The sequence below is a fragment of the Lissotriton vulgaris genome, chromosome 8 (assembly GCF_964263255.1).
Source record: "Lissotriton vulgaris chromosome 8, aLisVul1.2, whole genome shotgun sequence".
NCBI classification, from domain to species: domain Eukaryota; kingdom Metazoa; phylum Chordata; class Amphibia; order Caudata; family Salamandridae; genus Lissotriton; species Lissotriton vulgaris.
The window spans coordinates 109018481-109090569 of NC_141696.1; the positions used below are offsets into that span (position 1 = coordinate 109018481).

At 48.6% G+C, this 72089-nt stretch overlaps 1 protein-coding gene across 2 annotated transcripts; it reads left to right on the top strand.

Moving 5' to 3' along the window:
* The first annotated feature begins 249 nt into the window (after positions 1–249).
* On the top strand, positions 250–51420 carry LOC147693557 (secreted frizzled-related protein 2-like). Of its 2 annotated transcripts, XR_015299260.1 has the most exons (4): positions 250–1974; positions 27440–27517; positions 48122–50112; positions 50251–51420. XR_015299260.1 is itself a non-coding variant. In XM_086933775.1 (3 exons), the coding sequence occupies exons 1-3, from the start codon at positions 1482–1484 to the stop codon at positions 48424–48426; spliced, it is 876 nt and encodes a 291-aa protein (XP_086789901.1). In that variant the 5' UTR covers positions 313–1481; the 3' UTR covers positions 48427–51420. The 2 variants fall into 2 exon arrangements, 1 of the variants encoding a protein (XP_086789901.1); XM_086933775.1 differs by having other exon boundaries at positions 313–1974; positions 48122–51420.
* The last annotated feature ends 20669 nt before the right edge of the window (positions 51421–72089 follow it).

Below are 72089 nucleotides of genomic sequence, written 5' to 3' on the forward strand. Positions count from 1 at the left end.
ATATATAGATAGATATATAGTAAGGCGGCGGGCTCGGAGTCGAAGATATGCGTGTTTTCAGCAGAATCGCAGGCTGCTTTTCAGCTGCTGGCTGGTGGGGGTGGTTCGGGGCTGTGGGACAGCTCTATGGGAGAGGTGCAATTACACCCCGGGTTTACAGCCCCTCATAAGCCCGGGATTCCTGCTGGTAAGCCTCCCAGAGCTGCGCCTCCATGCCGCAACACGCGCCCCCTCGTAGCCTAAACAACTGCGCAGCACAAACATCCGGGCCCTGGCGCGGCGGCGGCCAGGTGCGCGTGCAGCCTGGGCCAGGCCCGCCTCTCGCGCCGGCCCCCAGGGAGCCCCCCCCCCGACCCCGAACAACACGCTTATTTTTCGGAATATGCGGGGGGAATGCCAAGAGAGACGAGCCACGGGGCTGTCGCAACTCCGGCTGGACTGAAGAGGCCTGAAAGTTGCTGAATAGCTGATTCCCGGCCCGTGAGAGCCCCCAGGGCCCAGCTGTGGGCCGCGAGCCATGCCCTGCCCCTCCCGCAGCTGGAGCCGAGCACAGGGGGGAGCCTGTCTCTGAAAACCTCATACCTCAGCCGAGCCCCAGGCGAGGTAGCCCGTGGCCACCTCAGGCTGCCGGGACCAGGTGCAGAGCACAGGAAGGGGCTTTCCAAGGAGTCGAACTCAACATTTTGGCCAAAAAACGAAATTAAGGGACTGTCGAGGGCGAGGCAGCGACAAAAGAAATACATCTGTCTTTAAATCTTATGAAGCTGATATAAAGGCACAATTTGAGGTGAGTTTGGAGAGAGAGGACAAAAAGAAGAAACTATTTTTAAAGCTAAAAAAAAGTTATTGGAGGAGGTTTTGGAGACAGCAAGAAAGAAACATCATTTGAGAATATTTTGAAGACAGCAAGAAGAGAAAAAAGCCAAAAATTGCCTCACACTTTTTTTGTGGAGACTTATCTAAGATGGACAGCAGCCCCTAACTTAAGCCGGTCAGCGGTTGACAGTGTGTGTAGTATTGGATGAGAAGCTAATGTGCCGTTACACCTAGGATCGCGACAAGTTGAAGGCAATATCAAACTATCCACTTAGCTTTACTTACATCGTGTTGAGTAAAAGTGGAAAAGAAGAGGTGCTGAAGAAGGCGGTGAATGGTGCGGTGGATTCTACCAAGATCAGTCCCATGCTTGGAGTAGGGGAGTCCTCTCTGCATGTTGGAAGGAACGATAGGGCGACAGGTGCAACTTGAGCCATCTGGCCTGGAACCAGTGAGGATCTCGTGTCGACCTCCAGAGGAGAAAAGCAAGTATTGATTTAGGGACCCTGCCAGCTGTCAAGTTTCTGAGTCTACATAAAACTGGCATTGACCAGGAACACATTTTATTTTGAAGGCACTTGGAGTGGTGACTTGTGGATACCTGTCCATTCTGGGCCCATTGCTTGATTGGGCACTGTTGACTGTAGAGGCACCAGAATCATCTCATGATGGCTCTACTTACTTCCCTCTCGTTCATGGTTCTGGGCACCATGGTGGCACCGGCCCACATGTTCCCTTTCATCCTGACCCAGCTCAGCACCAGAAAGACCAGCTGCAAGGCCATTCCCAGCAGCATGAATCTGTGCCTCGGCGTGGGGTACAGCGAGATGAGGCTGCCCAACCTCCTCGGCCACGACACCCTGAAGGAGGCCAGCCAGCAGGCAGGCTCCTGGGTGCCCCTGCTCTCCAAGCAATGCCACAAAGACACCAAGAAGTTCCTGTGCTCTCTCTTCGCACCGGTCTGCATCAGCGAGCTGGACATGCCCGTCTTCCCCTGCAGAATGCTCTGCGAGGAGGTGCGGGATGGGTGCCTGCCGGTCATGGCGGCCTTCGGCTTCCCCTGGCCAGAGATGTTCAACTGCAGTCAATTTCCACCGGGGAACGAGCTTTGCATCCCAACGGCTGACTCTGAGGACCAGATGGCAGTGGCGAGGAATGGTGAGTGAGGGTGGGACAATTGCTTTTGTATGACCTAAAGTTTAAAATGGTAAGGGCGCGTAGAGGTGAAATTGGTGGGTGGCACTAAGGGTCATCACCCAGCAAACATAATGCAGAAGTCGCCAACTCTGTTATTATCCGGTGTCTGGTGCCTCTGCCAGGTAGTTATTCACCTGCTAAGGTCCACTGGATGGACTTGGGGTGAAGTGGGATTTGTTGCAAAGCTTTATGCTCTCAATTCTCTTCTCATGTTCTGATGGACAGGGGAATGAGACCCCTTAGTTGTGTCCCTACAAATTTAAATCTGCTCTTAGCATTAAAATATGGGAGCCGGTGTGGCCTAACGGGCAGAGCTGCTGACTTTGGAGCTGGGGAGCCAGGTTTCAGTCTCAGCTTTGGCGCAACACCCTGTGATTCTGGGCAAACACGTAATCTCACTGTGCCTACCAAAACTGAATGTGTGCATCTGTAATGTAACTGGTGGTTATGTAATGCGCTCTAATACGTTCGGGTTGAGTTTGCGCTATATAAAACCGCAAAACCCCCCCAAAAATATATATATTCCCTGGTGGTATATTGGATTGGGGATTTCACTGGATCTGAAGCTCAGGGGGGGCAGTGGCATCTGCAGAGAATCTGGAGGTGATCTGCTGGCATCAGATGTGAAACATGAACAAGCCAAAGCAACCTTTCATTTCAAGCCTGATAAAATGAGTGCCATTAAGGCGGCTAATAATAGCATCTCCTGTGCAGCCCCCAACAGAAAATTCGATTTGTAGTGTGCACTAACTAAATAAAAAATATTATTCAAGGGATCATTAGTGGTGTTATTTGTGGCCAGGGAGGGGGGATGTGGGGGTGAGGCATGGGCAGCTCCTTGCTTTTCCTGAGAAGCCTCTAACGTTTAGAGGGATGTTGCCCTCCACCTACTGCAGGGATTGGCTTCATACAGTGCTTTAAATGGGCAGGTGCTGTCCGGTACTGAGTACCTGCACGTCTTTCATTTGTAAGGGAGAGTACCTGCACTTCTCAGCCCTGCTGCAACACATTTAATGAGACTTCTTTACCAGGAGCTAAGAGGTACTGTGGCTCGTGGGTGCCTGCGCTTCTTTATTTCCATTTAAAGTGCTCGGTTTCAGAGAGGCACGGAGGAGTCTTCCCTTCCAAAATGTGCCCTTTATTTGTGTGAGGGGGGCTGCAGTGTGGAGAGAGGGGAGCAGATGCGCACCCCCTCCCCGCCTGTGACCCTAGGCGGGGAGCAGACAGCTGTTGCAGGATAATGCCACGTGCTTAGTGCTTTGTTGGGCTGAGCACCGATTTTGGGCCAGTGTAATTGGTTCTTGTGGGTCATTGACTGTCACTCACCACCATGATGTCCACTGTCCTAGAGGGGTTACGTGCAATTGGCAAATTACAACAATATGATTAGAAGTGTGAACCATCAGTCACCCCATTGTTAGGTTTGGCACAGCCAAGAAGACCTTTTAATTTTACTAAATTGGTATATAAGATATACTTTCCTAAAGGGACTTTCAGCCAGTCCCTTTCATCCATTGTTCTGTTGTTGTGGCATTTACATTTCTCTTCCGCCTCCTGCAGCAGCGCACAGGATGGGGCAAGCATGGGGATTGGCTGACCTCACCGTGAGTGACAGGCTGCTGTTCCTTCACAGTGAGCGCGTGCACACAACAATAGTTCCCTTAATGCCAGAGAGGCTGCTATGACAGCGTGTGCTTTTTGACACCAAAACGTATTTTTGATCTTAGTCATGTTTTTAACAGTGGCAAGGACTTGACAGCTCCTCTACTAACAAAGCTTTACAAAAGGTATGAGAAAACAAAACAAGCGTTGGCAAAGCCAATAGATCTAGCACTAGCATTGAATGCCTAACCTAACTCAATTATTTTTAGAGATGTATCCCAAACCTTACCTACGTTGACTTGAGTTGAATTAACGGTGGAGCAAAACGTGATTTTGTCATCGGTTATATTGACTTCATGAAAAAGCACACAGTGCAGCGCACCCGTCCCCTCATTTCTAAACACTGGACCCTAAGCATTTGCCTCCAGGTCACCGGACACCTGGGGGGGGGGTGGAGGGGGGTTGAAGAGTTCTGTATAGAGGTTGTGGGTCACCATGATGTGTTTTCAAGAGTGACTGCGATTGTATACATTTCAGATAGGTTTGAGGCTTGAATCGGCGTTAGCGACCCTCATGAGCTCGTGCTAGCTGGAGTTTTTAAGGACAGCCCAGTTACTGCGTAAAAGAAGCACAGTGTGATCTTGTGCAGAGCACACACAGGATGTTCGCACCAGCTCTGAGCTGCATCTTTGAAGTGCCCCCCACGGGTAAGATCCGGCTGATTTAGCTATCGAGTTTAACGCGCCTTTCGTCCATAAAATGTTGCCTGGGCCTCGGAGGGCGGGGGCGGGGGAGTGAGGGGGCTTAACATTGAAATGCTGGCCAGCTTGAACTTTCCTTGTGTCACATGAATATTCTGAAGTCCTAAAACCGTAAACCTGGTATTGACGAGCTATGAGGATTAAACGAGGTCTGCATCTCTAAATAACTAGCACATGAACTCTTTGTTCTTGGGCTTAAATGAGACCCATTGCCACCAACCCCCAACCACCGAACACACCTGTGATTCTGGTAAGAGAGCAGCTGGAGACCGCCAGATGTCTTCTGATAGCTCAGATTTAGACTAGATCACAGGTATATGGGGTTTTGTCCAGGGGCCTCAAGGGAGGGATGGGACTGTGGCCGCTTGCCCCTCTCAGAGGCCTGGTCACAGCCCCGGAGTCCACGGGTGCAGAAGTTTAGGGATTTGGATCAAACTACAATTGCATTAGCATCAGTCAGTGAGTGGGACTGGCAAAGAGTGAGGCGAAGCTCCAAGGTGTGAGATTCACAGCCAGCAATGAGTGAGGTTTGAGGCGTCCGCTATAGAGAGTCTCTATAGGGACCCACAAACCGTGCCGCAGTGTCTCTGAGCCTGCTGTCTTTACCTCCTTAGCTTCTGTCTGCTCTCTTTAGCTCCTTAGCTCCGCCTGCTCTCTTTACCTCCTTAGCTTCTGCCTGCTCTCTTTAGCTCCTTAGATTCTGCCTGTTCTTTATCTCATTAGCTTCTGCCTGCTCTTTAGCTGCTTGGCTTCTGTCTGCTTTCTTTAGCCCTTTAGCTTCTGTCTGCTCAGCTTCTGCCTCCTCTCTTTAGCTCTTTAGTTCTTGCCTGATCTCTTTAGCTCCTTAGTTCCCGTCTGTTCTCTTTAGCTCCTTAGCTTCCACCTTCTCTCTTTATCTCCTTAGCTTCCGCTTGCTCTCTTTAGCTTCTTATCTTCTGCCTGTTCTTTAGCTGCTTAGCGTTTGCCAGCTCTCTTTAGATCCATATCTCTGCCTGCTCTCTGTAGCTCCTTATCTTCTGCCAGTTCTTTAGCTCTTATCGTCTGCCTGCTCTCTTTAGCTCGTTAGCTTCTGCCTGCTCTTTAGCTCATTAGCTTCTGCCTGCTCTCTTTAGCTCCTTAGCTTCAGCCTGCGGATGTACCATGTTACAACGCATACTATTACAACTACCTACCGTTACAACGCGACCATTACAACGCATACCATTACAACGCATAGCGCTTTGAGGTGCTGGATAGTGGTAAGTATAATTTACTATTCTAACTCCAGTCCCCGTGGACCCTAGGGAAGGTGTTGGATAGTAAATTATACTTATTCCCTATCCTAGAGCGCCCCCCAGCGCAATGCGTTGTAATGGTATGCGTTGTAAAAGTCGCGTTGTAATGGTAGTGCGGAGTAACGAATGCGTTGTAACAGGTGTATACCCAGCCTGCTCGCTTAAACTCCTTAGCTTTTGCTTGTTCTCTTGAGCTCCTTAGTGTCTGCTTGCTTTCTTTAGCTCCTTATCTTCTGCCCGCTCTCATTAGTTCCTTATCTTCTGCCTGCTCTTTAGCTGCTTATCTTCTGCCTGCTCTCTTTAGCTCCTTATCTTCTGCCTGCTCTATAGCTGCTTAGCTTCTGCCTGCTCTCTTTAGCTTCTTAGCTTCGGACTGCTCTTTATCTCATTATCTTCTACCTGCTCTTTAGCTGTTTACCTGCTGCCTGCTCCCTTAAGCTCCTTAGCTTCTGCCTGTTGTCTGTAGCTCCTTAGCTTCTACCTGCTCTCTTTAGCTCATTAGCTTCTGCCTGATCTCTTAAGCTCCTTGCCTCCTGCCCGCTCTCTTGAGCTCCTTAGCTTCTGCCTGCTCTCTTTAGTTCATTAGCTTCTGCCTGCTTTCTTTAGCTCCTTAGCTTCTGCCTGCTCTTTGGCTCATTAGCTTCTGCCTTCTCTCTTTAGCCTCTTTAGCTCCTTACCTTCTGCCTGCTCTAGTGAGCTCCTTAGCTTCTGCCTGCTCTTTAGCTCCTTAGCTTCAGCCTGCTCTCTTTAGCTCCTGCCTGCTCTTTAGCTGCTTAGCTTCTGCCTGCTCTCTTTAGCTTTGTTCCAACGCAAACTCAAAACTTGGCTGTTTACTACTCTTTAAGCTATATTCCTCTCTTAGCATGTAATCAGTTAGCGCCGGGACACCCCCTCTGGGGGTAGCTGTGCGCTTTATAAGCTTCTTAAATAAATAAATAAATAAATAGCTGCTTAGCATCTGCCTGCTCTTTAGCTGCGTAGCTTCTGACTGCCCTCTTTAGCTTCTGCCAGCTGTGTTTAGCTCCTTAGCTTTTGCCTGCTCTCTTTAGCTTCTTAGCTTTTGCCTACTCTCTTTAGCTCCTCAGTTCTGTCCTGCCTTCACACTTTGGTCATTGCCAACCTAGAGCAGCTCCATCACAGCCTGTGGCCGTCTTGAGTCATTCTCTACTGCACTTAACGTGAGGCCACAAAGCTCTAACTAAGAAAACAAGCCCTTACCTCTTCCTATTGGTTAAAGTTGTTGTCCCCTTAGTCACATCCCGCTAGGGGGTTTCTTTTAGAAGGTTTCCTTTGTGCTTATTAAGTCAAATTCTCCCCAAAGGGCTTTCTGACCATATTCTGTTGCTTGCCTCGGGTACTTTACGGAACAATAACCTGAGGCATTCTAAAAAAAGCCCGATTTGCACTAAGGTGTGCCACAATTCTACTAGGTGAGTTGTTGTGGATCTTCAATAAGACACGGCTATCAATCAATCATTCAGGCGTTTATTAAGCGCAACTACTTACCCGTGAGGGTATCAAGGCGCTGGGGGTTGCAGGCTCCAGTCCATCAAGGAGGGGGTCCGTCGAAGAGCCCGGTTTTGAGGTTTCTTACGAAGATGGGAAGTGACACTTTCTGTCTGAGGTGGAGCGGAATGTCGTTCCAGGCCCTGGCTACGAGGAAGGAGAAGGAGCGGCCTCCCAATCTGGTTTTTCTGGTGCGAGTGACCACGGCGTAGGAGTGCTGGGCTGATCGTAGGGTCCTTTGGGGTGTGTGGAAATTGAGTCCCCTGTTCAGGTAAGCTGGTCCGGTGTCGTGGAGGGCCTTGCGTGTGTGGGTGAGCATCTTGAAGGTGACTCTTGCCTCGATGGGAAGCCAGTGCTGTGTGCGCAGGTGCTGGGAGATGTTTCAGTGTTTTGGAAGGTTGAGGACCAGTCTTGCAGTGGCGTTCTGGATGTTCTGTAGCTTGTGGGTGAGGTTTTTGTTTATTCCGGGTTAGAGTGCGTTGCCGTAGTCCAGTCTGCTGGTGACCAGGGCGTGAGGGACAGTCTTTCTGTGTTCAAGGGGGATCAATTTGAAGGTCTTAACATAGGAGGCGGAGGGTGTGGTAGCAGGAGGACGAGACTGAGTTGATCTGTCGGTCCATTTTGAGCTCGGAGTCCAGGATGATTCCCAGGTTGTGTGCGTGGTCCGTGGGGGTGGGTGGGGTTCTGAGGGCGGGGGGCCACCAAATGTCGTTCCACAGAAGGGCAGTGATCGTCTGAGCCCCTCGACACATACTTACCTCCCAGGTGTCCTGCAAGTACTCCTGAAACTCACATTTATGTGTTGAGAAATGACAATGGAAATTTACTATGTTTAATGAATCCGTGTAGTGATGAATACTCCATAACTGTATGGCCAATTATTGCCCAACAATACATACTTGCCACCTAACAAGGATGCACCACAGTGGTCAAGAATGCCGCCCGACAAATTCTCCTCCCAGAACAACATTGGATCGATCACAGGGCAAACCCTTCCTTGTATCAAGGTATGATCCTAAAGATATGCCTCAGCAAGGGAGAACATGGCATACGAGCATGGAGTACCTGACGTCACACCCATCTCAGCCTCAAGAGGAGGTCTCGACACTGCTCATGGCTGCTTGAATGCAGAAGATCTGGTGATTAGCAACACAGCAGCCACCAGAGAAGAGGAGTGTGAGAAGGTGGCCTGATATGCAGTGCTCACTATTCTAGTGAACACTATGTATCAGTCCAGCAACCCTTATTGATGATTGGTTGTAAGTCAACCTTATAGACCAGCTATCCTAGTAGCGTGGATACGAGCAGTCTAAGGCTAAAGACTCGAGAGGGCGTGTTAAGCCAGCTGTTATATCACGCATATACCCCTTGAACACCAAGTGAAAGGACACCACACAAGTGTTATGAAAATAAACAGTGTATTTATTAAAATCACAACAGCCCTGTACTCTTTATGAGGACAGGGTACTAAGCACAAAACAAAACTCTTACGAAAATACTTAAGTTAGCACAGTATATACAAATGCCCGAGGGGCACGGAAAACCATATACTCTGAAAGTGGAATGCGAAATTACTAGCAGGTAAGTACTTGACTAATAGGCTTTGGAATCGCTAGGACTACGTTACTGAACCTTCAGATTACTAGTAGGAGGCCTAGGGGACTCGGGTGCAGAGTGTGCACTCTCACGCGGGATGCGGGACAAAGTCTATGGAGGCTAGTAAAAGCAAAGTTAGTGTTCTCGGGCGAACCCGACTAGGTAGGTCAAAAACGAAAGTGGATCTGGACCCTTGGATAGTGAGGCTATGCTGGGGCACCGAAATGCCGAAGTTACCTAGCCCAGGGGCTGCAGCTGCATAGGTCTGAAAAGACGTTGGGAATCCTTGTTGACGAACCAGGAGCCTGAAGAAAGAAGTTGCTGGCAGGCGACCAGTGAAGATTGCTCGAAGTGATCCAAGCCTGGATCGAAGATGGATGACACCTGAAAGCAGAGGGGACCAAGTTCTTAATCACTAGCCAGTGATTGTGTGGGCACCAGGATGGCACCGGGCGAAGTCACCTCGACCAGGTGAGTGGGCGACGCTGGGCTCTGCAGTCTCACGGACCAGGAGGCGTTGTCGGCGACCAGGATGGAGGTGCAAGCTGTCCCACGATGGTTGATGCTGTCGACGTCGCTGGACCCAGGATTGGGGCAACAAGTCTTTGCAAATTCAAGCCCACGCGGTGGACCTAAAATGGCGTCTGGAGTGGACCAGGAGGGTCCGGGGTGCCTCTCTTGAAGAAGGAAGCAAGGGCCAGTCTGGAGGAACCAGACCAGCAGCAGTGATGTCGTCGGGCGTCGTGAAGAAGGCCTCAAGCCAGCCGGCTAGTAGCCACACAGCGCGGTGGGCAGGCAAAAGCAGAAGGGCCCCACGCAGATCGTGGAGATGCTGGAGGGCTGATCTTCGGTGCTGGAGCTGCTCAGATTTGGGGCTTCTCGGACCCCAAAGCACTCACCAGTGGAGCACACGGTGGGCTTGTTGCAAAGAAGTCGTGCAGTCTTGGCGATCGTCGGTCCCTCGAGGTCTCGTCGCACTCACGGTTCTCAGCTTTGCTGTAGAGGTGAGTAGAGGTCAGAGGTGCCAGGGAAGCCGGGTCTCGTCGAGCTGGGTCGTCGGATTCGTGAAGAAGGACTTGCAGCAGACCGCAGTGTTCTTAGGATGGTGCCTGCGGATGCAGGGTGACTACTCCTTAGCCACAAGGGAGAATCTTGAAGAAGAAATCTTGATGTCCTTTCGCAGAAAGTCGTGTCTTGATTCCAAAGATGATCTAATTTGAACAGGGGGCCCGCTCCTATCTTTATACTAAAAAAGGGGGCTGACCCGGTGACTAGGTCCTGCCTATGGGTGGGACTAGGAGGGGGGTGGTTACACCCCTCTGCCATGCCGGACTTTCCCCAGGCCAGGGGCTGGTGTGCCCCTGGAACTGGTTCTGACCGGCCTATGCGTAGTGAGCACCGGGGTGCCACTCAGCAGTCACCTTCCTGTAAAGCCCTGCCTACCCAGGATACACAAAACCATGTCTGGGACGGTGCTAGCACCGCCCCTAACAGGAAACCCTTTTGTCCAGGCTCCCCTCGCTGGAAGGACTCCCAGCTGCAGGGGGTCAGACTCGTGTCTGTGGTGGCAGCATCCATTTTGTGGAGCTGAGGCTTCGTTTAACTTTAACCGGGGTTCACAGTTACAAAAATGTCGTGTCCCTCTAGAAGGGTGGAATGCTAACCCCGTCGCCAGAATTGGCGAGGGGTTAGTATTCCAATTCGTATGACACCTTACTCGACATGTTTTGATAAAGCAATACCAAAGATAGCATTTAACCGCGAGGATTATAATGCACTTAAGAGTATATGGTATGCGATATCATGGAACAGCTATTGGGACTTGATTCCGCAAGCTGCAGACAGGCTCAGCTCATGCCAGAGCACCATCTCACACGATTCCAAGCACTCTGCCTTCAGGATTGTTAAGGCCTGCCATAGGAGTGACTGATAGGAATCTGTGTGTCCATTTTAGGGTTAGATATAGGTATACTATATCTATAGCAAAGGGTGATTACACGACTTTGCCCCAGCTGTCATGCAGCCAGTTGTGTCAAATTTAGGAGGCCAGCCAGGGGTGGCATAATACATGCTTCAGCCCCTGGTAGGCCCTGGGTACACCTATGCCCTGAGTTACAGGGTCTGATAAGGTGGCCCAGTACCAATTGGTAAATGCACCTAGGGTACATGTTGCAATTTAGAGAGAGAACAGCCAGGCTGTGGGTCTGATTGGCAGGCCCACAGCCAGAGAAAGTCGTAAACCAGTGAAACAAAAGCAAAAAATCTGGGTGATCATAGGATTGCAGACCCTACTCTCCTACATGACCCCCCCCAAAACTTTGGGACAATAAGCTAACCTTGACCAGGTGAGTCTTCTTGTTCTAAGTGGAAATATCTGGAGAGCCCATCGGCATTGCCATGATCAGTACCAGGTCTATGTTCCACTGTAAAGTCCATCCCCTGTAGGGAAATGGACCACCTAAGCAGTTTGGGGTTTTCACCCTTCATCTGATTTAGCCACAAGAGGGGCTTATGGTCGGTCTGAATCTTGAAGTGAGTGCCAAACAAGTATGGCCTCAGCTTCTTCAGGGCCCAAACCACAGCAAAGGCCTCCCTCTCAATAGCTGACCAATTCTTCTCTCTGGGGGTCAGCCTTCTGCTTATAAAAGCAATGGGCTGGTCTTGACCATCAAAATTCAGTTGAGATAGAACAGCTCCCACACCCAACTCAGAAGCATCTGTTTGGACAATGAATGGTTTGGAGTAGTCTGGACTCTTAAGGATAGGTGCTGTGCACATGGCCTGCTTTAGGTCATCGAATGCTTTTTGACAGCCTGCTGTCCACTGAACCTTTTTTGGCATTTTCTTACTTGTCAGTTCATTTAATGGAGTCACAATTGATCCATAGTTCCTGACAAACTTTCTGTAGTAACCAGTCAGGCCCAAGAAAGCTCGAACCTGAGTCTGGGTGGTTGGAGGAGCCCAGTCCCTGATTGACTGTATTTTGCTCTCCAGTGGCTGAACCTGGCCTCCACCTACAAGGTGGCCCAGGTATACAACCTGTGTCTGCCCTATCTGGCACTTAGTGGCCTTGATAGTGAGGCCTGCTGCTTGCAGAGCCTCTAACACTTTCCTCAGGTGGACCAGGTGATCCTCCCAGGTGGAGCTAAAGACAGCAATATCATCTAGATATGCTGCACAGAAGTCATCCAGCCCAGTGAGGACTTGATTCACCAACCTTTGGAAGGTGGCAGGTGCATTTTTCAGACCAAAGGGCATTACCACAAATTGATAATGTCCACCAGGGGTTGAAAATGCTGTCTTGGGCTTGGCATCCTCAGCTAACCTGATCTGCCAATACCCAGCTGTCAGGTCAAATGTACTTAAGTAGTTGGCAGAAGCCAATCTATCTATAAGTTCATCTGCCCTTGGTATTGGGTGGGCATCAGTCTTAGTGACTGCATTGAGACCCCTGTAGTCTACGCAGAACCTCATCTCTCTCTTACCACCCTGGGTGTGAGGTTTTGGCACTAGAACTACTGGACTAGCCCAAGGGCTATCTGAGGGTTCAATGACTCCCAACTCCAACATTTTCTGCACTTCAGTTTTTATGCAGTCTCTAACATGATCAGGCTGCCTGTAGATTTTACTCTTGACTGGCAGGCTGTCACCAGTGTCAACCTCATGGGTACACCAATTGGTCTGACTGGGTGTCAGAGAAAACATATGTCTGAAAGACTGAAGAACCTGTTTACAGTCTTTCTGTTGATGCTCAGAGAGGCTGCCACAAAAGACAACACCATCTACTGACCCATCATCAGGATTCTGAGTGAGCAGGTCTGGGAGAGGGTCACTCTCTTCCTCCTGTCCCTCATCTATGGCCATGAGCAAGCTCATGTCCTTCCTGTCGACATATGCTTTGAGCCTGTTGACATGGAGCACCCTGTGGGGGCTCCTGGGAGTTCCAAGGTCCACCAGGTAGGTGACCTCTCCCTTTTGCTCAAGAATTGTGTGGGGCCCAGACCATTTGTCTTTGAGTGCTGCTGGGGCCACTGGCTCCAACACCCACACCTTCTGTCCAGGCTGATAAACAGTCAGGACAGCCTTTTGGTCATGCCAAGCTTTTTGAAGTTCTTGACTGGCCTTAAGGTTTTCAGATGCCTTCTCCATATACTCAGCCATCCTGGAGCGGAGACCAAGTACATAGTCCACTATGCTGGTTGCAGGCTTTTTGAGAGGTCTCTCCCATCCTTCCTTCACCAAACACAGGGGGCCTCTCACAGGATGCCCATACAAAAGTTCAAAAGGGCTGTAGCCAACCCCCTTTTGTGGGACCTCTCTGTAAGCAAACAGAAGGCAGGGTATCAGGACATCCCATCTACGCCTGAGCTTTTCAGGTAGTCCATGAATCATCCCTTTTAGGGTCCTGTTGAACCTTTCAACAAGCCCATTGCATTGTGGATGATAGGGTGTAGTGAACTTGTAGTTGACACCACATTCCTTCCACATAGCAGTTAAGTAGCTTGACATGAAGTTTGCACCTCTGTCAGAGACAACCTCCTTAGGGAAGCCCACTCTGGAGAACACTCCAACTAGGGCCCTTGCCACTACAGGTGCTGTAGTGGTCCTAAGTGGAATAGCTTCAGGATACCTGGTGGCATGATCCACTACCACTGGTGGCATGATCCACTACCACCAGTATAAACTTGTGCCCTGATGCTGTCTGGGGTTCCATTGGACCAACAATGTCAATCCCCACTCTTTCAAAGGGTACCCCCACCACAGGCATTGGTATAAGGGGGGCCTTTGTTGTGCCACCTGACTTACCACTGGCTTGGCAAGTGACACAGGAGCGACAAAACTCCTTGGTATCCTCATTCATGTAAATGTAAATGTAAATGTATTTGAGCTTATATAGCGCACAGCTACCCACAAAGGGTTTCCCGGCGCTTGCTTAGGGAACCCGTCCTGGTATTCCCCTGTGAGATAACCCTGGCAGGGTATCCACAAGGTGAAAGCCAGGCATCCCGCCGCGAGGGGCCGTTGTGGAGATTAAGCAAGCTATTGCCCAGAGTCGCAGAGTGTGAACCCGTGAGTCGAGAAGGCACCGGAGCGAGAATTATCGAGTCCGTGGAATTTTTGAGCCCAAGACCCGCCGAGGCAGGGAATTGAACCCTGGTCCAGGGCCGATCACAGCTTCTGGGTCTGCCGCCTCTAACCCCTGAGCCAGTCCTCTCCATTCATGTGAGGCCAGTGAAAGTGTGAGACAAGCCTGTCCCAAGTCTTTGTCTGGCCTAAGTGACCTGCTAAGGGAATCTCATGGGCCAAGGTAAGGAGGAAACCTCTCTGAGACAAGGGTACAACCAGCCTCCTGGTCATGCCAGGCTTGGGGTCTCTTGACTCAGTGTACAGGAGTCCATCTTCCCAGTATACCTTGTGGGTACCTGTGGCGTTCCCAGCAGCCTCAGCAGCAGCCTGCTGTCTGAGGGGTTCAAGAGAAGGGCAGTCTAACTGGTCCTTCCCCAGGTCTTCCCTTGAGGGTCCCCCTGAACCCAAGAATTCAACTTGATCAAGTTCAAACTCTCTGGGCTCAGTTTCCCTCAATTCCTGTAGGTCAGCCTCCTCTGAGACTTGATCCTCAAACTGGGGCAAGGGGGAAGGCACAGCCTTAACCCTACTGCTCTTCTTCTTGGGAGGTGTCTGGTCCATTGTTCCAGGATCAAGCACCTGTTCAGTGGGGCATTTCCTGACCTGTGACCTGGTCACAGCAAACACATGTGCTGGCAAGCCTAACATTTCCATGTGAGTCCTCTGCTCCACTTCTGACCATTGTGATGACTCCAAATCATTGCCCAACAAACAATCCACTGGGAGGTCTGAACTAACTACAACCTTCTTTTGGCCAGTTACCCCTCCCCAGGAGAAAGCTACAATTGCCATACTGTGATTGGTAGTGACATTGCTTGCATTGGTCACCAGGAAATCTGTACCTGGCATGATCTGTCCAGGGTCCACAAAGTTAGGTGTCACCATGGTGACACTGGCACAAGTGTCCCTATAGGCCTGAGCCATTTTTCCATTAATGAAAGGTGTCTGTCTGTATTTGCCCAAAGTATTGGGACTTATATCAGGGGACATATCCACATCCCATGTACAAACAAGGACAGCCTGAGTGAGTGTGCCAACGAAGTTGTCACTCCCCTCAGAACCCAGGGTTAACCCTACTAAACCCTTGGGAGGTGCACTACCACTGCTGACTGTACTAGGGGGCACAGGTGCCTTAGGGGCTGCAGTGGCAGGAGTCTGCCCTCCTCCTTTCTTGGTGCACTCACTAAACCAGTGAGTTTTACTTTTGCAGTATTGGCACCACCTTTTAGATTGGCCTTCTTGGTTTTTCTTCTTCTGGGGAGCCTGACCCCCACCCTCTTTGGGTTGTTGGGGACCTGTCGAAGACTTCTGGTCATTTTGTTCCCCCTTAGAATCTTTACCCTTCTGGTCTGCTTTCTTCTGACCACCTTGATTCTGGCCCTGGTTCTGTTTAACTCTTGTTCTGACCCATCTGTCTGCCTTCTTTCCCAATTCTTGGGGAGAGGTCAGATCTGAGTCAACAAGATGCTGATGCAACAACTGGTTCTGACAATTGTTTAAAATTTGTTCTCTCATGATCAAATTGTACAATCCTGTATAATCAGTAACCTTACTGCCCAGCAACCAGCCCTCCAAAGCCTTAGTGGCACAATCTACAAAGTCAGACCAATCTTGAGACTGAGTTTTCTGGGTATCCCTGAACAGCAACCTGTACTGCTCAGTGGTTAGGCCAAACCCATCAATCAGTGTGTTTTTCAAGATTTGGTAATTGTTAGCATCCTCCACTCTGGTAGTGAGGAGCTTGTCTCTTCCTTTACCTTCAAAGGAGAGCCACACGATAGCTGCCCACTGACTCTGGGGAACACCTTGCACAGTGCAGGCCCTCTCCAAAGCAGTAATCCATTTATGGATGTCATCCCCTAGTTTAAAGGGGGGCACTATCTTACCCAGGTGTTTTGTATCAAAACTCCTTTCCCTATTGCTAGGTACAATGCTGCCACCAGTGGGGACTACCCCACTTAACTGTTGCTCTCTAGCAAAGGCAAGCCTCTCTTTGGCCAGGGCAAGTTCTTCCCTTTCAATCCTCAGATTGGCTGCCCTTTCTTTAGCTTCATACACTCTCCTCTGAGGGGAAGTCATCCCTCTTTGAGAAGAGTTGTGAGAGCCATTGGTTTGAAGGGATCTGCCAGAGCCTCTTGATAGAGATCTGGCTCGTCCATTCCCAATGTTAAGCTGACCTGAGAGTGGCCCCAGGGATCCCCCAGTACCACTGTCATGTTTGCTTAAGTTGGACCTGGTTAGTCTGCTGACTTCTACCTGTCCCTTGTCTGCCTCATCCCCAGAGGGATCCTCATCCTCCTCCCCCTCTTCAGTCTCAGCTGAGAGGTGGATTAGGTCAGGGTCTCCTCTGGTTCCCTCAAGGGGAGGCATACCTCCATCTGGATTAGAAGAGCTAAGAAGTTTCTCAGCTTTTCTGGCATCATAAGTCTCTAAGAGACCAATCAGAAAGGAAGTTGTGGGGTTAGACCCCTGCTTAATCTTCCTAGAGGTACACACTTGTCGTAACTCATGGAAGCTAAGCACAGTATATCTGGAAGGGAGGACCTGTGGAGGGTCCACTGACACAAGGGGAGACTCAGAGTTTCCTCCTTTGTCTGACATACTGTTTCTAGTGTGGTGTAAGTGATGCACCTACCTACACTATGTGTTTGCCTACTGATCCCTTGCTAGGAGTTGCAGCCAAGGTGTGCTAAGCCTTGAGGAGCTGCAACAGCTGGTTCAGTAGAACTCAGAGTATTCTAAGCTTAGTTATATGTACTAACAGTACTTATGTGATCTTTCAACAAGATATTCTTAGGATACGTGTGGTAGAACAACAGCAAGCTCAAATCCCAACCGCTGCTCACCAATGTGAGAAGGTGGCCTGATATGCAGTGCTCACTATTCTAGTGAACACTATGTATCAGTCCAGCAACCCTTATTGATGATTGGTTGTAAGTCAACCTTATAGACCAGCTATCCTAGTAGCGTGGATACGAGCAGTCTAAGGCTAAAGACTCGAGAGGGCGTGTTAAGCCAGCTGTTATACCACACATATACCCCTTGAACACCCAGTGAAAGGACACCCCACAAGTGTTATGAAAATAAACAGTGTATTTATTAAAATCACAACAGCCCTGTACTCTTTATGAGGACAGGGTACTAAGCACAAAACAAAACTCTTACGAAAATACTTAAGTTAGCACAGTATATACAAATGCCCGAGGGGCACGGAAAACCATATACTCTGAAAGTGGAATGCGAAATTACTAGCAGGTAAGTACTTGACTAATAGGCTTTGGAATCGCTAGGACTACGTTACTGAACCTTCAGATTACTAGTAGGAGGCCTAGGGGACTCGGGTGCAGAGTGTGCACTCTCACGCGGGATGCGGGACAAAGTCTATGGAGGCTAGTAAAAGCAAAGTTAGTGTTCTCGGGCGAACCCGACTAGGTAGGTCAAAAACGAAAGTGGATCTGGACCCTTGGATAGTGAGGCTATGCTGGGGCACCGAAATGCCGAAGTTACCTAGCCCAGGGGCTGCAGCTGCATAGGTCTGAAAAGACGTCGGGAATCCTCGTTGACGAACCAGGAGCCTGAAGAAAGAAGTTGCTGGCAGGCGACCAGTGAAGATTGTTCGAAGTGATCCAAGCCTGGATCGAAGATGGATGACACCTGAAAGCAGAGGGGACCAAGTTCTTAATCACTAGCCAGTGATTGTGTGGGCACCAGGATGGCACCGGGCGAAATCACCTCGACCAGGTGAGTGGGCGACGCTGGGCTCTGCAGTCCACGGACCAGGAGGCGTTGTCGGCGACCAGGATGGAGGTGCGAGCTGTCCCACGATGGTTGATGCTGTCGACGTCGCTGGACCCAGGATTGGGGCAACAAGTCTTGGCAAATTCAAGCCCACGCGGTGGACCTAAAATGGCGTCTGGAGTGGACCAGGAGGGTCCGGGGTGCCTCTCTTGAAGAAGGAAGCAAGGGCCAGTCTGGAGCAACCAGACCAGCAGCAGTGATGTCGTCGGGCGTCGTGAAGAAGGCCTCAAGCCAGCCGGCTAGTAGCCACACAGCGCGGTGGGCAGGCAAAAGCAGAAGGGCCCCACGCAGATCGTGGAGATGCTGGAGGGCTGATCTTCGGTGCTGGAGCTGCTCAGATTTGGGGCTTCTCGGACCCCAAAGCACTCACCAGTGGAGCACACGGTGGGCTTGTTGCAAAGAAGTCGTGCAGTCTTGGCGATCGTCGGTCCCTCGAGGTCTCGTCGCACTCACGGTTCTCAGCTTTGCTGTAGAGGTGAGTAGAGGTCAGAGGTGCCAGGGAAGCCGGGTCTCGTCGAGCTGGGTCGTCGGATTCGTGAAGAAGGACTTGCAGCAGACCGCAGTGTTCTTAGGATGGTGCCTGCGGATGCAGGGTGACTACTCCTTAGCCACAAGGGAGAATCTTGAAGAAGAAATCTTGATGTCCTTTCGCAGAAAGTCGTGTCTTGATTCCAAAGATGATCTAATTTGAACAGGGGGCCCGCTCCTATCTTTATACTAAAAAAGGGGGCTGACCCGGTGACTAGGTCCTGCCTATGGGTGGGACTAGGAGGGGGGTGGTTACACCCCTCTGCCATGCCGGACTTTCCCCAGGCCAGGGGCTGGTGTGCCCCTGGAACTGGTTCTGACCGGCCTATGCGTAGTGAGCACCGGGGTGCCACTCAGCAGTCACCTTCCTGTAAAGCCCTGCCTACCCAGGATACACAAAACCATGTCTGGGACGGTGCTAGCACCGCCCCTGACAGGAAACCCTTTGTCCAGGCTCCCCTCGCTGGAAGGACTCCCAGCTGCAGGGGGTCAGACTCGTGTCTGTGGTGGCAGCATCCATTTTGTGGAGCTGAGGCTTCGTTTAACTTTAACCGGGGTTCACAGTTACATACATGTCGTGTCCCTCTAGAAGGGTGGAATGCTAACCCCGTCACCAGAATTGGCGAGGGGTTAGTATTCCAATTCGTATGACACCTTACTCGACATGTTTTGATAAAGCAATACCAAAGATAGCATTTAACCGCGAGGATTATAATGCACTTAAGAGTATATGGTATGCGATATCATGGAACAGCTATTGGGACTTGATTCCGCAAGCTGCAGACAGGCTCAGCTCATGCCAGAGCACCATCTCACACGATTCCAAGCACTCTGCCTTCAGAATTGTTAAGGCCTGCCATAGGAGTGACTGATAGGAATCTGTGTGTCCATTTTAGGGTTAGATATAGGTATACTATATCTATAGCAAAGGGTGATTACACGACTTTGCCCCAGCTGTCATGCAGCCAGTTGTGTCAAATTTAGGAGGCCAGCCAGGGGTGGCATAATACATGCTTCAGCCCCTGGTAGGCCCTGGGTACACCTATGCCCTGAGTTACAGGGTCTGATAAGGTGGCCCAGTACCAATTGGTAAATGCACCTAGGGTGCATGTTGCAATTTAGAGAGAGAACAGCCAGGCTGTGGGTCTGATTGGCAGGCCCACAGCCAGAGAAAGTCGTAAACCAGTGAAACAAAAGTAAAAAATCTGGGTGATCATAGGATTGCAGACCCTACTCTCCTACAAGGAGATTCAGACCTTGTCTGGGGTAGGATGGGGAGGAATTGATACAGGGCAGTGGACTATGATGAATACCGGAAGGCGCACACAGCCTGACTGGATCCCCAGACAAACATTGTACAGACAGCAATACTCACCAGACCAGATACAAAAACAGGCACCGAGTATGCTTGGATCACAAACTAGGAAGGTAGGTTTTAACCATAACACTGTGTGCTCAGCCCTGTATCTTTCTGAGGATGGAACAACGAGCCACAGTTTCAATTGTACAGTAACACTTTTCCATAGGACTAAACATGTTAGCCGTGTCATTCGCACACTGCAGGACCATCCGACACTTGTATGTGCAACAGGCACTTAGCTTCTCTTACAAAACTGGAAACAAACAGTATGGATTGGGATTTACTGGACATTTATCATGTAAACTAAAAGTGAAACATCTGACATGGATCGTACAACAGTAATGTGATTCCAAGTACATCCGAATTCTCACATGCCCTTCGTTGTGCAGTTTAGTATTCTGGCTTCAGGATTTATGCACATTGTATGGGTCTGCTGTGTGCATGTTCAGGCATGTGCACAGCATAGGGGCTGGACCACCATGTCCACCTTGAAATGAGTGACATCAGAACCACCACCTTGAACCCAAGCTGGCAAGACCTGGGGGGAGGACTCATCTGACACAGAACAACACGAGCTCTCTGCACCAGGGGATGGATCAGAAATACTTGGCCCTAATTTGCTCCCCTGTGCATAGGCAAACAAAGCTCTGTCTCCTGCACTATCCCTCCAAGTTAGCACATATGATGAGACCGCACAGAAGAGACACGAGTTCTTGCATGAGTGACTGTCCCTTCTGGAGTCCTTCAGTGCTCTCCCTAAGTGGTCGGGGTGCAGATACTGACAGTGCGGCGCCTGCTCCACTGTCGCATGTAGGTGCAACATACTTCCGGCCTCCCTTTGAAAAACACTATGACCCCCATCTGGGACCAATGCAGAATGTGGTTGGGCCCCCTTTGGTGATTTGTCCATGTCCCTTCCCGAAGGACACCCGGGGAAGCATTCTAAATGTGTGCCACTTCCTGGATAGGTCATGTTTAGGGGAAACAGCCATTACATTGCATGCCATTACAATGCAACCATTACAACGCATGTCACTACAACGCATGCGACTACAACACATGTCATTACAACGCACTATAAGATATGTAATGGGAAATAGTCATTTTTACCCATACACTATCCAACACTTACCCTACTGTTGCACTCACTGGAGTGGGAATAGTAATTTTTACCCCTACACTATCCAACACTTACCCTACTGTTGCACGAACTGGAGTGGGAGTAGTAATTTTTACCCCTACACTATCCAACACTCCTACTGTTGCACCAACTGGAGTGGGAATAGTAATTTTTACCCCTACACTATCCAACACTTACCCTACTGTTGCACGAACTGGAGTGGGATTAGTAATTTTTACCCCTACACTATCCAACACTCCTACTGTTGCACCAACTGGAGTGGGAATAGTAATTTTTACCCCTACACTATCCAACACTTACCCTACTGTTTCACCAACTGGAGTGGGAGTAGTAATTTATACCCCTAGACTATCCAACACTTACCCTACTGTTGCACTAACTGGAGTGGGAGCAGTAATTTTTACCCCTACACTATCCAACACTTACCCTACTGTTGCACGAACTGGAGTGGGAGTAGTAATTTTTACCCCTACACTATCCAACACTCCTACTGTTGCACCAACTGGAGTGGGAATAGTAATTTTTACCCCTACACTATCCAACACTTACCCTACTGTTGCACTAACTGGAGTGGGTGTAGTAATTTTTACCCCTACACTATCCAACACTTACCCTACTGTTGCACTAACTGGAGTGGGAGTAGTAATTTTTACCCCTACACTATCCAACACTTACCCTACTGTTGCACTAACTGGAGTGAGAGTAGTCATTTTTACCCCTACACTATCCAACACTCCTACTGTTGCACCAACTGGAGTGGGAAGAGTAATTTTTACCCCTACACTATCCAGCACTTACTCTACTGTTGCACTCACCGGAGTGGGAATAGATAGTACTTTTTACCCCTACACTATCTAACATTTACCCTACTGTTGCACTCACTGGAGTGGGAAATAGTAATTTTTACTCCTACACTATCCATCTCTAAAACTACTGTTGCCCTAAAAGTATTATGCCTTGTAATTATATGTGTTGTAATGGTATGCATTGTAATGGAATGCATTGTAAGTGTAGTTTCTAAAAATGCACTGTGATGGCATGCGTTGTAAAATCATGCGTTGTAATGGATGTTGCGATGTTAAAACCGTGTTGTAAAGACATGCGTTGTAAAAGTTTGCATTGTAACGTGTCCTATTCGAAGAGAGCCCCTGGTCAAATCCATATAAAGGCAGTATATACAGGGGTATAAAGACCACAGAAGCAAACAAGACTACAGCCGCCCTAATGAAATGATGGGGATGAATATATTGCCTCAATATAAAGCATTAAAGCTTCTTAACCACATCGATGCTGATGACGGAACCGCTCCGTCATCAGCCGCGGTGGTGCTGTGCTGATGACGGAGCGGTTCCGTCATGGCCCACCCGACGCGCCTGCGCGGCACGTTCTATTGAGCGGGTGGGGCCATGACGGAACCGCTCCGTCATCAGCACAGCTCACCCGAAGATGGTGACGGAGCGGTTCCGTCACCAGCGTGTGAACGCTGCGCGGCCTCCCCGCCCCCTTAGCGCTGCGGCGGAATAGCCGCCGCAGCGAAGGAGTTCATAAAGCCAAGTGATTTAACAAATACATATACAACAAGCATTTACAATGCAACGGTCTCGCCTTTACAAAAGTTAGAGCTATTGGCATTGTAAATGACAATTTTTTTTATGTGTTGGTTTTGAAAACAGATAAATCAATGGCATTGTCATTTACCGTGCCAATAGCTTAATATCTCGCAAATGCGAGACCTATTGCATTTGCACCCACACACACACACAGAGCCACACACACACACACAGAGCCACACACACACACACACAGAGCCACACACACACACACACAGCCACACACACACACACACAGAGCCACATACACACAGAGCCAAACACACACACACACACAGAGCCACACATACAGAGCCACACAGAGCCACACACACAGAGCCACACTGTACAACATGGCTAAAAGAATTACATTGACAAAGCCAATAGCTCTTATGTCAGTGAGGCCTACTGACTTTGCCAATGTTTTCTTTTGCTTGGCAAAGAGATATACAGGCACTGACTTCTAGGAAGGAGCTACATCTCACTCGGAAATGACCAGTTGCAATGCATTCTAGAAGTATGAAAATCATACATATTCCCGCGGTACCATAAAGCAAGTCCAATGTTAGCGCTATATGAAATCACAAAAGTAAATAAAATCTTCACATTAATAAACATAAAGAGCGCACAGTCCAGGCCAGCATCGATCGTAGTAATGCGAAGAATTAAATGCACTGTACCGTATTTTTCTAGTTAGTGCTGTTGATATTGGTGGGGAGCAGTGACGGGGGAGGCTGGGTGATGTTGTGGGGCGGGCTGGAGATGGGCCAGGGGCAGGCCGCTGTCCCTGGGGAGGGAGAGGCTGCAGGAGGAGGGAGTGGGAGGGAGTGACGGAGGAGGCTGGCTGAGGATATGGGAGGAGAGCGCATTCCTCGCCTGGACTGGAGAACAGCAGGGTCTGCCGAGACCCAGAGACACACAGCGCAGCAGGCTGGAACACACACACCACACCTTGCACACATGATGACTTGTGCTTACACACACACACTGACATTCACACACAACTTGCACACACGCTGACACTCTCCCACACACAACATGCTGACATTCACACACCATAACTTGCACACACACTGACATACATGCACACACTCATACTTCCACGCACACACAACTTTCACACACGCTGACACACACACACACACCATAACTTTTGCACACACTGACTCGTGCTTACAAGCAACCCGACACACACCACTTATGGACACACTCACAACTTGCCCACAGGCGACACTCACACCCACCATTAAATCATACACTGACACTCGTGCACGCACCCATACTTGCACACTGGCACACTCATGCAAGCACCCACAACTTCACACACACTGACACACCTACATTTTGCACACACACGGACTCATGGTTGTACATACACATATACACACACACACAGACACACCTACAGCTTGGCACAGCCAGGGCCCTCACATGCTGCTCAGAAAGATGGATAAAAGGCAAAAAGGAGAAAACGAATGAAAAAAAAGGAAATGCTGGAGAGAGATAGAGATATGAAAAGGAATTCGGTGGAAGAACAGGGCACGAGTAGGAATCAAGACTAACCGCTTTGGTATTCAGCGAGCCCGGTATTCGGCAGAAAACTTTACAAATTAAGAGCGTTCCTGCCGAGCCCCGACTTACCTCACACTCTCTGGACACCCTTCCCCATTCTTCTCACACAATCCAACGGTTCTTCCGACATCGGCAGTAGACAGCACCAGTAGGAGAGAGCAGAAGGCGACGGACCCTGCGCACCAGAGAGTCTGCCAACTATCTGTTGGCAGATGGCAGCCCCGATCCGGGCTCCTGCGCGGAGACGGTCCCAAGGGCAGTGAGACACCCCAGGGGCAGTGAGACACCCCAGGGGAAGTTAGACACCCCCTGGGCAGGCGCAGTGACACCTCTCGGGAGGGGGTGTCCATCGTTTCCTCACCTCATGCAGACCCACCAACAGGAATTTGCCGCAGTTCCTCCGAATGTAGCAGCCCTGTCGGAAGAGTAGTCCCTGGAACTTTGCTCACAGGCAGAGGGGCGCTTTCTGGCCCGAAGCTTTGCCCTGGCACCGAGGACGCACCTTGGAGATCTGCTCCAGGGCGAACGCCGCATCACAGTAGCGGTTCCTCTGGCGGCTGCTCAGCCCCAGAGGCCGCCCGCTGCTCTTCCGCTCGAGAAGCACCACCATAGTGGGAGCGCGGGACTGCTCTTCAGAGCCTAGGCGGCTCGGGCTGGGCGGGCGGCAGTGGCTGGGCTGGCGCTGCTGGTCCTCATGCTGCTGCTGCTGCCGGCGGTGGGGCGGGCTGCACGCCTCCCATTGCCACATTTCGTAAGGCTCCGGGGGCTCTGCCGCGTCCCACATCCAGAGGCGGTGGCGGGGAGGTGGCGCGGGGGCCGCTCCAGCCTCTCCTGCCCCCGGGGCGCGTCCAGCTGGGGAGTGCGGGCGCACAAAGGATGGTGCTCCGGGGGTCTGAGCGGCGCGTCCTCGGCTGGTTGCTGCTGCTGGAGGCCTGTTGCTTACTTCGGAGGTGGCGCGGGGGCCGCTCCAGCCTCTCCTGCCCCCGGGGCGCATCCAGCTGGGGAGTGCGGGCGCACAAAGGATGGTGCTCCGGGGGTCTGAGCGGCGCGTACTCGGCTGGTTGCTGCTGCTGCTGGAGGCCGGTTGCTTACTTCGAGGGCCGGTAGGAGTACATTATTCAAGTTTTTAGACCTGCTGGTCTGGCAATATTTGTATGATTTTCCAAGACCTGTATCGCCATGTGGTGAACCAGGTTTCCTTTAAATGGGTCGATCTAAAAATTATTGAAAAAAGCCTTTATTCAAACCCCCTACATTTTCTCCTAAAGAGAGAGAAGGTACAACAGTTGTCTGTCCATGTTAAGAGAGCTCCCAAATGCCCATTAAATTTCCAGGCTCATCCAGAGTTACTTATCAGGTGCAGACATGTGTTGAAAGCATGGACTTTCATCTATTTCAGTCTTTCTACCATACTTGTTTATAATTAAATTGTTAGTGAAGTTCCTAGGCAAATGCCACCGATTAAGATACAGACTTCAGACAATGTTGAATTTATTTCAGCAGGTGCAGGGCTTCCACGTATCAACAAAAGAACAGAAAAACCCAATTAAAGAAAGTCTATGTTAATGCATGCAGTGGGGGAAGCCTTCTCTGTCTCGGCCGGGTAAGGGGGAGGAGGAGCAGGCGGAAGGCGGGCGCATGCAGCGGGGAAAGCCTTCTCTGTCTCGGCCGGGGAAGGGGGGAGGAGGAGCCGGCGGAAGGCGGGCACACACAGAGCCCAGCAGCAGCGGCAGCCAGGGAGCACATCGGCCAGGACGGGAGGGGGAGAGCCCAGGAGACAGGAGAGGAGAAAGGTGAGAAGGGGGGAGAGGAGGCGACGAGGAAGAGGTAAACAGGAAGGAACTAAGCCCCGTTCTTTTCAGACTGGGGGCGTGTTTTTCTTTCTCCCCTCTTCTCCATTGGCTGGAATGTAAACAACAGGTGTGTTTTTGACTTGCTGATTACCATTCCAGCCAATGGAGAAGAGGGTAGAACAAACCTAAAAAACACGCCGCCCAATCCGAAAAAGATGGGGCTTAGAGCTAGACAATGGCATAACTGAGACCTCTTCTCCAATGGCTGGCCGCCATTTAGGAGGCCAGCCAATGGAGAAGAGGGGCGGGATTTACCCTCGCTACTCAGAGTCATTAAATCTCGCGAGCGAGACTGCGCATGTGCACAGCCTACGCCATGCGAGACCTAAAAAGACATTACTGAGTTTGTTTTACATAAAATATTGTATATCATTTTTATTCCAAATTCGATATAAAGCTTTTCAAGTACACACACAATTTGAATACATGGAATATCCCATACGTTAGACACATAGAAAAACGCAATGAATACCGAAAAAACTCGCTCTGTGGATGATCATTCATTACCTCCAAACCAAACACTCATTCTCACTCACATGTTGTACACATACCTGTCATACCACAAATATCAATCATGCAGAAAACACCTATAAAACATGATGGAAATAATTATAAGAGGTCACAAGGCCCAAGATAACAGTCTCTTGTCCAATCTATTTATAGATATTTGTAATGTAAATCTTCCATACATTCAATCCTTCATAGTAGGTCAATGGGACATGAACTATAATCATTTCAAATATTCTGTTCCTTGTTTTTCTGTCTTAGTTATAGCTGGCACATGTTACGGTGAAGACCCAGATATCGGTCACACCTTCTTCAAGGCAAATTTAAGCATAAACACCAACCAGAAGGGAGAAAAACGGGCTAAAGCGTAACTCAGAACGAGGTCCTGTAGGGAAATAATAGAATCACTTGAAAGGCTCAGAAACAAATAAACTTACAAACGCTTTAGCGCTCTATATTAAAGCAAGATATTCCGCCCCATTATTTATTTAGGCAGGATGTTGTTTTGTTTGCTACTGTGAGAGTTACCTTCTGTACCTGTAACCCCAAAAGAGCAGGGGGAGTTAATAGACCTTAAAAATGGGACCTTTTAATCTGACTCTGAGTGTGTTTCTCCAAGAACCTCTTGCCTGTGTGCTTGCTTCAGTCAAATGAGGCATTTAGATGGTCTCCGCTATTATGTAATTGCTTGTAGCTACTCCATGCAATAATGGAATTCCCACTTACAAATGCAGAACCGTAAACGTACCGTCTAGGGAGTGGGGTCCACAGAAGCCGTCTCCATAATTTCTGTAATGCCAGAGTACCCTGGAGTGTTAAAATGGCCACAAATGGTTTTTGTGCTGCTTTGTGAGTTTTCACCAGTGAGCATTGTGAGTCCTTTGCTTCCATTTGGGAAATGAGGGTGTGACCTGGAAAATAGGGAGAAAGAGCACATCGAATTTGCAAGCCTGGATACAGGGGGAAATGAACGGCTAGTTTGGCAGACATAAGCAATTCAAATGTATTAATATCTGTATAATCAGTAAATCGAGTTGTTGCCCCCCATGTTCTTCAAATTCACTAGTTTTTCCGATTTTACCATGTGTGAAGCCATATCCCTCTAGTTACTGCCCATAGGTGTCAGAGACATCACTGAGTTACCAACTTGCATTCAATATGTGTGGAGGGAATTCTGATCTTGCTAAAAGGCTGGTATTTCTCCCTAACCAGATAACCCCTGTGCCGCCTGCATAAACCGAGGAGAAAATGAGAAGGAGTTCCTGGAAAACTTCTGTGCCAAGGATTTTGGTGAGTATCCCACATTTTGCTGAATGCCAAAAAGGATTCTCCTGTGAGCAGAATAATTGTGTGATTGGTCATCCTAAAATTGTTCTTGGCAGCGAGTGGGATCCAATTTTCAAGGTGTTGGATTGCATTCAGCAGAACATGTCCTTGATAGACACTGACAACATGATAGAAAATATGCACATTTATGAAGGGGAAATTGCATAGTGCTAGGAAATATTTCCCAGAAGGGACACACATACTAGGTGGATTCACTGTGTAAGAAGCACCATGCTTAAGTAAACGAAATGGACTTTAACATTTACAGGAAGGGAATTAGGGATGATATGGAACAATATATTATGTATATGTGTCTGTAGTACTTGTATAACATGAACCTGTGTGTATGAGTGCTGTAGGTTGTCAAAGGCAAAGATTCATTCAACAAGTGATTGGATGGTTATGTGGGTACTAGAGGTGGACTGTTACTGCAACGCAATGTAGTATTCTCTAAAGCAGAGTAGGCATGATAGTCCAGGATCAGCTTATATAAACAACTAGCTTACCCGTCGCGCGTTGCTGCGATCTCAGAAGAAAGGAAATTTAAGGAAACTTGTTATGATAACATTCAATTTACATTGTGCCATTTTTATTGAAACTTATTCATTTTAATATGGAAAACATTTCAAAGTGTTGTTTTAATTCTGTTTATTTATTCGAGTGCTTGTGGATACACGGTATTTTTTGTTTTTCCGTCTGGTGCGTACAGGAATAAATCAGAAGTTTTTCTGACGCGTGAGCTGGCCACATACAGTTGTCCATGTGAGAAGCACGGATTCTCCAAATGTAGTCCACACACTTGCAGCGATTGTCCTTGTGCTTTGTTGATGGTCATTGCAAAAGCAAGTCGCACCGTAAACTGTAAACGTTCAGTATTGGAAAGATTATGATGGCCCTGGTGAGCCGGGGGGCGATATTTAACATTTTTTATTTTTGCCATAAACCTTCGCGGGAGTGTACTCAACAACTTTTAACAATTTGTTTTACATTTTTTATTTTTTTTGCCAGAAACCTTCGCGAGAGTGTACTCAACAACTTCCCTAAGTTTCATGGCGATCGGCTAAATGGTGTAGTAATGCATAAAGGACAAACATGTCAGGTTTACTCCACGGGATCCAGTCGATGCAAATATGGTTCCACCTCCAAATGTCACCAACACCCTGAAGTATAAACACAGGGTGTTCGAGCCATTAGGCGAGGGAGAAAAATAACAAACTAAAATAAAAAATGTGGGATGGGTAAAGGTAGGGTCAGCAGGGAAAGGACGCCTGTAACAGAAGACAAGACAGATTTCAGTCAAGTGCTTACTAGCATGCAGTACTACTCTCATATAGTCTCACTAATAAAGCATGAAAATAGATAAGTACCTGGGCAGAAAGAAAACCCGACCTTTGTTAGAAAACATCTACAATCCTTCTGCCATAATCTGTGAGGAAGGCCTAAGGAACACATAGACATATGGTAAATGAACACAGTCCTGTCTTAACATACACACACACGCCGTACTGAGACACTTAACCCAACACTCACAACATACCACAGAATTTGCCAGAGGACTCAATGTACAAGGGGGGTCCAAATGTATCCACAGAAAATAAAGTCACTCCAACACAAAGTAATATGGATACGGTAGTGTGTAGGGAGCAAAAACTACAACACTCCGCTCTCTATAGAATAATCCAACAGTGTGTGCATGGATAATGCCAAACAGAAAAACGTAGTTGCGACCACCACTGAATTCTGTTAACCATACACCCAATGGATGACAGGACAATAAGACCAGGGGAATCTGTAGTTTCCTCACTACAAGCCCAGATCCTTATTTCCACATGAATACACAGTATATAACGGAGACGCGTAGTTGCCCTCACTACAGCGCCCGCTATCACAGTTCCAAGGATATTGCAAAGTGTACGGTAACACGTGGTTTCGACCGCCACTGTGTTCCGCCACCTCCAAATGGCCCAATCGTTAAATGCAGTGCAATGACCTGCCAACTGTAAATGCAGCATGTCTCCGAGCCCCCCGAAGACAGGAAAACAAACAGCTGACCGCGGAAGCGGCCGGGGAAAAGGAACAACAGTACCTGCGGGCGCCGAGTCTATCACCAGCCGGGACAGGATGCGGAAGCTCTCCCCACGAGCCCTAGGGGAGAGAGAGCCCACAGGAGTCACAAAATGGCTGGCGTGCAGAGCGTCCGCTCTCACGCCGAAGACAGCAAGGAATCCAGAATAACGCGCAACCGGAAGCGCGTCGGGTCCCGAGTTAAGCTTCCTGCGGGACCCCGCCTACTCATGGGAAATGTAGTTTTCCCAGTGCGGTAGGCGCGAAGGGGCTGCGAAACCTGACAGTACATCCCCCCTCCCCTAGCGCCTCCTAGGACCAGGGCGCTGGGGTCATCTACGATGGAAAGCACGTACAGCCGCCGGTGCATGTATGTTCCCCACGGGCTCCCAGGAATCATCCTCCACCGAGTAGCCCTTCCATGACACCAGATACCAAAGGACGCCTCTGCACAGTTTGGAGTCCTTGATACACCGCACCTCGTATTCAGCCCCAGCATCTCGAAGCACCGGAGGGGTGGCCTTCCTTCTTGCCGAATGAGCTGGTTTCAGCAAGTGACAATGAAACACAGGATGAATACGCAACGAACCAGGCAGTTTCAATTTGAAAGCAACAGGGTTGATACGTTTCACAATGGTATAAGGCCCAATGTATCGTGGATGAAACACACTCCGCAACTTGAACCGAATGTTGCGAGTCGACAACCAGACCTTATCACCAACCTGGAATGAGGGGCCCTCCTTACGATGTTTATCCTCCCATTTCTTGTACACTGCTTTAGCCTTCTCCAGATGCGCCCTGACCTTCTTGTGCAGAACACGGAGCTTCCGTACTTGTCCCAAGACCGTAGGCTGCCGAGACACTTCCTCCGGGATGTGCACAGGAAGGATGCGTGCATCAAACCCATAGTTAGCATGGAAAGGTGAGATCCCCACAGAACAGTGCCAAGCGTTATTATAAGCCATTTCGGCCATCCATAACAGGGAAACCCAAGACTCCTGTGCATCCTCAGCAAAACACCGCAGATATTTTTTCAATGTTTGGTTTAACCGTTCTGTTTGCCCGTCCGTCTGTGGATGGAAACTGGTCGAGAGGGAAGACTGTATATGCAATGCCTGACACCACGCCTTCCAGAATCTCGCAATGAACTGGGGACCCCTGTCAGACACTATGACCTCTGGGACTCCATGTAATCGTATGACATTGGTTAGCAACAATTGAGCCGTCTGCCGAGCAGTTGGCAAGTTGACACATGGTATAAAGTGGCCTAACTTAGTGAGGCTGTCAATGACCACCAACACAGCCGATTTGCCCTGATCAAGAGGGAGTCCTGTGACGAAATCCAGACTTATGGTCTGCCAAGGTTTCCTAGGGGAAGGCAACTTTTTTCTGTCCGGTTGTGTTTTTAGCCCTGGCGCATGTCTCACACTGCCCAATCCATACAGGGACATCGGTGTTAACTGAGTCCCACCAGAAATGCCGTTTCATGAGCCGCATGGTTTTTTGCACCCCCTGATGTCCTGCCAAAGGGGACTCATGACACCACATGAAGGCCTTTTTTCGCAATGCTAGAGAGGGAAGAAACAATCTGTTCTCTTGAAAAGGCAACCCATTCACCAAAGTGCGATTTCCCCCATATGTGGCCCAACTGACCCAGGCATCATGATTCTTGGCTTGTCGGACAAGGTCCAAAAAGGTATTGGCCTGTATTGCGCAAATCACCTTCTCGGGACTGACTATTGACGCTTTAGCGTCTCCTTTGTCCTTCTCCTCCGCCTGGTCTCGTCGGGATAGGTAATCGGCTTTCAGGTTGTCTGTCCCTGGTCTAAAGGTAATGGTGAAGTCGTATTCCGCAAAGAAGAGCATCCACCTCATCTGTCTTTGCGTGAGGTGCTTTGCGGTCTTCATATACTGAAGGTTGCGATGGTCTGTATAGACGGTGACAGGGGATCTAGCCCCCCAAAGGTATTGCCTCCATTCCTGAAACGCTCGTTTAATAGCTAGCAGTTCCTTCTCGGAGATGGTATAGTTCTGTTCTGGAGGGCTTAGTTTTTTGGACAGATACGCCACGGGGTGGAGCTGACCGGTGTCCTTATCCCTTTGAGACAGCACGGCTCCTATAGCTTCGTCGGAAGCATCCGCTTCAACAACGTAAGGATGTTCCGGTCTAGGATGTGCCAGAATTGGAGCCGTCGTGAAAGCCTCTTTTAGATACTGGAATGCTGCTGTGGCTTCGGGTGACCACGCAAACTGCACACCTTTACGTAACAATCTCGTCAAGGGGACTGCTACTTGGGAGAACCGCGCAATAAATCGGCGGTAATAGTTGGCGAAGCCTAAAAATCTTTGCACGTCCTTCACACAGGTAGGGGTAGACCACTCCTGTACCGCCTGTACCTTTCTATCTGACATTTGCAGTCCCTCGTGACTTAGCATGACTCCTAAGAACTCGACCTTGTCCACACTGAATTCGCACTTACTCAACTTGCAGAACAAACGGTTTTCTCTCAATCTTTGGAGCACCTCAGTTACATGTCGTGTATGGTCCTTGACGTTTTCCGAGTAAATCAGGATATCGTCAATGTATACCACAGCACTGATATCCACCACATCCTTCAAAACGTCATTCAAAAAGTATTGAAATGCCGCTGGGGCGTTACACAGCCCGAACGGCATCACAGTGTATTCATACAAGCCGTATCTCGTTTTGAAGGCGGTTTTCCATTCGTCCCCCTCGCGGACACGGATCAAGTGATATGCCCCCCTTAGGTCCAATCTGGTAAAAACCTTGGCATACCGTACTTGGTCCAGCAAAACAGAGATAAGCGGCAGTGGGTATCGATTTCTGATGGTGTTTTTATTGAGCATTCGATAATCCACACAGGCCCTTAAATCTCCGTTGGCCTTTTTGATGAAAAAGAGGGGCGAGGCAGCCGGGGACCTGGATGGGCGTATGAAGCCGATGTCCACATAATGGTCCAAGTACTCCTTCAGATGAGTAGTCTCAGGGTCGGACAATGCATAAACCCTACAGGATGGGATGGTGGCTCCCTCCACTAGATCAATCCTACAATCATATGGCCTATGTGGAGGGAGATTCTCAGCCTGACTTTCGCTGAAGACATCCCTGTAAGCCCTATATTCCAGGGGTAGACACACGTCTTTCTCTGCTGCTGTTGCGACCACCAAAGGAAGAACAGACGGAGAGAACCCGACGCCCTCTTCCATATGTTTTTTGCATTCCTCAGACAAGAAACGAATCGACTTCTCCTTCCAGTCGATTGAGGGATTATGATGACTGAGCCAAGGCATACCGAGAATTATCTCGTATTGAGGGGCTTCGATGATGTTAAGCACCAGTTCTTCCCTATGCCTGCCGTCGGTTACAGCAACCGAAAGTGTTACCCTCTCAGTTTGTTCCGTTATGAGGCCAGATATTAATGGTTTTCCATCAACCGCCAATACTTCCTCAGGGGTGTCTCTGGGTACCCTGTCTATAGACAAAGAGGTCACAAGCCCGCTATTGATGAAATTCCCTGTGGCCCCCGAGTCTATCATAACCGTGACATTGTATACCTGCAACTGACACTCCAGCCTCATGGGCAGTAGAATGTGGGATTCAGATTCACGTAGTGTTAACACCGTTAACGATGGCACCTTCCAGGGCTGTGGTTCCTTCTGGTCTCTCTCTCCCTGCGCACCAGCTTCTTCTAGAGCGTTGCCCGCTGCTACGGCTACACTTTTATTTCGAGACCATGACCCAGTGTTTCTGGATTTGGAAGGGCAGTTCCTTACATAATGACCCTTTTTGCCGCAGTACAGGCAAAGACCTGCAACACGACGACTCTCTTTTTCTTCCCTGGTTAGTGGGGACCGAACTGCACCGATTTCCATCGGTTCAGGTTGTGCATCTGCAGAAGGCAAAGGCCTACGTGGACTCCATTCCGAACGGGGGGGGCCCTGTCCCATCGTCTCCTATCCCCTACTCTGTCTGTCATTCTACCATCCAATCTTAGAGTCAAATTTACCATATCTACACAAGTGGTTGGTTGAGGATCTATCTGAGCAATGACGTCTTTAAGACCATCCCTCAAACCCTGGTAGAATAAGGACATTCTTTTTTCCTCCGGCCATGAAGTTTCAGACACCAGTCGGTTGAATTTGGTAAGGTACGTTATCAAATCCGACCGCCCCTGCCTTAGTTCCAGGAGTTCTCTATCTGCACTGAAGGTGGTTGCCCTTCGATCAAACACCTTCTCGAATTCAGTTCGAAAAGTTGCCCAATCTGAGAGCATTGGGTCGTCGTTCCGTACCAAAGGTACAGCCCAATTGGCTGCATCCCCTGTCAGGAACGAAATCGCAAACGCCACCCTAGAATGGTTGTTAGGGAACGAGGCAGGTTTACACGAAAAGTGCAACATGACTTGCGTTATGAACGCCTGGTTTTGGATGGATCTCCGGAATACCTCTCCGGACTAGCTAGAGGGATAGGGGGGGGAACCGTTACTTGTACCTGAGGTACCGATGTAGAAAAGGGATTCCTAGATAGCTTATCTACTTTTTCTCTGAGTGATGCTGCCTCTGCTTTAGAGGAGGCCAGCTCCTGCTGCACTAAAAGCAGAGCCTGCAGAACATCCTCCATGGTGGCCATATTGCAACAACTGGACCGGGCAGAGCAACGTTCGTGGGCGCGTTATTCTGTCAGGTTTACTCCACGGGATCCAGTCGATGCAAATATGGTTCCACCTCCAAATGTCACCAACACCCTGAAGTATAAACACAGGGTGTTCGAGCCATTAGGCGAGGGAGAAAAATAACAAACTAAAATAAAAAATGTGGGATGGGTAAAGGTAGGGTCAGCAGGGAAAGGACGCCTGTAACAGAAGACAAGACAGATTTCAGTCAAGTGCTTACTAGCATGCAGTACTACTCTCATATAGTCTCACTAATAAAGCATGAAAATAGATAAGTACCTGGGCAGAAAGAAAACCCGACCTTTGTTAGAAAACATCTACAATCCTTCTGCCATAATCTGTGAGGAAGGCCTAAGGAACACATAGACATATGGTAAATGAACACAGTCCTGTCTTAACATACACACACACGCCGTACTGAGACACTTAACCCAACACTCACAACATACCACAGAATTTGCCAGAGGACTCAATGTACAAGGGGGGTCCAAATGTATCCACAGAAAGTAAAGTCACTCCAACACAAAGTAATATGGATACGGTAGTGTGTAGGGAGCAAAAACTACAACACTCCGCTCTCTATAGAATAATCCAACAGTGTGTGCATGGATAATGCCAAACAGAAAAACGTAGTTGCGACCACCACTGAATTCTGTTAACCATACACCCAATGGATGACAGGACAATAAGACCAGGGGAATCTGTAGTTTCCTCACTACAAGCCCAGATCCTTATTTCCACATGAATACACAGTATATAACGGAGACGCGTAGTTGCCCTCACTACAGCGCCCCGCTATCACAGTTCCAAGGAAATTGCAAAGTGTACGGTAACACGTGGTTTCGACCGCCACTGTGTTCCGCCACCTCCAAATGGCCCAATCCTTAAATGCAGTGCAATGACCTGGCAACTATAAATGCAGCATGTCTCCGAGCCCCCCGAAGACAGGAAAACAAACAGCTGACCGCGGAAGCGGCCGGGGAAAAGGAACAACAGTACCTGCGGGCGCCGAGTCTATCACCAGCCGGGACAGGATGCGGAAGCTCTCCCCACGAGCCCTAGGGGAGAGAGAGCCCACAGGAGTCACGAAATGGCTGGCGTGCAGAGCGTCCGCTCTCACGCCGAAGACAGCAAGGAATCCAGAATAACGCGCAACCGGAAGCGCGTCGGGTCCCGAGTTAAGCTTCCTGCGGGACCCCGCCTACTCATGGGAAATGTAGTTTTCCCAGTGCGGTAGGCGCGAAGGGGCTGCGAAACCTGACAAAACAGACATACTTTGGTTTTGGTATATATAGATAGCAGGGCTCGAAAATTCCACTCGAACGTTCGCATAGTCGAGCTAAATTTAACAAGGTCGAGCTGTTTTTAGGTCCTACTCGCCCTTTCTGGCGAGTAGGAAAACAAACCAGTTTATGTCCTCTGTCTGTGAAAACGGAACAAATGTGACAAGATAACAAGATTTAAAGGCATTTTTACTGTCACAAAGTTAATGAGCAATAAAGATGCCTTTAAATCTTGTTATCTTGTCACATTTGCTCCGCTTTCAGAGACGGAGGTCAAGTAGGTTGCAGTTAGGGCGAGGACATTTTTTAAGCTACTAGTCCTGCAGGATTAGTACCATTTTTAGGTTTTGCCTAGCAAATGCGTACGAAGTACGCATGCTCTAGGAAAAATCTTATGTTTTGCAGTGGGGAACAGGGACTCGCCCCCTCCTCCCATTGGCTAGCTCCATAAATGGAGGCTAGCCATTGGGAGACGGCTCTGTCCGTCAATCCCGGACCAGATTCGGGGGCGTTCCCGAGAATTTTTCCCTTTTGGTGACGTCAGCCGAAAGCCTGTTCTCGGGAACGCCCCCGAATCTGGGCCGGCATTGAGCCGGCACCCGCCTTCCTGCTCGTATATTGCCTTCCTTAAGCAGTCATTGTGGATTAAGATTACTAGCCTTATTGTGCAAATAGACAAACCTAAAATATCTTTTCTAATAGTCATCTGCAATTTACGCATGTGATAATTTAGTAATCATCCGGGCCGCGCTGAGATTGGCCACGACCCGGAAGTCAGGCAGGCCGGGGGCGGGACAAGCGGACAACCGGAAGTGCCGGAGAAGAAGAGCTCCAGCGCAAGGAGGAGAAGCCGCCTGCTGTGTCCTTCTCGGGGCTCCCGAGTGAAGGGGGAGCCCCGGACTTCTGGCCAGTCTCGAGAGAGGAGCGGGAGTCCTCCAGCCCCAGCCGCCACCTGCAGAGTCCCCGCGCTGCCAAGAGGAGAGCCCCAGCAACCCGACTGGTGAGTGGGGCCCGGGGTTCCTTCTTTCCCGCCCCCCCCTCCCACTGTCTGTGAGCCCGTTCCCTCCCCACCTCGCGCTGGCCGTGAGCCCGTTCTCGCCCCCCCCCCCTCCCACTGACGAGCAGAGGTTCTCCGGTGGACGAAATGTGAGGAGGCGAACTTGCGCAGGCGGGCGAGTAGAGGACTCCACTCCCAGTAGCATGCCACAGCTTGGGCCACTATTTAGCGGGACTGCCCCCCACATGGATGCATCCTGCTCTCTCCTCTCGCCCCCAGGCAGAGCAATGCAAGACCGGGATTAACCAACGCAGCACCTTTGTCGCCCCAAGTTTAGGAGCGCTTCAACCCTCCCCCCCCCCCCACCCGTCTTTCTCCTCTCGCCCCCAGACAGTTCAACGGACGTCACAGGTTAATATCTGCTTCGGGGCACCTGGTTCTCACCTGGGTGTTGAAGCACTTTCACCACCACCACCCATGTATTCTATTGCAAATCTTCCTGTCCCAACTGAAATATCTACACTGCTAATTGTATTCATGCCTAAAAATAATTTAATTGTGTATAATAATAAAAAAACTTCCAGGTATCCATGCATTTCGATGCATTTAATGACCCGTCTACTTGCAGGATCACAGCAGGGAAGGGGTTAACTGTAGAAGCAAACTTGATTGAAATGTTGGATACGCAATTGCTGGGCCCGTCTTATCTGGCGCTGTTAAATTATTTTGAAAAAGCGGCTTGAAAAGATCAGTACAGGGGTGTGCTTCGTAATAGTCCCGAAGGATATGGCACACAATTGACTATACATCAAGAAGTATTCTGAGTTTATGGGAGCAAATATAAAAGTGCATTTTTGTTTTATAGTGTATATTTATATTTTAGTTTGTCATCTTCATATAATGTAATGAATTGAATATTCGCTGACACTCGAAGACCTAAGGGCTCAAAGACTAAAGATCACAATTTATGCAGTATATCAGTGACACTGCTTGTGACCCTGTTTTCGTGCCTCTGTTGCCTGCTTGTGACTCTGTTGCATGCTTGTGACCCTGTTTTCGTGCCTCTGTTGCATGCTTGTGACCTTGTTTTCGTGCCTCTGTTGCATGCTTGTGACCTTGTTTACGTGCCTCTGTTGCCTGCTTGTGACCCTGTTTTCGTGCCTCTGTTGCCTGTTTAATTATAGAATGGTGTGAGGAGGTTGGTCTCTGTAGAGTGTGTGTTATTTCTACGTGTGTCTTTGGTTGCTTTGCAGGTGTTTGGGAGTGGGTGGTCTGGAAGGGGTTGAGTAAGTGTTTAGTAAGTGGTCTCTCCTTAGGCCCAAGAGTGGTCGCCATGGACATGTGTGAGAGTAGTTCTCTAGGTTTGTGAGAGTGGCTTTTCTAGGGGTCTGCAAGGGTGGTGGGTGCCCTGCGTCTTCGTGTCTGCAGGGATGCAGCTCACGTGCTCCCAGGATGCTTTGCTTGTACGGGAGCATGGGGCCTTGCAGATTTGTGAGGTAAGGATAGTGTGACTCGGGGTGTGTGAGGGTGGATGGTCTGCAGGCATGTTAGGTGCTCAGCGGGCGTCTGGAGTGTGTATTCCCTAGGTGTATTGGCATAGGTACTTTCCAGATGCAAGAGTGGGTGCATGGCAGCAGTGTGAGGTGGCTGTTCATTAAGTGGTTGGTGAGGCCAGGTGCTATGCAGGTGATTGTAGACGGGTGCTCTCCTGGCAGTGAGCTGTTCTTGTGTATCCGAGTCCATCTGCAGGTGTGTAAGAGTGGGTGTTATTTTTATGTGTAAGAATGGTTCTTCACGGGGTTTGAGAGTGCTTCTTTCAGTGTGTTAGGTTTGTGAGGATAGTTGATATGCAGGCTGCTTTTCTGAATAACAACAGTCTATCATGCCAATATTTACAGACAGGAAAAATTAAGACTGAAAAAAAACTGGAATTTATTTTCCTCACGGACTAACAGTGAATGTCAGATGGCAGACAGCTACCCGGAAGCCCCTTTGGCTAAAAAATTGGACGCCGCCCTCCTGAATCGGGCCTGTTGGCTTGTATGGGATATATTGTCCCCCATAACATTTGTAATATGGGCAATTCAAGTCACCAAGGAGCATTGTGACCTTCTAGGGGAAAGAGTCCGAAAGCGGGTTACTTAAAAAGGTCTTGGAACTGCAGGTGTCTTGCAATATCATTTTAATGTATAGTTGGGAAAGAATATATTCTTTATAATGAACAGTTGCAGAATAACTCTCTCCAAAGCTGTATGGAACTCTGAGGGCCTGATGTACATTGCCAGACAGTGTGTGGGGCTTGCAGTGTGTGGGGGGGGCTCGCAGTGTGGGGGGGGGGGCTTGCAGTGTGTGGGGGGGGGCTTGCAGTGTGTGGGGGGGGCTTGCAGTGTGTGGGGGGGGCTCGCAGTGTGTGGGGGGGCTCGCAGTGTGTGGGGGGGCTCGCAGTGTGTGAGGGAGGCTCGCAGTGTGTGGGGGGCTCGCGGTGTGTGGGGGGGCTCGCAGTGTGTTGGGGGCTCTGTGTGGGTGTGTGTGGGGGGGCTCTGTGTGGCTGTGTGTGTGGGGGGCTCTGTGTGGGTGTGTGTGTGGAGGGCTCTGTGTGTGTGGGGGGGGCTCTCTGTGGGTGTTTGTGTGTGGCATTTGCGAGAGATTAAGCTATTGGCATTGTAAATGACAATGCCATTTATTTATGTTAAAAAAAACATAAATAAAAATGTCAAGAGCAATGCCAATAGCTCTAACTTTAACAAAGGCAAAACCATTGCATTGTAAATGCTTGTTTTGATTTGTCGAGCCCTGGATAGATGCCTCTTTTGGAAGCGTATATAAAACAGCAATGGGTGGAAGGCGTCGAGTAATCTCAGCCACTGGTAAACACTCTGGTCTCATCTCAACCCATCGTTATTCTGCACACCTTGCCACCTCAGTTTGGACCCAGCTATATGCAAATCAGTCTTCAACCATCTCTAATAGGAACAGTCCAGCCCGAACTGCCAAGCCATGTTCTCCCTGAACCATAACTCAAGCAACGCAGGACTGGTTTTGCCCCAGTTATGGGCTCATCAGCCAGGTACAGCTTGGTTCGAGTGACACAGTGTGCATGGGACCCACATCTGGGCATACCCGGCCCACTTAGGCGGATACAATAAGTATACAAAACAGTGATGGATGGAAAGCTTGAATTAATCTCCGCCACTGGTAAACACTTGGGGCTGCATCCCATAGCCAATGGAAGCGTAACATGCCCAGGGCTTTGTCCTCTCTGGCAATCCTCTCTTCTGAAGGTATTTGCCTTTTCAGTTGTAAAAAATTGACAAAACTTGGGAATAACATTTCAGGGCACATGCTTCTCATGTGAGGTGCTCTAGTTCAATTTATCGAAGTCCCAATCTCAATGCAAGCTATGGATGGAGAGGAGTTTCTATCTGTCTGACAAGGTAGATGCTCAAAGAGCTCAGAAAAGAAACGGTTACAGAAAAAGGTAATGCCAGTGGTTTTACTCCTTGATATCAATGCAATAATATCATGCTACCAGAATATCTTGGCCAAAATATTGAGGACCAAAATATTTTGAAGGTAAGTGTATATAGGTATGAATAGGTATAATTTAACACTATTGGTCCTATTCCAATCTCGGTCGGAAAGCCTCCGACTTGAGGTCGGAGGCTTTCCGACCGAGATCGTCGGTTTAAATTTCGACCACCTAATAACAATGTGGGCGGTCGGAATTGAAACTTGCCGGTCATTCCGTCTGAATTCCAGCAGGCTCAAGGAGCCCGTCGGCCAGTCGAAGACCGGCCTGTAATTCCAATGGACGGTGTTTCCGTTGTTGGGATTACGATGCCATGCTTTTTTACATGGAAAGCGAGTTTGGGGGCCCCAAGCAGGCCCCCCTTCTTTTTGCGGCCTCCGGTTGGGGGCCGAGGGGGCACCTACGCGGTGCAGGGATCAACATAATCTCCCATTTCTGTATGAGAGCTCGTGCTACAGCCAGTTTACAGCCCCAGCATAAGCTTCCATAGGGAAATGGGAGTATGCAACTGCACCGTGTGCAGTCGCATCGAAATTCTGTGGTTGGGACTGCTGACCAGAGGTTGGTCAATCCCGATTCTGCGATGATCTTGGTCAGAGGGAACTTCGACCGACATCATAATCGGCTCCAAGATATGTGTCCATGGCAATAAATATATCTTCACGGTATATAGATGTGGAGTTTAGAATAATAAATCTATAAATACATATACATGCTCGCCTTCTCAATATTTGTGTCCTCAATATTTTGGTAGCACTATGTTTCTGTTGTCATTATTTTAACATACAATCAATGGAAGTATTTCTGATAGTGATCTGGTGCACAGAGTTCAGTAATTAGTATCTTTGGAAAATTATTTTAAGCTCTTAATTGAAGTAGGTTGTGGCAAACCAACTTCCCTAGCCAGGAGAGGCATGGTCACACTCTGGTTAGTGACATAGTTGAAATCCAAAAATGTAACTGGGTAAATATACTTGGAATCAAATAAATGTTCAATGATTTCAAGATAAAAGATGAAGGGGAGTCATACTTTTTAGCAGGACCTTTACAGGATTATTGATCTTCAATTTTAAACTTTCGGCATTTTATCATCAGTAATAGACGGAGGAACAGACCTGGAGCCTGATGATGAAAAAACTTCTCATGTACAGAAATTGATGGCTAAACATTAGTGGAGATATGCTGGAGGGGAGACAACAGACTTGGACAGCCCCGTCAGAGGTGATGTGCTGCTCCAGCTCACCTCTCACTGGGTCTATGAATCTCACAACAAAAATAAGGCTTTCTTTATTTTTCTTTGGGGGTGGGGTTAGCTGCCACTCTGACACTCTCCACATCATCTCTGGGGCCAAGGGATTCTCCGCTTAGGAACCTCTGACACCTTTTTCCAGGACACAGGCTTTGGTGCTTGGTATCCTGTAATGGCCACCACAACAGAAATTTCCAGTTACTTCAGATCTTCAAGATTCGCGGACCTTCCAAGGTTCTGCAAAATAATAGTCAAGATATATATGAATAATTAACTCTTTGATGCCTGCCCGATACACGTTAATAAGATGAATATCTCCCAAAAAATTCGACAAATTTCCATCACATCAGAAAAAGGGACTATTGAGAGTGAAGTTCAAGTTATATGTCAAGTTTGATGTCTTTCTGTCCCCCAAAGCTTCTGTCCCTGGATGGATATGCATAAAAAAGTAAAGTGAAGTTGCGGCGACGATTGGTTACCACACTTTATTGTATGCTTAAAAAATGCTGAAATTCATTTAAAATACAGTTACACTGGAGTTATAATTACCAATCAAACATAAAAACCACTGAATTTTGCCAGTTATGATTTCTGGAAAGTTTTAATGCAGATTTGTTGAACAGCGCCAAAGTTATTTAGAAAATAGAAAACAGCTTTGCAATGGAAACTCTGACCTAACCAGATCTACACCTCACCAGTGTGTAATATGTATTCTATGGTTAGTTACACAAACCATAACTTTCACCCTGCTATAGAAGCTATGACTCGCTTACTAAATGCACTACTCACCACCTCACACACAATGCAACATTACATCAATGCATTAATGGTAATATTACATTTCACCTTATTATTTACATTATGAATGATATTCACTGTGGATAATTTCTTTATTTAGATATGTGTTATGTAATGATGAGTTGTTAATTTCTGTTATTTTACTAGTATGAATATTATGGGGCTAAAGGCTGATTGCTGCAGGTGCTGGACCTAGCACCTTGTTTATGACTAGGTCCTGTGTCCAACACTCTATGGGTAACCAATCAAAACCTTGTAGCACATGACCTTTAGCCCCACAGTGCTTGATACGCACGGTCTTTGGCCATGTACAGTGGAGAGTTGAGCTTGAGGCCTGGCAAGAGACCAATATAGACAAGCTCTGCTAGGTTGGTTACCCATGGAGGGTTGGGTGCAGGGCCAGCTAACCTTCACAGAGGGTTGGGTGCTGGAATTGGCACGGGCAGGCCCTGCAAGCTTCCTGCATTGCGCATGGCTGTCAACAATATATATATGCATGTATATATATATATACACTACGCAAACACAAGGAGATGATGGACCGAGCACTGAAACTTTTCAGACACTCACCCCCAGTCACAGATCTGAGATGAATCCATCATCATCATTCTTTAGCTCACTTCATCACCTCAGTTCAGATCCAGCTACAAGCAAATCAGTCTAGACCCTGTTCCTCATGAGAACAGTTCAGCCCGAACTGCCAATCCAGGTCTTCCTTGAACCGGAAACAAGCATCCTGGGACCGGTTTCGGGCTAACAGCCCTCACCAGCCAGGCTAGCTTGAATCCATTGGCAAAGTGAGTAAGGGGCCCACGTCTGGGCATACCCTGCCAACTTAGGGCGAACAAAGCAAACACAAGGAGATGATAGACGGAGCGCGGAAACTTTTCAGTGGGGCGACGCTCCTCCGCAATAGTGGAGGAGCCGCCACTAGAGCAGAAGTAAGTGGTTCTCATACACTCAGTAACATTTACACTTGATGACATACAATCTGATTTCTTTCTTCCACATCTGTTACTCTAAGTAGACAATGTGTGTAGAATAGATCACAAGTCAGAATATAATTCCCTTTGGGCGAATTATCATAGAAACACAGATTCTTACAGACATACACATATAAACTCAACAATATCAGATCATAACAAGGAAGCAATATAAATTATACAAAAGGCAGTGAAAACACTATAATAAAAGTATATCTGCACAGTTTATTAGCATACACTATATTTTGTTAAAAATGGGAAACATATACAAAACGGAACACTATAAAAGAAATTAATCCAACATTCCTATAAAAAAGGAGGTACAGGTAAAGGACTAAATTCCAACAAAGGCTCAGAATTTTCCTTAGTCTGTTTTTCACGTATTCCTCCTTGTGCATCGACGCGTTTCGGCGGTATATTTAATGTTTAACCACCTTCATCAGGACAATTACAATAAATGTTTCCCAATGGTTCTCAATTGTTTTATGTCAATCAAAGTAAGATCAGCGGTACTCTGCCTCCTTCTCAATCTCAAAAGATATTCGTCCAGCGAATTATCTCTTCAAAGTTAAAATAATGTTATCCTCCTAATGTATCTTGATAGTGAATAGGGGATCACAACACTTATATTCTGCGTTGATTCCAGGCTTAGTAAATGACAACATGTGCCAAAATAAATAAAAATGTGGAGTGATACATTCACGCACGCGGTATTAATGTGGTCGTATATACACACTCTGTCAGGGTTTGTGTTTAAAATACCCTTGCTAAACGAGAATCCCAGAATCAGGGAGCCAATAGTCACATGTGAGATTATCAGCGTGCAAACCCTCTCCGCACTCTGACCGAAACGTCCCGCGTGCTGACGAACAAAGCTGGAAACGGCAAAAAGAATAGATCATCCTGCAACAGCTGTTTCGTGTAACTCAATAACTAAGCACCAAGCAGACATAGGCTTTTTTAAATACATAATTTTTCATTCGTTTTCAAGGCAAATGGCTGAGAACATGGCATCACAATATACCACTGTTCACAAAAGGATCTATAAAAGCACTCTTCTGTTTTCACCTCACCCTCTATTGACTCTGTACTCCAGATAATTCTGAGAAAGTTATCTAGTGGCAATATGGAAGTAATCCCTCCACAGCCTTATATCTTTTTATGTTTGTGTGTACAACTCTGGCACAATCACTTGATTCTTCAAGTTGGGAGCATTTGTCCATACCCTTTACCAATTCTTCTCTTGGCGGGACAGAGTTTGCTTTCCAATATTTGGCAATGTGTCTCCTAGAAAGGAGAGCTTGCATCCCTACTAGAGATCTTTCTCCCCTTGGACCACTAAGATTCTCCATAAGCCCTAGTGATAACAGTTTTGATGAGGGATCGAGTGGAAGCCTCAATGCCAACGATAGTGTCTGGCGAAAATCCCTGGCTTAACGAGCACTGCCATTCCATATGTAAGAAGTCTCTTAAGTGGCTCCTAGTTTAGGACGAGGGGTGACTTTTGGTCAACTTCCATATTCGTTCATGGGTATAGTATGTCCCGAGGAAGTAATTATGTTGAGTCAATCAAAGACTAGCTGATATTTATAGTTCTTGTGCCACCATTAAGACGTTACTCAAGTAGTTCTCCTCTAGAGAACAGAGGTCTTTCCCCGAACTATCTCTCATCACCATGAACCAGTCTAGGTGCATTTGAGGTAAGTTTCTGCCACAGTCTCAAAATCACCCCCATCCCATTTGCCCAAATATCCAGTAATCAGTTTGGTCTTTGAGGAGTATATTCATCTCTGGTTAGTAAGTTTCAAGGCAATGCTACATGGCAATTACCTATAGGACTGTGACTGGTGGATTTTGTATTCAACTTGCATTTTTGCAAAGGACTTCATATGGGTCCCCTCCAGACATGCCGAGTTTGGAGATGCCAATATGACCCCTTATAGACTAGATAATTGCCTCAGTTGTGTTTTCTGTCATATCTGGTTTTCCTGCATGAGTGTACGCTCCCAACCCATCCAGCATCCTTTAAGGAAAATGGGCTACTTTTGAAAAAAAGTTTAATCTATTAAAAGCAATCACAGGCATGGTTGTCTGCTGACCCCCGAGGCCTCCATCCCTGTGATGGCAGCAAATCCCATTGTGACCTGCCTCATTAATATTCATGAGGTAGGCCTATTTGTGACCCACAATGAATCGTTAATGAAACTCAAAAAAGTTTTCCTACATTAGGAATTGCGATTTCCTAATTGTGATTTACAAAAAAATGTTAAATAGGTATTCACTATTCTTATTTTTGTGCATCTGGCCCTTAAAGTCGCACAAGCAAAGACAAAAGTTTCCCCTACACTCAAAGGTTTTGATGTGTTGCTGTAATAGGACCCGAAAGTGAAAAGAAGCCAAAACAAAGTATTATGCCGCTGTTCAGTGATTCAGCACATGCATGTTAATTTTCAAACACATCCAAGTTAAGTTTATCATTTCACTGCTTTCCGTTCACAGGAGGTATATTTATATATGATTCATATTATGAAAGCAAATAATCTTCCATCACAGTCTGTGACCTCACGCCTTTCTTGTAGTATTTACCTATACTAACAGTTGGGGGTATTAGCCAACATACTATATCCTAATTACTCAGGGTCAATTTTTGTCTAATACATGTGATGTATGAAATATATCCTTCTACCATCCTGTCAGCTGTCCTTTCTATGCAGTATGGAATGGCCTTGTGCCCAATCTCTGCTGCAGCTGACTCCCCTGCAGACAGTTCTGCTCTTAGGGCTTGCACCTAACATCCCATGTGGCCATCACCCATTGTGCACGGCTGAAGGCCATATGTAGCATGGGTTAGTCGAAATCAGCTGCAGCCCGTGCAGGTAAGAGCGGTGGGGCAGTGGGGCTGTGTGGGAGGAGGGGGGTATTTTGACAGACGACGAGGGAAAATGAAGTATTTATTTAATTTCCCTTCGTGGTGGTGTCGAATCATCCCCCCCCCCCCCGCCCAGCCCGGCCCCACCGCTCTTACCTGCAAGGCCGCTGCTGGTCGAAAGGCCAAGCCACCAGCCTCGTGTCCAACTGACTCCTCCACACACTACCCAATGTCCTATGTCCAGGCCCTTCACCCAATTAACAGTGCATCCATTGCCTGCCTGCCTGAGACATTTGGCTAGATGCCTAGACTGTGGTCACGCGCTTTGCTGAACCCTCAATACAGCATACCTCTGCGCAGTGTACTCTGCCATGTACGGTGAAAGGCCAGGGTTAGGAAAAAATGCCCCAGCCCAGGGACATGAATTATCCTTTCCCTTCCTGAGCAATAATCCCACACTCAGGCTTTTATTCCAAATTCTGGCCCACAGTATCTCGTTGGTCAACCACTGTCAGCCTTTTCTAACCCAATGTTTGTTTGGTTTTTCATGTGTACCGAGGAGGCTGGGTATGGACACAAGACGGCATATTTGTGACTATATAAATCAAATCAAATGAAAAAAAAAAAAAAAAAAAATCCTGGATTTTGAGGTTTCCAGAGACATTGACAGAAAAGCATCAACCACTAACTTGTTTTTATGGGAACCACTCAGAAAGACTTAAAGAGCTGGTTTTGGAAGAGAGCAGAGCATGGTTTTTGCACTGATGAGGACTGACGTGGCTCAGCGCCGTCTGTAGGCATCGGATGTAAACTTGGTGCTGGCACCAACGCCTGAGGGGCCTTAGTGTGTGTAGCCTGCTCACTACCATAATATTGTGAAGCCCACAGCTTCACCAATGCTACAGCAAGAAAGAGAATTAGCAAGAGATGGGGTGGGGTTCCTGCTTTTTAAGACTTTTGTTAGACATCCCCTGTCATTCCTCCTAGACTAGGTTTTTATTAATTTCTTTGTGCATTTCCATCAGTCTACCGAGGTGACAACCACCATCCCTTGAGCCAGCTGCACACTGAGTGGAGTCCCTGCAAACATGCAAGTGCATCTATGGTAATTTAGCTAACTGTGGGAAAATCATGATATTTTTCAGCATAATTTCCCCAAAAGATATCTAAAAAGTTATAGATGGTACAAGCAGTGATTAAGGCAGTTCAAAACATGAATACTTGCATTGCCTATGATTTACCAAACCGCATAGTTAGGCTCACTGATGTAAATTTATATATTTGGAAATGCAATAGTTTTGTCCCCAAGCTTCAGCTTGTCAGTTTTTGAAAATACACACATTTTCCTAACAAATACACACTTTTCAGTTTGGAAACATAACCTCAGTTTCTCTAAAGAAACGCATAATTTTCATGCAAATAAACTCACTTTAGTCATGAAATGCCAACTTATTTTTAGTAATTGCATATTGGGTGCACAAACATCAATTTGTCATTTTTGTCAAATACTTGCATGCACTATTCCACTGCATGGATACATTCTGCCTTAGATCACCCTCTGATACTATGAATGCCCACAATATGCAGAGTATTAACACTTTTATGCTGAGGTCAGCAGTGTACCAAATAAAAGTGTAATTGTGCCTTAGATTCCACAGTAGGTCAAAAAGTACCACTTTTGGGCATGAACAATGATCATAGGAGGATTTAAGTACTTCCATGCCATGAATTAACACCATTATGCCAGAGGCAAGCATTATATCAGGAATGGGCACCATTGTGCCATGGATGATCACAGTTTGCCAAGAATTACCATCAACATGCCAAGGTTTTCCTTGAGAAAGTCTGTAATAGCAAAAACATTTGTCTGTTCTTACAATGGTGTGTTAACCCTGCGAAATATATTGTTTTGCAGCAGGAGAATGTTGTGGGATCCTTCATTTGAAATATGGCATTAATGCCACTCACCATGGCATATTATCTGCTCCCCAAAATGGTGTCATTTATACTATACAATTGCATAAAAGCAGAAGTGTGTATGTTATCCCTATGCCTGGAGTATTTTAATACAGACGTGCTTGTTTGCTGTCTCTTGCCTCCAGCTTTGAAGATGACCATCCGAGTGGTGTCCAGTCTGGATGGAGACCTGATGGTGATTCCTGAGGTCAGGAGCCGGACCCTGTACCGGCACAAGGGCTGGACAGAAGAAGAGCTGAAGAAGACTGTGCTGTGGCTGACAGACGGCGACACATGCAGCTGCGAAGAGATGAAAGAGCCAGGCGCCATCGTTCTGGCTTTAGGGCACAAGGTAGATGATCGCTTGGTCATCTCCTGGGTGAGGAAATGGCAAAAAGGCGAAAAAGATCTGAAGAAATTTACAAGGGTTGTTCGGAAAATGCACTGCTGATTCAGGGAAGATGCAGAAGGGTCTGCCTGGAGAGGCAGATATATAGCGCTTTAGCTGCATAGCTCCTATCCAGCTAAAGGTGTTAGTTGGGGTTTCTCTTCCTTGTCGGGACATCAGCAGCTTTCATTTTACGAAGAGGACGCCAATCATATCTAATTTTACCTTTTTACCCACACTCTACCTGAATATTTTTATGATTCCTGTTAATTTTATCATGGTGGCGCCTTCCCACTGCGGCTAAAGAAAGATGACATTTTTTTCATTGTCTGTACTTTGTTATATATTAATTGGATATCAATAAGGTATCTTCCCTGGCACAGCTGGTCCTTAGGTGGAACGACAGCTTAAGGACTGGTAAAAATAGCACATTGTTGCCATATTTTTGGGGAGTATGTACGAATGACACAGATCAATTGTTTAAAAGTTGAAACACTTATAGGTTTACAAGACTTTTACTTGCATGAAGCACTAATCTGTTGACACACAGATGTGTGTTTCACGGCTCTTTTGAAATGAGACAATTTAGTGGGGCCATATTTATCACAACCCATACCTTCCCGCTGTTGGCAGCCCCGATACTGTCATTTGAGAGCCCCTACCAGCCACTGAGCCAGTAAAGTTTGCAAAGACACCACAACATGAAATGACATGTCGTCAAGATGTTTTGGAAAAGCTGCCTTCCTGATTAGCTGATGCACTTATCTAAGAATGATCCCCCAGTATGTCACTTCAAGTGGAACTCAGAGCTATAACCTTCAGGTTATATTAATTTTAGAATGAGGAGTGAGTGAATACTGCTCACCACTGGAAAGAATCCTCGCAGCCATAATCTCTAGCTTAGACTGTGATTTCCGTCAACCCTCTACACTCCAACCCGGTCTCCCCCAAATAATGACATTAGAAGAGATGTGGCTGCCGGCCTTTTGTGACCTTCTCGACTCAGGAGCATCACGCAAAGAGAACATTTGATAGACGAAGCAGAGAAGAGTATACAAGCTTGGGTTAAGAATGGTACAGGTCGAGAGATTTAGGAGGATTGTTGATAGACAAGTTATTTTATATATATATCTTGGGCCATAGGTGCCTCCACTGCATTGATAGCGGGTGAAGGTGGACATCTCGTGCACTGATGTCCAGAGCATAGGCGGCCCACAACTCACTTTTCTTAAGTATTTAGCTGATAGGGCCTGGGATGGCAGCCACAGACTGAGAAGTTCAGTATAACCTGAGTATTTCAGTGCCCCTTTCTTGGTGCACCATTGAGGCATGCGTCAGCGACAGCACAGAGATAGAGCATGTTGGGTGAAGATTGGGGATGGCTGGACAGGTGCCTGGTACTTGCATGAGTAGGCACTTGAGCGACTGGTCGATTGTGTGAATTTTAGGGGACATAGCAACAGTCCTTAAAAGGAAATTGTTGCACTCCTCAGTACTGGAGGCGAAGAAGCATTCTCGCTGCTCTCACCAGCAGACGGTCTATTACACAGCCAGTACAGCAAACTGAAACTGAAACACAGCAGAGAGAGTAGCTCTAAGTGAAGGAACCCAGAGCCATGGAGTCCTTGCAGGATCCCAAGACCACACATGAAAAGAAGATGTGTAAATCAGAGGCCTTTGGAAAATCACACCTCTTCTTTTGCTAGAGATGTTGCAGGTTTACTTGGGGTCCATCAATTTGATATTCAAGTGTTAACCCCTTCGATGCTCATGACGAGCTCAGCTCGTCATGAGGCACGGTGCTCGTGTGCTCATGACGAGCTGAGCTCGTCATGACCACACCCATTAACATTATGGTCCAGCACAGGAGGGGAAGATCTCAAGCAGTGATGTGGTTAAAACAAATGTGGGTTCAGTGTATCCGTTATTTACTCTACAAATTATTATTTTTGAATAAATGATCTTCTCTGTAGACAGTCTTGGTTTGTTGTTGTATCCTGGTAGACAGACACTTTGAAGCAAATCTTTAGAGCAGGATATGCAAATTTGCAACAGCAGCCACAGTTAAGTAAGTGTGTAGGCTGTACACACTACAGATGATCACCACACCTGGGTAACGAAAGTGTGCAAATCTCTACATCCAACCACAAACGAAAAACCAGAACCTGAATTTTCAATGCCTTTGCTATAAATGGTCTGCAAGCTGCACTAGAAGGCATTTGCGCTCGCTAGTGGTAGGGTTAGGGCGAAGAACAGACTGTGGATTCATACATAAAGGATTGGTCTGCAGAGGGACATGGGAGCTATGCTTTTTAATATGTTATGTTAATGTTGCTACAACACAGGCCCTGCTGTATATTAACATAATCTTTTTTTGTGCATTAGGGTGAATGGGAAGGCCCATATTCCAGGCCTGTGCTAATGCAAACTTGCTAAAAGCTAAATGTGCTTGATTTTCACATACTTTTCTGTTGCTCATAAGAACTGGCCGGAGAAGGGATTTTTCCACCTTCTGCAGCATTTAGAATTATATGGTAGCTAGAGATGCCCTTCAGTATAGAATGAGCTTGTGTAGCTCCTCTGATACAAAACCAAAGAAGATACAGCAGACAGCAACTTCCATGACTTTCTTGAAACTATAACTGATGCATTGTCTAACTATCTTCTGTAACGAGTACAAGAGCGTTCTTCGCTCCAACATACGTTAAAGAGGTATAAAACGTACCAATGTTTGGGGTGGGCCAAGCCAGATGTTCGGGTTACTAGAGAGATGCTGACAAGTGTAGCTCTGGCTTCAGGCCTCATAGCATAATGTATATGGGGCTATACATGACTGCATAGAACTCAAAACATGTAATAGCTGTGCTCAGCAGTTAGTAACTTATATAGGGTTTTAGACTGACGGTGTAGGGATGTATCATGAAATGTGATTGGTGTATATCTCATGCCAATTCTGATCATTATTTGTTTGCTGGGATTTTGCTATTTATTGTGGTAGTTCTTACATGCTGAGTAGAACAATACATAATAAATAAGGAGTTTATTGTAAAAATACAATACCTGTGTGTGTAATCATTTCAGAGTTTGGGGCAGGGCTCTGCACTATCACCTGCCAATGAGAGGTCTCTGACAGGTCTGTCTAACTCTGCTTATTTTGTAAAAAAAAAAGTGCCAGGGCTCTCGTCAAGCTTGCACCACACATTGCCCATACCATGCTGCCTATGATTGTAACAGCACAACTACTAAGTCAAGTCAAGTCAAAGAATTTATATAGCGCGCTACATACCCAGAGGGTCTCAAGGCGCTAGAGGAGGGGTGGGGAATTACTTGTCAAATATCCACGTTTTAAGTAGCTTTCTGAATGCAAGGTGGTTCTGGGTAAGGCGAAGGTAAGTGGGAAGTGAGTTCCAGGTTTTAGCTGCCAGGTAGGAGAAGGATCTGCCTCCCATGGTGGTTTTGTTGATGCGAGGTACAGTGGCAAGGGCTTGGTTGGATGATCGTAGCTGGCGGGAGGGGGTGTAGAAGGACAGTCGTGTGTTGAGGCATTCTGGTCCGATTTCGTAGAGTGCTTTGTGTGCGTGGGTTAGGAGCCGGAAAGTGATCCTCTTATTGACGGGAAGCCAGTGGAGGTTTTTCAGGTGACCAGAGATATGTTCTTTACGTGGTATGTCTAATATGAGCCTGGCTGAGGCGTTTTGGATTCGTTGGAGTTTTTTCTGGAGTTTAGCTGTAGTACCGGCGTAGAGGGTGTTTCCATAGTCCAGTCGGCTCGTGACCAGGGCGTGGGTGACCGTTTTCCTAGTTTCGGTGGGGATCCAACGAAATGTTTTTTTGAGCATGCGAAGGATGTTGAAGCAGGATGAAGAGACGGCGTTGACTTGTCTGTTCATCGAAAGTGAGGAATCCAGGATGACGCCCAGGTTCCGTGCGTGGTTTGTCGGGATGGGTGCTTTTCCAAGGGCTTCTGGCCACCAAGAGTCGTCCCAAGCAGAGGGGGAGGTACCTAAGATGAGGACTTCTGTTTTATCTGAGTTCAGTTTCAGACGGCTGTGTTTCATCCATTCGGCTACTTCTTTCATTCCTTCGTGTAGGTTAGTTTTGGCGGTGCTAGGGTCATTGGTGAGTGATAGGATCAGTTGAGTGTCATCCGCGTAGGAGATGATGTTGAGGTGGTGTTGGCGTGCGATGGCCGCGAGGGGGCTCATGTATACGTTGAAAAGGGTGGGGCTGAGTGAAGATCCTTGTGGTACGCCGCAGATGACTTCAGTGGCCTCTGACTTGAATGGTGGAAGGCGGACTCTCTGGGTTCTTCCGGTGAGGAACGAGGTGATCCATTCTAGTGCTTTTCCTTGGATTCCGATGTTTCTGAGGCGCTGTAGAAGGGTGCTATGGCAGACTGTGTCGAAGGCTGCGGAGAGGTCGAGGAGGATGAGGGCGACTGTGTCTCCATTGTCCAGTAGAGTTCGAATGTCGTCTGTTGCTGCGATGAGGGCGGTCTCCGTGCTGTGTTTTGCTCAGAAGCCGGACTGTGAGGAGTCGAGGGATTTGTTGGCTTCGAGGAAGGCGGCGAGCTGGTTGTTGACGGCTTTCTCGATGACTTTGGCCGGGAATGGGAGGAGCGAGATGGGACGGTAGTTTTTGAGTTCGGTGGGGTCCGCTGTGGGTTTTTTCAGAAGGGCGCTGAGTTCGGCGTGTTTCCAGCTTTCCGGGAAGGTGGCGGAGTTGAGGGAGCAGTTGATGACGTCTCGGAGGTGCGGTGCTATGATGGAGTCTGCTTTGTTGAAGATGTGGTGAGGGTATGGGTCTGTGGGGGATCCTGAGTGGATGGAGTTCATCAGGCGGATGGTGTCCTCGATGGAGATTGGGTTCCAGTTCTTAAGGATGTTCGACAGGGGTGAAGGTCCAGCAGATGGTTGGGTGGGCCAGAAACCACGTGCTCATTAAGCACTGGTAACAGTCCTATCCAAACAAGCATAAATCACTCAAAGGGGTGAGCAATATTTATTTACGCTTAGGAAATCCACAGAGTGCAACCCCAATAATTTGGAAACACAACCTTTTTCCACAGGAGGTTTCCACATGTAAGACAGGGAGTACTTCATCATTGTTAACTTTGTCCAGACATACATGGCCAGCCCTAGCCAGCTATGCACCACCCTGAAAAAGAGGCATGTTAAACACAGAAGTGTGGTGTTGCGCTCTAGTCTACGAGCGTGAACGCGATGACGCGTCACGCTGTAGGCGAGAGCGGGACCGGCGCGCATGCGCAGAAGGGAAAAGAGAAGAGCGCGAAACTACGTATGGGCAGTTGGCGACCGGAGCTTTAGATGTACAGACGCTCGGCGCTCTATGTGATTGCAGTTATTGTTCTTTATGGAATAAACCTGTTCCAAAGCAATAGAGGCTCTGAGCACTGTGTGGGGGACGAAAGAGAGAACATTATATTGGCGACGAGGCTGGGAATCACCCCATCGTCCATGCACAGTCAAACTGGGTACTGATCCGGGAACCAAGTACCAACCCAGTCCCAGAGAATAGAGCATCGAAACAGCAACAACGCAGAAGCATAGAGCGTGGCAGCAGCGCACCCATACCACTCGGCAGGAGGCAGACCATAAGCAATCCTCAGGTCAGTGCTGTCCCCGGGACAAGGAGCTTATTACCCAGCACGCTGGCAACTAAAGGCACCATCCAAAAGCCAGAGGAGGGGGTACAGTCCACCAACCCAACGCAAGGGATAGGGGATAACGCTCCAGGTAGTCCCAGAAGTCAAGGAGACTCCGCAGGTGGAGCAGGAGCGTCCGGTGCACCCAACAACCCCAGAGCCCTAGCAGAAGCTCCTAGAGGCGAAGCCAAGATGGCAAACCAGTCCTCAGCTCTGATGGCCCCCATCCCATTCCTACCCAGACCAGGGGAACCCCAGATGAAATGGGAGGACTGGAGGGAGTACTTCAGGAACTACATAGAAGCACTAGAGGACGAGAATGGAGAAGCATACGCCCCAGCGAGGAAAAAGAGGTTATTGCTCCACAACCTAGGTCCCGAAGGGGTGAGGGTGTTCACAAACATCGTGCCCAAGGAACGGGGTGCAACAGAGACCGATGTCTTCAAAAATGCACTAGAAGACCTAGACAACCATTTTCGCCCAGCAGTGTGTGTTTCCATAGACCGTTACAATTTCCAGCAAAGGAAACAGGAAACTGGTGAATCCATAGATGACTACGTGGCCGCACTACGGCGCCTGGCCATCACGTGCCAATATGGAGCACTGCAAGATGAGTACATAAAGGACCAAATAGTCATGCATACTACCAACAGATCGGTCCAAGACAAACTGTGGGCACAGAACGAAACATCGCTCAAGGACGTCATAGCCATGGTGAAAAAGGCTGAGATGTCGAAGTGCTGTGCAGATGCAGCCAAACGAGAAAGCACTCAGAAGCAGATGGTTAACAAGATCGATGAGGCCTCAGCCTCCAACAAACAAAAAGGTTTATATGGAGAACAGAAAAGGGAAACAAAATGGACAGGGAAACAAACGGGGCGCCCTGCGGCAGAAAGCAAATTCTCATGTTATAGGTGTGGCAGCACAGCGCACTCAGCTCAAGATAAACGTTGTCCAGCGTTTCGCGCCAGATGCGCGTTCTGCGGCCTGGTCGGCCATTTTGAGAAAGTATGCCGCAAGAAAGGGAAGAAGTCCACGGTCAAGTGCGTGGAATCAGCGACGTCTGAAATCAGTGAGGAAGACGATCAGGAGGATGGCGAAATGGTACTGTGTATTGAAGATCAAGTACTGGATGTGGCAGGTAAACGCAGGGATAAACCCCGCACGGATATGCTCATCGGGGGAGTAAAAGTACACGTAGCAGTTGACTCAGGTTCCCCCTGGACGATAGTGCAAAGATCCATATGGGAAGAAGATTTCGCACCCGTGGTAGGGCCTCATCTACGGCCACCGGACATTCGTGCAGTCTCATACACCGAGAACGCCATTCCCCTGGTAGGCTGTAGAGATTTCAAGTTCGAGTTCAGAGGGAGATCAGCCACCTGCACATTATATGTAGCAGAGAAGGGTCCTTCTGTGCTCGGATGGAGAGATGCAGGAGACCTAGGAATCGTACTAAACCCTGGGGGCAAAGAACAAATCCTTTTGACGGACGAATGGCCTATCACCAACGGAGAAGAATGGAAATCTGCCTACCCCAAGGTATTCGGAGGAACAGTAGGGAAACTAGACAAATTTATCCACAAGATGATGCTCAAGGAGGGGGCGAAGCCGGTGACCCACAAGGTCAGGAACATCCCCATATCTATCAGTGAAGCCGTACAACAGGAACTCCAGAGACTAGAAAAACAGGGCATCATAGAACCTGTGGACAGTTCAGAGTGGTTGTCCCCCCTGGTCGTAGCCAAGAAACCAAATGGGAAAGTCCGTCTCTGCGTGGACCTCCGCGAACTCAACAAATGCCTCATTGTCGAGAAGTTTCCTCTACCCAGAATCGAGGAGATGCTCGCGAGAACTAAAGGAATTACCCATTTCTCAACCATAGATCTCACATCAGCCTATCACCAAATCGACCTGCATCCTACAAGTAGAAAGTACACCTCCTTCATCACACCCTTTGGGTGCTATCAATTCCGCCGCATGCCCTTTGGTCTAGCCTCAGCAGCCGCGGTCTTTCAAAAGTTGATGCATCGATTGTTCAAAGACATACCAGGAGTTCAGTATTTCCAGGACGACATCCTGGTGATGGGGTCCAACAGGGAAGATCATGACAGTAAGCTAACCAAAGTCCTCAAGGTGTTACAAGACAAAGGCCTTACGGCAGAATGGAGCAAATGCAAAATAGGGATGTCCTCAGTCACATACTTGGGACACGAGATCGGTACACATGGCATTTCTCCAAAGGAACAGAACGTGAGGGCCATCAAAGAAGCCAAGGCCCCGAGAACCAAGGAAGAAGTACGGTCATTCCTGGGAATGGCCGAGTACTATAGTAAATTTGTGAGACACTTTGCCACCAAAACTTACAGGATGCGACAGCTCATCAGAGACAAGTCGAAGTTCGAGTGGGACACGGAAGCCCAAAGCGAATTTGAAACAGTAAAGAACTGCATCAGCGAAGCCATTCCTTTGCAAGGTTACGTCCCCTCAGGCAACACCATCTTGACGACAGACGCTAGTGATAAAGGCCTAGGGGCAGTGTTAGCACAGGAAAGGGTGAATGGGTCAGTTGAAACCATCAGTTTTGCTTCACGGGCCCTTTCCCCGACGGAACAAAGATACAGCGTCATTGAAAAAGAGATGCTGGCGGTCACCTGGGCAATGGGCAAGTTCCGACAATTCATCTGGGGCACCAGGTTTAAGCTCCAAACGGATCACAAACCCCTAGTCAAGGTCCTGACATCTTCTGGTCACGACACTGCGACCCCACGCATAGCAAAAATGACGCTCAAATTATTAGACTACACGTATGATGTTGAATATCTACCAGGAACTCAAAACAGGGTGGCCGATTACCTCAGCAGAGCATCTGCCATGGAGGACGCTCCGGAGAGTGCACCGGACAAAGAGGAGATGGTAGCAAGCATGGCGGACAATGAGATGACCATTAGCAGACAAGAATGGGCAGCAGCATACGAACAAGATGAGGAGAAATCGGAAGTTAAACGGCACCTCACCTCCGGATGGCCTGACAAAAGGAGGCTCACAGCGGGAGTACGGAAGTTCTACGAAATGAGGGAAGAGCTGTCCCTGAGTGATTCGGGGGTCTTTCTATACAGAGGAGAAAGAGTGGTCCCACCTGAAGCCCTCGTGCCCACGTTATTGAAACAATTGCACGAAGGACATTTGGGCATTGTAAAGACCAAAGCACGAGTAAAGCTAATGTACTGGTGGCCTGGCATGGATACCCAAATAGAAAGGCAAGTGAGAGAGTGTGAACAATGCCAAGGAGCGGACAAAATACTCCGACCTCTCAGACCAGCTTTAGGAAAGTTCGAGAACCCTCAAAACCCTTGGGAAAATTTAGCTATTGACCTCCTAGGGCCAGTGCTTGATAACAGAGGAGTGAATAAATATTTGTGCGTGGTCATAGACAAATATTCGAAATGGCCGGAAGTCGACGTACAAGAATCTATGGACACTGAAACGGTGCTGAAGTTCCTGACTTCCTTGTTTTTAAGGGAAGGAATACCCAAAACAATACTTAGTGACAACGGACCGCAGTTCGTCTCAGACAAATGGACACGATTCATGAAGAGGAACGGGATAGAGTCGAAACACACGGCCATCTACCACCCGGCGTGTAACGGCCAAGTGGAGCGGTTCAACCGTGTGCTAATGGGTTCCATACAGGCGGCCATCACGCAGGGAAAAGATTGGGAAACCGAGATACAGAGCATGCTGTGGGCGTATAGGATCACCCCCACGGTGGTGGGGTACAGCCCCTTCCAAGTGTTGAGAGGCCGACTCCCGTTCACCAGAGACAACGTGGTGTGGAGAGAAAAAACGATAACCAGCAAGTGGTCCCCTGCTGTGGTCCAGCACAACCTAGAGAAGGCCCAGAGGATATATGCAGCCCATTACGACAGACGACGCAACACTAAAGAAACAGTGCTGGAAGAAGGAGAATGGGTCCGAGTCAAGCTTCCCACACTGCAAAAGAAAGGAGAGAGCAAGTATAGCCAACCCTTACAAGTCAAAGAAGTTCGAGGCAGAGCTGCTCTCCTCAGCGACGGTAAGGTGTGGTCCCAAGACCGCATGGCAAGAGTCAACAGGATTGTCAAGTGGCCCAAGTCAGAGGAGGAGGAGATACCCATAGGGGCAGAAGTAGAAATGTCCACCAGTGGGGAAAACAAGAGTGAGCTCTCTGAAGACAGAGGAGAAGGTGGAGAAAGGGAAACACAAGCTACAGAGTCAACAGGGAGCTACCATACCCCCGCCAGCGATGAGCAGAGAGAGGACCAGAGAGACAGTGAAAGGTTACTTGGAGAGAGCGAGGCAGAAGAGAGCATACCGGTAAGGTGCACCCGCATGGGCAGAACAGTCACTTTGCCTTCCAGATATAGAGACTTTGATATGAGTGGACATTAGAGATGGACTAGAACTATTTTTCATTTAAATGTTAAAAGGGGGAGATATGTGGTGTTGCGCTCTAGTCTACGAGCGTGAACGCGATGACGCGTCACGCTGTAGGCGAGAGCGGGACCGGCGCGCATGCGCAGAAGGGAAAAGAGAAGAGCGCGAAACTACGTATGGGCAGTTGGCGACCGGAGCTTTAGATGTACAGACGCTCGGCGCTCTATGTGATTGCAGTTATTGTTCTTTATGGAATAAACCTGTTCCAAAGCAATAGAGGCTCTGAGCACTGTGTGGGGGACGAAAGAGAGAACATTATAAGAAGAGACGAGAGAAATGCTGATGGAGATAGTACATACTGCAACAGTGAGGCACCGAGGCAATCACCTGCAAAACACTCAAGCAACTACCATTAATCCACAGACTATCAATGCGATAATGGGGTGTTGCCCAGCAAAGCAGAATGAAATTCCATTTTAGATTGTTAGATAAGTCCCAAACACTCAAACGTAACATGTTTCAAAACCACACTTCTCAATTAGTTCTAAATATAAATATTTAGAAAAAGGAGTACTTCCCAAAGGGTTTGTTCTCAAAATGTATATGTACTGTGTGAAAGGGGTAAATGAATTAGGAGTTTGGGCGTCAAGGTATAGGGGCTAACAGTATGGGAAAAGGGTTTTAGGGTATAGGCTAAGAGTTTACGGTGTTGAGGTATAAGGCTTGGGCAGTAATGGGCTAGGTGCGAAGGGTTAGGAGTTAAGGTACCGGGTATCGGTAAATGGTGAAGGCCATAGAAGTTAAGAGTATGAGGTTATGGTATAGGGTTTAAGGTTTAGGGGTATAGGGCTAAGGGATTGGAGTGCAAGGGATAGGTGTATAAAGTTATGGTTTTAGGAAATAGGGATCAAGTATATGGAGTTAGAGATTAAGAGTCTATCGCTTGAAGTTGTTTTTCCTCATTCTGCGCCTTAGGGTAAACACAGAATAATGAACATGTGACTTCAGTGGCAATAAGGCCCAGTCTCCATCAGTGTCAGTCTTGATGAAGCTTATTTGCCACCCGTATACTGCTACACATGGTATTCCATCTATAGGGGTATAGCCAGAGGCTCATAAACAGTTACATAAGGAGCACAGTACTTTGCCTGCTGCTGACACTAACAGGGTATATACACGCTCTAGCAGATATCGTTCTTGGCCATATAAAAAGCGATGCAGCACTTTTGGCCATTCGCTAGAAAATGCAGCTCCTCTATGGAATCAGAAATAAATGAAGCTGTTAAGGATTATCTCTCAACTTTATATCTCAATGGGAGAGACACAGAAGGGACTAAACCACAGAAAGCCCAAGTGAATGCTAAAAAAAATAACATAAGCAGAGATCTCAAGGGGAGAATTTGAAAACCCGGTCATGATTCCATAGAAAGAAGTTTGTATCCTTTTGCGAAGATGAAGAAGATCATGAGGTCTATCTCCTGAAAGTGTGAGGGAATGAGAACTCTGACCCACTGCCTTCCAGTCAACCTCTAACTCAAGACTGATATTAACAATACTAGATATCAAAAACAGAGCAGTACAGGGTAGCAGCAAGGCACTGGTAGAAGGCAAACGCAAGAGAACAAAACAACAAGCATTTACAATGCAATGGTTTTGCCTTTGTTAAAGTTAGAGCTATTGGCATTGCTCTTGACATTATTTTTATTTATGTTTTTTTTTAACATAAATAAATGGCATTGTCATTTACAATGCCACTAGCTTTATCTCTCGCAAATGACACACACAAACACACACAGAGCCCCCCCACACACACCCACACAGAGCCCCCCACACACACAGCCACACAAAGCTCCCCACACACACACAGCCACACAGAGCCCTCCACACACCCACACAGCACAAGCAGGCAACAGGGGCACACGGAGGCACAAGCAGGCAACAGGGGCACACGGAGGCACAAGCAGGCAACAGGGGCACACGGAGGCACAAGCAGGCAACAGGGGCACACGGAGGTACAAGCAGGCAACAGGGGCACACGGAGGCACAAGCAGGCAACAGGGGCACGGAGGCACATGCAGGCGACAGGGGCACGAAAACTGAGGCACAAGCAGGCAACAGGGGCACACGGAGGCACAAGCAGGCAACAGGGGCACACGGAGGTACAAGCAGGCAACAGGGGCACACGGAGGTACAAGCAGGCAACAGGGGCACACGGAGGCACAAGCAGGCAACAGGGGCACACGGAGGCACAAGCAGGCGACAGGGACACGAAAACTGAGGCACAAGCAGGCGACAGGGGCACGAAAACTGAGGCACAAGCAGGCGACAGGGGCACGAAAACGGAGGCACAAGCAGGCAACAGGGGCACACGGAGGCACAAGCAGGCAACAGGGGCACACGGAGGCACAAGCAGGCAACAGGGTCACGAAAACAAGCACAAGCAGGCAAAAGGTTCACAAGCAGGAATTGTAATTTAGACGGGGCTGAAGTGGAGAACGGTCAGTAGGGAAGTAGTGCGGCTGGTGCAGTGGTACCAGGCCGAAAGGTGAGAGGGGCTGTCTGCACCCCAGTTTGGACAGTTTCCACTACCTAACAGGGATTGGTGGGAGGGGGGCGTACTTCTTGCTTGCTTTAGGGCTGTTACTTCGGGGACGCAGTGCACGCACTTGCCTGCTGCCGCCGGGACACGACAACAGGCAGGGAGAGGACAGGCTGGGAGAGGGCAGGGAGGGGACAGGCTGGGAGTGGGCAGGCTGGGAGTGGGCAGGCTGGGAGTGGGCAGGCTGGGAGTGGGCAGGCTGGGAGTGGGCAGGCTGGGAGTGGGCAGGCTGGGAGTGGACAGGCTGGGAGTGGGCAGGCTGCGAGAGGGCAGGCTGCGAGAGGGCAGGCTGCGAGAGGACAGGCTGCGAGAGGACAGGCTGCGAGAGGACAGGCTGCGAGAGGACAGGGAGGGGACAGGCTGGGAGAGGGCAGGTTGGGAGAGGGCAGGCTGGAAGTGGACAAGCTGGGAGAGGACAGGCTGGGAAAGGTCATGGAGGGGACAGGCTGGGAGAGGGCAGGCTGGAAGAGGACAGGCTGGAAGAGGACAGGCTGGGAAAGGGCAGGGAGGGGACAGGCTGGGAGAGGGCAGGCTGGGAGAGGACAGGTTGCGAGAGGGCAGGCTGCGAGAGGGCAGGCTGCCATGGTACAGGGTGAGTTCATTAGCTCTCCTTCACAACTCTCAAAGCAGGTGCACACTTATCACAAGTCCTTAACATTTTTTTTACTAATGCCTCCATTTTGAGAAGCTGGCGGAGTGGGTCACGTCCCTTGCAAATGGTCAAACTGATTCCCACGCGGTCCTACGGTAGTATTTCACACATGATGTGACCAACATAAACCTACGCCGCCCATGAGTACATTGGGATGGCTGAGCTGGTGACTGTGGAGAACTATAGTGCTTCCAACTTCCCCCCCAACAACCCCCCAACTTCCATGATCTTAGATGCCTTGCGTGCACCGTTGGGCACTCAAGCAAGTGAGCACACATATTTCACGTCTGGAAACTCAATCTACCTCTGGGTCCGTCAGTGGTTTCTGCACAAGACTAAAGTAAGACAAGCGACAACCTCAAGGTGCTTTACATTGTCCTGAAGCCCATCACATACTGATACCTTAGTACCCTCTACAGTTTCTCTGCGCGGGTTTGAGCTTCTCCTGGGTCCAGAGACTTCTGACTCTTACCTAAACCTCTCTGGCCTCAACTGCTTTTTATTATTTTATTTATTCAGTTTTTACATAATGGCAATCAGGCCTCAAGAGAGACATCAAAGCACTGCACAGACCTACAAATGGAATAGGAGGCAAAGAAAAGGTTTGACATGAAGCAAGATTTTCTGGAGATTGAGAAGGCTTAATAGACATGATAAAACGAGGAAAATAAGGTGATCTAAATAGAAAAGGTCACATTTTTTAGATTCATATTCTTTTTCAGCTGAAATAGGGAAGGGGCAGTTTGAAGCAAAGAGCATCTTTCCTACTGCAAAAGCGAAGATGAGCAAAATCACAAGTTTTGTTCTGCTGCTCCCCCGCCCCTCTTCCTTCCCCCGGGTGATTTCCAGGCTAGCACATTCTCCAGATGAGAGCCAATACCTACGTTTGCTGGATGACGTCGGACATAAGAGAAAGAACAAAGTGGATGAGTAAAGAGATAAGGATGGAAAGAGTGAAGTATTAGAGTGACTGTAAAGAGGGAGGCGATGAAGGAAGAAAAGGAGGGATATGAACAATTAAAAGATAGGAAAATATGAAAGCAAGGAAATACAAGGATGGGGAGGATAGAATGGTGAAAAAAGAGGGAATAAGAAGGAAGAAACACACACTAACAACCATGCCGGAAACAGACAGTACTCCCAGGCAGGGCCAAAGTAACAGGTAGTGCTCTCCCATAAGGCCCTTATTCTCTAGACATACTGATGAGAGAAGATCTCTGCAGCCAGATATAAGCATTGGCAAAGCCAGCAGAACTGGTTTTAATGTGCAAAACAGCGTCAGCACATAACAGAGAGAAACACAGGAGGGAACAACATCCCCCCTCTCCCCCCCCCTCCCGAGGAGAGGCAGAAAAGTGTACAGTTGTAAACTAGTCCCCTGGGTCCCTAGTTCAATGCAAACGCTTGATTTGAATAGCACATTTGACTGAGCCACGAAAACCTCAAGCCAATGGCTGAACGAGACTGGTCGAGGAAAGCCAATGGCTGAAAGGGGAGGATGCATAGCCTACTGTATGTATATGTGTGTTTGACAGCCGTGCTGTCAATCCCCAGACCCGAAAAAGCAATATCGAGCAAGGCCCTGAAAAAACAAAGACCCAAGACGTGCAGAAAATTCCAGAGCGAGACGCGTGAAATACAATTATCCAGCAGTATGCAGTGTAGACTGGAAGAAAAACTCCACTTCACAGCCGAGCAATCACCCACAGCACGGGCACTGGGAATACCCAGCACCGAAAACAAGCACTCCACTAAAACACCCAGGCAGCACCCCAGAACACCATGAAGGATTCTTAGCACCCTACGGCGCTGCGTAAGGTGGCTCAATGAATAACAGGCACTCAGCACTATACGGAGTATCCCAGGAGAAAACTCGCCACTCACAGGATACACCCAGGGAACCGGAATGTCGAGGGCTCCACATCCCTGGACAATAATTTATATTAAAAAAAGAAGAAGAATTAAAAAAACAGCGCCCTACTGGCAATATCACCCAGCGCATCACTGACTAGCCTAGAGAACACCCACTCCCATATTTTTAACTCGTCATATCTTTTATGAGGAGAATTATTCCCTCCTAACGTATGTGCCCCCTGAGCAGGGGGAGAGAGGATGTAAAGCACCACAAAGAATATGCATCGCCCTGTTGTACTGCCAACACAAGCAGGCCACAGCATCACACCCACTGCATAGTTTATTGAATAGAAAGCAGTGCGTAGCACAGTGACACAACACCCAGTAGTGCACACTTTGTCCAACACTTCCTATTAAAGGGCAGATTACACCCAGTACCTCAACCAATACCAAGGGCCCCATGGCACAGAATAAAGAACTGAGAGGGCCCGGTAACATACCCAGCAGAACTACCCGGCATACCTCTGCAGACAGGCTCATTGACACAGACAGAGAGACAGGCGTGGAGTGCGCGTAACGGAAGAAGCAGTTCATCGAGAGGGACGGGGGGAGGGGGGCGGGAGAGGACACGGACTGCCTGCTCTGTGCTCACCGCGCTCTCCGGTCCGCCCCCCTGCCGCCGGGGGGCTCCTTGCGACGGCGGCAATCTGTTGACTTCTCCGGTCTCCCTCTTCAGCATGGGAGACCGGCAACGTCCTCCGCTTCTTCCGGGGCTCCCTCCAGGCAGGCCACGGGAGCCCCGCGTGGGCCGCCATACTTCTTCTGGGCCGCCGTCTTCCTTCTTCCCCCGGGCGGCGGGGGGGCGGGCACTTCCGGCCGGCCGCGCTAGGATTGGCCGGCCGGCTGAAGAAACCCCCGGGCGGGGATCGAGCAGGAAGGGAGGAAGGGAGGGAGGGGGAGGAAGGGAGGGAGGGGGAAGGTCACTCACCTCCAGACCTGGGCATAATAAGGAGACCCGTCCCGAGCAGCAAGGGAGGTGCCGGCAATGCCGGACCAGATTCGGGGGCGTTCCCGACTTTTGGCTGACGTCGCGTGACGTCGGCAAAAGCCAAAGAATCTCGGGAACGCCCCCGAATCTGGTCCGGCATTGACGGACAGGCCCCTCGTCCAATGGCTAGCCTCCATTTATGGAGCTAGCCAATCGGAGGAGGGGGCGTATCCCGACCCACACACACAACTCAAGAGGTTTTTTGGCACATGCGCAAAGCGCAGGGCCAGTCAAAACCTAAAAAGTACGCATGTATAAAAACTGGAGTAACGGGAGGAGAGAGCTGAGATAAAAAACAACAAAGATGCACAGCAGAGGGAGACCGGGGCCGACTTTGAGCAAGAATGAGGTAAACCCACCAACAAACAAAGAGACATATTTACAAGCCCCTATCGCCACCACAAAGTCACTTTTTTTGACATTGTGGTGGCGATACGGGCTTCGTTTTATTCACAAGATCGCATTAAGTCACTTAGTGTGGTTTAACGCTGCCTTGTAAATAAGGCCCCCATAAACGCAACACTTAGCGTGAAAGGGGACTGGGCAATGGGTGCTGCTGTGGGCGTTCCATCGCAACACCCATTGATTTTGACGCTGCCCCATATTTATATGGGTGGCGTAAATATGAAGGAATGCCAAAATTAAGACCAGGAAAAACCTGGTCTTAACAGGGTTCAACAAGGAGAAATGCATTATTTCTCCTCGTGTTTGCTGTTTTTATGTGTGCTACATTGTGCAGCACAAATAAAAACAACAAGCATGATTGTTTAAGTGAAGGAAGGTATGCTTTCCTGCACCTAAACAATCATTTTTAAAATAACGAGATGCAACTTCTATTTATGCTGCACAAAGCAGCACACACCGAAGTTACAAATCACCATTTAAGATTGTTTATATGCAGGAAGGGACATATTCCTGCACATAAACAATCATTCTAGGCAGCTAAATTTGGCCCCAGCGCAGCGGCAAATGCAGGCTGCACCGTTTTGTTGTAAATACGATGCAGCCCTGCGTTTCAGAAGTGACTTCCTTGTACATATGCCCCAAAAATGTTTAGAGGCACAAACTGATTGGAATATTTCCTCTTAAGCTATCACAACTACTCATGCTCCTGAACAGGAAATGGAAGTTAATGTAAATGGTAGCCATATTGGATAGAAAAGATAGCCATAGAAAATGATGGCCTTGACAGAATTTATTGTGGCAGACTCACATAGCAACAACACTAATAATATTTCATCCTCGACCTTTCACATTTTCGCTGGCCCTTTAGTCTCCAACTCCTAGTACACATCAGTGTTCCTGCTAGACATTTGCTCCACAATCCTCCAGGTAAATGACTATATGTATTGCCACAATATCTGCAGCATAATACAGGGAATCTACGCCCCTTTAACCTTCTTAATCTGTATCCTGACAGTACATCCCTTTCCAGCAGACACCCCTGTTTACTAGGGCGACAAGCATAGAATGCTGGTACTAAATAAGGTATGACACAAATTGCTGAATTCTTAATTTTGTTCACTTTTCTGAAATCCATAGCTTTTTGGGTTTTACACTTGTTCCACTGCATACATAGAAAAATAGATATAAATCACAAACATAGAAACATCTAACTACCACTTCGAAAATTAGAAAAATGGATTAAAAAATGTGTCTGTTCCCGAGAGCTCGCAAGACGATGATATTAGCACACCAAACCTTTTGTTGATGTAAGTTTTAGGTGCATAGAACTTTCTCCTCTTTATTTTTCAAATATCAAATGCTACAGTTTGCCTATTTTCTTTCGTTCCTTCAAGGGAAATCCCCAAACCATGGGTATCATTAGAATCTGCCACATGGAAACAAGCAGTGGCATAGCCAATAGGTCTCGCCTTTGGGACCTTATAAGTGTTTTGCCAGAGCTATTGGCTTTGCCAATGGGGTTAAGCTACGTTGTAGAGTAGTGTGGCTGCTGTACAACATGTTAAAAAGTTATAATAAAGTGCTGCAGGTAATGGCGTGGTTACTCATAAAAGCAGACACAAAATAACCTATATTATACCATATATTAAGCCGGGGAAGCGTGGGCTGATTGTAAGGGGGAAATACTGGAATCTGTATGGAGGCAAAGGAGGAGGAGGGCTGAGGGGGCGGGAAATACTGGAGTCTTGTGTGGAGGCAAAAGGGAGAAGCAGGAAAGAGAGCAAGAAGTAAAACAATATTGTTTGCACCTGTGGCTATAAAAGTGGTGCATGAATCAATATAAGTGCTTTGTGTCGTTTTGTACAAGAGCTTGTTCAAAAAATATTATTAAATAACCCCGTATTTGTTCATAAACTGAAACGAACTGTCCCATTAATAGTGTGGAATATATGCAAAGTGCTGGTACTGCCCCATAAAATTTTTTTTTATTTTTTTAAAAAGACCTTTATTGATAGCAAAGCCATTGACATCACCAAATGTAACACACGAGCACAGTGTACCTCCTTATACATTATGATAATCACAGGAGCAGCAAAGTACTAGTTCGTACACAGCCTTTTTGCCGGCATCCCGGAGGCCCGGCGGCGTGGTAATGCATCGATTGTGTAACTGTGTCATTAAGAGTGTTATGTCGCAATCTACGTGTTGGTGCGGTGTGGCAACTGGCAATCTACTTCTGCAATCGCGGTCAACAGATCTAGTACCGAGACAAGGTCAAGAAAACAACCCCAACTAAACTCCCACCCCACCCTCTAGAGTGTGTCTGTGTGTCTGCCAACCCAGCCCCAACTATCGTGTCCCCATGTGTACCTACTCTGTGTCCAGTGCCTATCCCCCCGTAGTGAACAGTCCTCCCCCTGCAACCCCCATTCTCACCTCAACTCGGAATCCTCACAGCAGCCCCCACTTAACTCGGAGCACTCCCAGCCCTCCCCTCTTCTGTATAGCGATGAACACAGTCAGAACCTTACTCCTCCACCCTGTCCTGTAGTTCAACCGCCTCGGATGTGTCAGAGCCTTCCTCCTCCCCTTTCTGTAGGTGCTCTTTATAAAGATCCCAGAAATTCTTGGGCCTACTCCTGGGCAGCAGCAGGTCGCTGTATAGTTCTGTCTGGGTGCAGCAGTACTGTAGGTCTCGCATCCATCTTGTTTTGGTTGGCAGGGGCCCTCGCATCCAGCAAGTCGCCACCACCCTCCTCGCCAACAGTAGCGCCATGTCCACCAGTCGACGAAGAGAAGGGGCCAGTGGCTTAGAATAACCAATAAGCGCCAGCGCCGGAGTGCGGGGTAGAGTCTCCCCCAGAATCTGGTCTAGTTCGGCAAATACCTCCCCCCAGAATGCCTGCACCCCAGGACATAACCACGCCAAATGGAAAAAGTCCGCCACCATTGTCCGGCAGCGCTCGCATTCAGCTGTGGGGCGAAGGCCATAGCGGTGCAGACGCTCAGGTGTATAGTACACCCGTTGTAGATATTTGAAATGAACCAACCAGTGCCTGCCATTCAAGGAAATCTTACGCGTGCTGGAGCAGCAGTATCGCCACATAACATCATCTATGGGGGATTGAAAATCAACCTGCCAGGCCTCCCTGGCCTTAGAAGGCTGTAGGTGCTGATGCACTACACCCAACTTGTTAACCTGCGAAATGAGCTTCGCCGACGAGGAGGATTTAAGTACATAGGTCAGTTCCAGGACCTCCTCCGGTTCCTCCAAGTCTGGGCCCAATATTTCACGGAACGCAGAGCGGAGTCTATGATATTGGAATTTCTGTAGCAGAGTGTGGCCTGACTCCGTGGTAGTCAACTGGTCCCAGGTTTTAAGTGTGCCATCCGCGAATAGGTCCTCCATTCTTACTATGCCAAGGGTCCGCAGGGCTTTAATCACTCCTTTTTTACCCAACGGGTCAAGCCAAAGGGCCCACTCAACAGGCAACAATGGGGAGTATAGTAATGTGCAGCCACGAGATCTCACCAAGTAGTTCCAGGCATGGTTGGTCGCTTTAAGTGAGTCAATCTGACCAACCGTGCGATCCGTGGGCAGGCAGACAGTGGCAGGCAGAGGAAGCAGGTCCGCAAACAACCGCTCCAATATGAGGTGCGGGGTCCGAGCATCACCATGTATCCACGAGTGTAAATGCGATGCCTGTGCAACCCTATAGTAGCGTTCTAGGTCCGGTGCTCCCAGTCCCCCCATCTCGCAGGGGAGTATCAGGGTCGTCCATCGGACTCTTGGCTGCCCGCCACCCCAAGCCAGCCGCACCAAGACTTTGGTGAGTTGCCTAAAGAAGACCTTCGACAATACCACAGGCAAATTCAGGAAGAGAAACAGGAATCGGGGAAGCACCACCATTTTCATTAAAGCGATTCTACCCGAAAGGGAGAGCGGAAGCCTGATCCAGTTATCTACGTCGTCGACCAATTTGCTATAAGCCACCCCGTAATTGTCCCGAATTAGGATCTCAGGATCTGTATGAAGGCGAATGCCCAGGTAACGAACCGAGTCGGAGGACCACTGCAGCGGGTACTCCATAGCGAACGGTCGTGTCACCAGGGTGAGCGGGAAAGCAATCGACTTATCCCAGTTCACCTTCAGGCCCGACAGTGAGCCGAAGCGGACCACCTCACGAAGTACCGCGGCCAAGTTAGCCTCCGGGTCTCTGACATACAATAACGTATCATCTGCATAAGTCGATATCCCTATTTTATAGGTGGGGAAGCTAATACCCTCTAGGCTGTGGTATTCCCGTATGGCACATGCCAGGGGTTCCGCCACCAGTGCATAGAGCAAGGGCGACAGGGGGCACCCCTGTCGCGTGCCCCTTCCAATGTATATCGGCTCCGTCACCCTATCGCCCAGACGTAGCCTGGCAGAGGGCCGATGGTACAAAGCCCCAATCCGCTGCATGAACGGCTCGCCCAGACCCAACTTTCGCAGTACACGTACCATGAAGGGACACTCGACCGAGTCGAACGCTTTTTCCATGTCAAGGAAGATTGCCAGCGCGCTGTTCTCCTGCTTGACATGCTGCATAGTGCCCAGTACCGTGCGTATGTTGTAGGTTAAATTTCTGCACGGGACAAATCCGGATTGCTCCGGAGCGACCAGTCCAGGGACCAGTAAGGCCAGCCGAGTGGCTATGACCTTTGCATAAATCTTAGCATCGACATTCAGCAGGCTGAGTGGTCTGTACGAGCCGCAAAGTTCAGGCGGTTTCCCCGGTTTGGGTATAGTGATGAGCAGCGCTTCACGCATAGTGGGCGGCATTTCGCCATTCTTACAAATGGCATCAAAGAGGGCAACCAAGTGTGGCAGCAGTAAGTCCTTAAAGGCTTTATAAAAATTAACCGTGAGGCCATCCGAGCCCGGGGCACTGCCCGATCTCGTACTCGCTAGTGCCTCCAGTATTTCGTCCTGGTGGAAGGGGGCCATCAAGAATTCCCTATCCGAGTTCTTGAGGAACGGCATAGCAATATGATCTAAATAGTCCTCCATTTCGTCCTCTACTCCCTGCGTCTTGGCCTGATATAACCCTGCGTAGTATCTTCTGAAGGTCTCTAGTATCTGCTCCTCATCCGTGACTGTGTCTCCCTCCGGAGTCCTCAGCTCCTCAACGACCAGTGGGCGTCTAGAGCTTCGGACCATGCGCGCTAGTAACGCGCCAGGCCTCTCCCCTTCCCCGTACACTCTGGCTGTGGCATATTTGCCCATATAAAGGATCTCCCTGTCCGCCAGAGCCTGAAACTCGGACAGAAGTTGGGTGATCGCCGGTCCCTCAGTATCGCCGCCTGACTTCAGTCGCCTAACCTCCAGCTCCGCTATCCTATTCTCCAGAGTGGTGAGGTCCCGTCTGATGGAGCGTAACACACTCGAGTGCTTTGACATAGCCACCCCCCTGATGTACACCTTAAAAGCTTCCCAGACCGTAAAGAAGTCGTCTACTGTGCCTATGTTTGTCACAAAGTACTGTTCTATGTCTTCTGCGAGCTCCCCCCTGAATAAGTCATCCAGCAGCGCAAAAGGGGGGAACCTCCAAGTGAAGGCTGGGATCCCCTTCCTGGCTGTTAAGAGGTGTAGGAGAATAGGGGAGTGGTCCGAGAGTGTGCGTGGAAGGACCTTGCATGCGCTAATATTACCAAGTACCTGGGGGGACGCCAACCAGTAATCTATCCTAGTGTGGACATCATGGAAGGCCGAGTAATGTGTAAAACCGCCCTTCGTGGGGTGCCTCTCCCTCCAAACATCCACCAAGTCAGATTTAGTCATTTTTAGCTCTCATATATGAGGCCGAAGCCACTGGGCGCCGAACAAAGCCCGCAGAACGGTCCATAGTTGGGTCAAATACAAAGTTAAAGTCCCCGCCCCATAACGTCCAAGGCTGTGCACATGACCTGGCAAGAGCAGACAGAGTCGCGTAGAATTCAGGGTGATCATAATTGGGGCCATAAACATTCACCACCAATAGGTCCAGGCCCTTACCCACACATCTTGCCAGGACGTACCTGCCTTCCGGGTCAGAGTGCACTGGAATGAGCTTCAGCTGTGATGAGGGGTTGGCCCAGATTAACACCCCACGGGCGTGTGTCGTGAAGCCCGCGGCGACTATGTTCCCAGCCAGACCCCTAGATTTTAGCATTCTACTGGAGTGTGGTAAGTGCGTTTCCTGTAACAGGGCGAGGTCTACGTGATGTCTACTAAGATAACTGAGGACCTTCCTTAATTTACGGAAGTCGTTCAGGCCCCGCACATTCCAAGTCATCAGTTTCAGCTTATCCGGGGCATGTGTAAGCAAATTCGGTGCAACATTAGACATTACAAGGATTCACTTGTGCATAATTATCAAGGATAAGCAAATCAGGACACAGCAGTTCCCATAATCTCAAAATCGCCAGCCGGCGTTTCCGAGCAGGTACAGCACCACACTGCAGTTCACACTCTGCGCAATCAAACCCCACAAACACCCCCAGGCAACAACTCTCCCCAACAAACCAAATCCTAGTCCCCACCCCTCGAGCACCAACCCACCCACAGCCGACCTCCCCCAACCTGGTCAGACAGGCCCCAAGAACCCCCCCCATCAACCCTCAATAAGTGTAGTGTTCAATAGTTCAACACTAACCCCTCAGAGAGTAACACAACCAAAGGCACCAGGGCAGAGCGCGCCAAAATAGTGCACCACCAACTGTTCCGAAGGAATGTCTGATCAGCGCCTCAGTCCGGCCCCACTTGTATGACAGTGCCCCTCGAATATCAAGTGTAACAGCCCTCTCCCACCCATACTGGCCCCCCCAATTCTGCAGCATTTGTCCAGGATACTCTCCCCCGCTGCAACTACTACCTTACCAGCAGTGCGCGAGACCTGTGTCCGATCAGTATCTCCACCCCCAACAAAACAACCCTAGTGTAGCGAATGTAGGCCTCTTGCGCCTCTGCAAACATGGAGTCCTCGTGGTGCCAGGGTCAGGTGACCACCTTTAGTGAAGAGTTCCAAACCACGCCATAGTAGCCTCTAGTCCTGTTCTTCCAGGT

Excerpts from the sequence above, each read along its gene's own strand:
- LOC147693557 (XM_086933775.1), top strand. The coding sequence starts at position 1,482 with ATGATGGCTCTACTTACTTCCCTCTCGTTCATGGTTCTGGGCACCATG. Across the intron at positions 1,975-27,439 it reads GATGGCAGTGGCGAGGAATG|ATAACCCCTGTGCCGCCTGC; the intron begins GTGAGTGAGGGT and ends CTCCCTAACCAG. Across the intron at positions 27,518-48,121 it reads CTTCTGTGCCAAGGATTTTG|CTTTGAAGATGACCATCCGA; the intron begins GTGAGTATCCCA and ends TCTTGCCTCCAG.